Raw genomic sequence first — 69546 nt, forward strand, 5'->3', positions numbered from 1 at the left:
TGAGGGTGAGTCATTAATGACATCATTTTAATATTTGGGTGAATTAACCCTTTAACAGTAAGTTAAGTCAGTGAATTTAGATGCATACATTGTATAAGGACTCTGTTTACTACTTTTATTAGTTTCTAGTTTAAAGTATAAGAGAAACAGGAATTCAGGGTTTAAATGGTGCTATGAGTCACTCTTGCCATTCTAGCACCTGCTGTGCTAATCTGCATCTGCTAATGTGATCTAAGAATACACAGGTTAAGAAAGTTCATTTTAGAGATTTTCTTTCATCAAAGACTTAAGGGAAAATATTAACTAGACTTGTTCGATTTGCTGTATAATATTAAAACATCACTACCCCTCAGAAGTTTGTGGTCAGTAAGATTTTTTTAACATTTTTGAAAGCGGTCTCTTATGCTCACCAATCATTTATTTGATTACAAATATAGTAAAAAAGTTAAATATTATTACTATTTAAAATAACTAATTTATATTTTTATACCTATTCCTGCAATGGCAGAGCTGAATTTACAGCAGTCATTACTTCAGTGTCACATGATTCTTCAGAAATCATCCTGATTTGGTGCTCAAGAAACATTTGATGGTCAAGAAATCACATTTTCAACATGTGTTGAAAACAGTTGGGCCGCTTCATATTTTTATAATATAAACTTACCGATTACAAACTTTTAAACAGTTGTGTACATAGAGATAAAAGTGTATAAAATGACCTTAAAAGAGAGATTAAGGCAATGCCCAAATCAAAGTAACCCATTCCCATGAACCCCTTGGGTTTATGCTTGACCAAAACAACTGGCCTCTCATGTATCATTACAGTCGGCTGCTGCTGGACTATGTAAAATATCATACACAAGCCTTCCACCACAACAAGGCATCACATTTTTCCATCTTCAATGGTGTATTGCCACAAGTGGCAGGCCATTTATGAAACTCAACAAAAAGTGGCTTTTAAAACAACAGCAGCATGACTTGGACTGCAGCAGGGGGCAATGCTCGACACAAGCCCATATATTTAAAAACCAAAATGATTTATGACATGCCTACAATGTTTTGGCAAAACCAGATTGTTGCTTTAAGTACAGAGACAGTATTTTCTCTCAAATCCAAACCCACAGGAACTAAATCTGAGTCAAGCAAGCAACAGCCCCCCGCAGGGATCTTCTGCAAAAACATTTACTTTGGAATCTGCACAGAAAGTGAAAAGAAACCCACGGCAGAAAAATAAAGTTAAAGATTTGCATTAATGCAAACCAACATACACGGTTAAAATCCTCATTTGCACGATGCTAGCATAATCTGCATTGGACTTGAAGCAGTTCTCTCACCATGCACCATTTAACTCAATATTGGGAGGAGGTGCTTCAAGATCAGCCGCTGCTTCTCTAGGTTTAGTGGAAGAGTTAAGTGAGGAAATGAGGACACCATATTATCCCAGAATTCCATCCGGTGCCGCTGCTGTTCACATGTGTCTCTGTGCTTGCTGGCTTTTGCGATCCTCTAGACTACGACACACCCACATGGACACGACCTCCGTGTTGCCATCGTTATATTGCATGATAAAGGGGTGGTCCTGAAGGGAGGGGGAAAAAAACAGAATGAGGCAAATGATTCTTCACTGATACATAACAGCAATATAAATTAGTAATGGAGACTGAACAACAATTATGCTCTTGTTCAAAGACATCAAAATTATAGAGGAAGCACATCATTCTGAAACCATAAATCTGGTGTGGCATAAAAATTAAGACAGATACAGTTTACAGATTTTAGTTATGTTCATGTCAAGGTGATGCCATAAAGGTGATGAGATAAACAGTAACAGAATGAGCAGCATAAATGAGCTTCTCAAGTACCAACTTGACATTAAATAGTTCAACTTACAATTGAAGGACAGTGATCCAAATACAAAATCATTGGAAGCCTTAATTGTAAAGAAATTCAAGCTGAACTGAAAAGCAGCTGAAAAATCAGACTTCTCATTAGTCAACAACTGTTTCTTAATCTGATGTTCATTTGACGCAGAATCAACACCTCTGATGATCTTCTCATACCCTTTCACCACTACAGCATCCTCTTGCATTCTTTCCTTCTTTCTCTCTCAATGAGGACAACGCTCTACCATCAATCGTTCTGTCCTCTTAATGGTGAGCTCTGCCTGTGCCACAGTGAGGTTAATCACTCTCAGTGCTGGAGTGCTGGATAGGGCAGTCCTGAGGGGCAGCCACCCATCTCATCAATCACACGGCCTTGCTGCCAGCTTCTCAAGCGGACCTGCTGCAGTCATATGCATGTTGAGCCTGCCTGCTCAGGTGAGGCTCTGACAGACCCCAGCGATAGACAAGAGCAGAGAGTTCATCTCGGAAGTCTTCTACTATGGGCAATTTTGGCCCAAGTCTGGACTTGGAAATGAAGTCTCTTAAAACACACTTTTTATACTTCCGTTGTTATGTTTGTCTGTCCATCGACGTCAAATACATGCATCCCAGCAGAGGTTCTATCATTTTAATTTCAATGAGTGTGCCCTAAATGCACAACATTAAAGTAAAAAGTATTGGACTAAATATTCAACAAGACTCTTCAGAAATGCTGTCTCCTTGTTAATCAAATACAATAACTGTTCCAAAAATTTTATTAAGGCCAAAATTGCTGTTTATTGAAAATGATACCACAGCTGTGGAAGTCTTTTTTTATATATATAAATTATTTTCACAAAATAAATATCAAAATGGTTTATTTCAATATTTAATTTGTTTAGATATTATTATATATTGAATAGTTTTGTAACATTACACTTATAACACAATAACTCATTTCTATGTAACATAACATTTATATATTTATATATATATGTATATGTGTATGTGTATGTATATATATATATATATATATATATATATATGTGTGTGTGTATGTATATATGTTATATATACATACACACACACACACACACACACACACATATATATATATATATATATATATATATATACATACACATACACACATATATATATATATATATATATATATATATGTGTGTATATATATATATATATACGTGTATGTATATATATATATATATATATATATATATATATATATATATATATATATATATATATATGTGTGTGTATGTATATATAACATATATATATACATACATTTTACCATTATATGCAATTTTTTAAGCTAAGTTATTTCTTTCAGGTAAATAAAAAAAAAAACTTTATTTCGCTATAGTAACCATGTATCTAGCAGAAAGTATATTGATAGGATATGCAGGTCTGCTAACTAATGCAAACACACATACAGTAGGATGTGTCTCTGCTGACCTGTAATAAATCAGAGCCTAGATGATCACCTGTTTGTTTGGCTGTGCTGAGACGGATCACAAACACACAAACCACAACACCTGTGTGTCCCTCTGTTGGGTGTGTGTGTGTGTGTGTGCTGGAGCATGCCAGAAACAGGACCTCCATTAATTAACCCACCTGCTGCTAACTTAGCACACTTGCAGAGTGGAGAGGCCGTATAAATACTAGTATAAATAGGTCATTATCATCTCCCAGCTTTACCTTTCTAACACGTGAACAAAAAAATAAATAAATGGGAAAATCTCATTTAAAAGTGTGGCTACATTAATCACAGCCCCATATCAAAGTGTGATAATCACCTGAATTCTCTATTAAAGTAAAACAGCCGAACCCAGGGGAAATCTCACCTCTCTCTTTAATTGTTTTGAGTCTGTTAAAGGCTTTTTAATCTAAGATTAATTTATGCAATTTTAAATAACTCTACATATGATTAATAAGCTTGGAAATTAAAAGCAATTATAATAAGTGGTTGGTCATCACCTCATTAGAATGTGTTGGCGAACAGCGACAGCTCTGCGTAATGTGTGTCTGTGTGTGTGTGTGTGTGTGTGTGCGTGTGTGTGTGCATGCACAAAGCCAATATTGAAGCTGAGAGAAAACATGAGAGAGAGAGAGAGAGAGAAACAGACTAAGGAAGGTGAAGAAGTCAGAGTAATAACTAGGTCTTTTCAGATTTGCATACTAACGACCTGCTTGTTAAGATTTCATAGATTTTCAAGATTTCATAACTGCTGATCTTTTAATTCACTAGGCACCATGGGACAGACCATCTATCTGGATTTAAAAGCTGTAGGGTAAGCCTACTTTAATTATTGTTAAGCTAACACTACATCTGTGAGTGAGAAGGGAGGGCTGAAAAAAAACATCTCAAAAACAGCCAGTCATTTCTCAGACAGATCTCCAAAACGGGTCTGTGTTTCAAACTCAACGTTTTCAGAAAGCTGAATACTCAATGCTGCTTGACTCTAGTAAAACATACAGAGTATAACTCTGTGGTTGAAATCAGCATTGGTAAAGAAAGTTAAAAGCTACTTTTGAACTACTAAGGTTAAAAAAATAATAATAACAATACTTTTATTTAGAAAGGATGCATTAAACTGACCAAAGGTGACCGTAAAGACGTTTATAATAAATGCAAAAAATATATATTCTGAAAAGAATTCGGAAAAAAAAAAGAGTATCACGATTTTCACAAAAACATTAGGCAGCACAACTGTTTTTAAACATTGATGAGAAGAAGAAATGTTTCTTGAGCACCAAATTGGCAAATTAGAATGATTTCTTGGTGAGCATAAGACCTTGCTTTCAAAAATATTACAGAACAATATTTGAATGATAGTGTATATAATATAGATTTTGTCAGTAGATCCCTTCCATTAATCGTTAATGTAACTGGATTACATGAATGTAAACTGGAATCATTTAGAGGAATCGAAGAGAAACTGTTCAATTCTTTAAAACTCCCATTTCTTATATTTCTTTATAAAGACAACCACATGTAAAGTGACTTTTATCAAACTCCGATAACTGCCCAAGCCAAATTAAAATCAAATTGACCGATTTATTCTGACGATCTGATTTCTAACATCTGAACAAGTATTTGTGGCAAAAAGAGTCCGGCAGCTTTGAAGACCCCCATTCTCAGGGGGGTGGGCGAGAGGGAGAAATGGCAGACAGACACAGTGTCAGAGAACTAAAAGGTAGGACTACCCTCGGGGGAGTTCAAGAAGCTCCTGAGCGTCCTAATGTGTAAACAAGTCATCAGAGCGGTGTCAGAGGGCTTTCAAAGCCTGTTCTCATCCAAATCCCCACAGCACGGGCCGCTGGCATTCAGCGAGACTGTGCGTCTTTTTAAGGGCTGCTCCCATGGGTCTTAAAACACATGAACATAAGCAATCGCTCCTTAGCTCATCAGCCCACATAATCAGGAAACGTGGGGGTGGCTACAGGAGCGCTGTGACAGATTCGGCGAGCTAGTGGGACTCTTTCAGCTTTTTGTTCCTGGCTCAGCCTCATATCTGTTGCAGCTGAGCCCCCTGGACAGCCCACAGGGAAAGGGGGGATGGCAGAGGCCAGGAGGGGACAAAAGGTGCTAAAAGGCTGAGTGGCAATGAAAGAGAAAGATGTCAATCACTGCACTGAGCCTAACTAAAACTAACTTATATATGTTTTTTTCTGATCTTAAGACCCTAAAAATAATTAAACACACAACCTCACCCCCACACACACACACACACACACACACACACACACACACAATGAATCAAAATTTGGGATCTGTAAGATTTTGTCTTTTTTTTTAATTTTTTTTTTATGTGTCTTACACCTCCCAAGGCTGCATTTGATTAATCAACAGTTCTTACACCTTTTCCAAATTCAAATTCAAGCACTTTCATGTTGCGTTTTCAAGCTTTTACAGCAACACGTTTACACACACTTGAGTTTTTTTTTTTTTTTTTTACTTTAAATCAGATTGTGCTATTAAAAATCACCGGCCTGTATTGCATATAGCATTGGAGCTTATATAAATTATAAAAGAAATGAAGAAAGAATGAAAGAAAGAAAGAAAGAATTGCATTTTCAATAAGCCCATCTGCTGATTTTGTTCAGAACAATAAGCTAATGTGCCTTCAAAAATCTATATAGACAGTAAGATGTGTGTTTGCTTTAAATTAAAATAAATTATTTACACCTTTGACTCATCCCTTTTCTTTATTTCTTAAAAATAATTTAAAGGCTAAAATGTGAGGTTCTGTCTGCCACTAGGTGATATTTTTAAATATATTAAATATATAATTTAAATATATTTTTAAAATGTAATTTATTCCTGTAATACCAAAGCTGAATTACCAGCATACATTACTCTAGTCTTCAGTGTGACATGAGCTTCAGAAATATTAATATGCTGATTTGGTGCTCAAGAAACATCATTATTATTATCCATGTTTTTTCAAAATAACATCATTTATTTTCAATATCTTTTTTTATTTCAAATATTTTGTAAAATTATAAATGTCACTTAATCTGTTTAATGCAATCCCTGCTAAATAAATAAGCACTGATAAAAAATTATAAAAAAAAAAAAAAAACACATCAGTGTACAGTCGTGGCCAAAAGTTTTGAGAATTACATAAATATTGGAAATTGGAAAAGTTGCTGATTAAGTTTTTATAATAGCAATTTGCATATACTCCAGAATGTTATGAAGAGTGATCAGATGAATTGCATAGTCCTTCTTTGCCATGAAAATTAACTTAATCCCAAAAAAACCTTTCCACTGCATTTCATTTCTGTCATTAAAGGACCTTCTGAGATCATTTCAGTAATCGTCTTGTTAACTCAGGTGAGAATGTTGACGAGCACAAGGCTGGAGATCATTATGTCAGGCTGATTGGGTTAGAATGGCAGACTTGACATGTTAAAAGGAGGGTGATGCTTGAAATCATTGTTCTTCCATTGTTAACCATGGTGACCTGCAAAGAAACGTGTGCAGCCATCATTGCGTTGCATAAAAATGACTTTACAGGCAAGGATCTTGTCGCTACTAAGATTGCACCTAAATCAACAATTTATAGGATCATCAAGAACTTCCAGGAAAGAGGTTCAATTCTTGTAAAGAAGGCTTCAGGGCGTCCAAGAAAGTCCAGCAAGCGCCAGGATCGTCTCCTAAAAAGGATTCAGCTGCGGGATCGGAATGCCACCAGTGCAGAGCTTGCTCAGGAATGGCAGCAGGCAGGTGTGAGCGCATCTGCACGCACAGTGAGGCCAAGACTTTTGGAAGATGGCCTGGTGTCAAGAAGGGCAGCAAAGAAGCCTCTTCTCTCCAAAAAAAACATCAGGGACAGATTGATCTTCTGCAGAAAGTATAGTGAATGGACTGCTGAGGACTGGGGCAAAGTCATATTCTCCGATGAAGCCCCTTTCCGATTGTTTGGGGCATCTGGAAAAAGGCTTGTCTGGAGAAGAAAAGGTGAGCGCTACCATCAGTCCTGTGTCATGCCAACAGTAAAGCATCATGACACCATTCATGTGTGGGGTTGCTTCTCATCCAAGGGAGTGGGCTCACTCACAATTCTGCCCAAAACACAGCCATGAATAAAGAAAGGTACCAAAACACCCTCCAACAGCAACTTCTTCCAACAATCCAACAACAGTTTGGTAAAGAACAATGCATTTTCCAGCACGATGGAGCACCGTGCCATAAGGCAAAAGTGATAACTAAGTGGCTAGGGGACCAGAATGTTGAAATTTTGGGTCCATGGCCTGGAAACTCCCCAGATCTTAATCCCATTGAGAACTTGTGGTCAATCCTCAAGAGGCGGGTGGACAAACAAAAACCCACTAATTCTGACAAACTCCAAGAAGTGATTATGAAAGAATGGGTTGCTATCAGTCAGGATTTGGCCCAGAAGTTGATTGAGAGCATGCCCAGTCGAATTGCAGAGGTCCTGAAAAAGAAGGGCCAACACTGCAAATACTGACTATTTGCATAAATGTCATGTAATTGTCGATAAAAGCCTTTGAAACGTATGAAGTGCTTGTAATTATATTTCAGTACATCACAGAAACTGAAACAAAGATCTAAAAGCAGTTTAGCAGCAAACATTTTGAAAACTAATATTTATGTAATTCTCAAAACTATTGGCCACGACTGTATTACACCAGTCAAAAAAGACAAAGTATATGTTTTAATAATAGTGCAAATATCAAGACATCTTATATTAAAGGATAAAGACATTTTTTCACTTGTTCTCAGAGCAATGAGTTAAATGCTAAGCATTATTGGAAGTGGAGACTGTCTCTCAATCACCGACCGTCCTGATAGAGTTCATCTCGACAGTGAGTGAGCAAACACTGAAGCGCAGGTATCACACTCATGCTATCTGCATCAGCAGTCAGATCTCTGTGGACTGCGCTGTCCGTGGTGCTGAGAAAATCCAGCTGCTGTGCTCACAGCTTTTAAAGGCTCCGAGTGCAACTTCTGTGACAGTGTTAGCCGACACACAACCTAGTCAGCCCAGCCACTGGAGGAATTTGAGTTGTTCCAAATGGCACAGAAGTAGAATTAACACCACATCTACACCAGGCGCGACAATACAGAAGAAGCCATTATAATCATTGATGCTGTCTACAGTGTATGTGGCGTGACACAACATGACAAATCCCTGACAGTAAACAAATGCTTTGCTCTATTTATGCCATACTGACTCCAAATTCAAATTATCTGCAATGATCGCTTTGTTGAGTACAGTATAGATGGCCTCAAGTGTTGTTGCAACATTTCTAAACTTAGTTTTTGAGTTTAAAAGCATTAGAGCCTGTGTGGACTGATTTCCCAGACACAGATGTAGCCTGGGCTGAGACTCAGAATTCCAATGGATAATATGTCATTTAAGTCTTAGACAAAAATATTAAGACAAAATATTTAAAAGTTTTTTTTTTGGATGAGGACACAATGAATCAATAATAATAATACATTATGCTATACACTGGGGGAAAGGTTGCATTCGAGGTTGTAAAAAATGACAATTATGTTTTAATTATGCTTTAAAGTCTTCCTACTTCAAAATGTCATTTAATTTAACATGTTACTTGACATGTGAAATTTATTAGCAATTTTAAATAAAATATATTTTTTAAACCATATTTTCGCCAGTGTATGAAAACTCCCTTCATGAAACTGATGACATTGTATTGTCCCTTTTATATCTACTAATGGGAGAAGCTTCCAAGAGGTGCTTAGATTATCAAAAACATTCAAATGTATACACATCCTTTAAAGATGTTAAAATGTAAACATTTAGAGGTGTTTAACACCTCAAAATGCTCAAGCACCTTTTTATCTGATAATAACTAATAGGCATGTGCCCTTCACAAACACATATAGCATCCTACTGCTTTTTTGTTCTTCCTCGGCCGAATCCACAGCAGAGGACTCAAAGGTTACACAAGGTTTTACCCAAACCCTTACACAGAGTCCCAACAAAAGCCTTCTTACCACTGAATATACCCATTCACTTACTCCATCCATGGAATAATTGCCATTTCATGTTCTAATCCTCTTGAAGGCTGATTTGGACTTAAGGGGGAAAATGTGGAAAAGAGACTCACCATAAGATTATTTGGAGCTGGTCTTTCTTTGGGTTGCTTCCTCATACTGTGGGAACAAAAGCAGAAGAGGTCATTATATGTGATTCCACAAACAGTAATTAATTGGCCTCTGTTAATTCAAAAGGATGAACGCAAAAGAAGCATATCAGAACTCCTTAAGGTTTGATTGAGGAGACCAAACCTTGACTTACCTGCTTTGCTCATCAAATGAGGATTGAAGTAATTCACCCCTTTGAGGACTTCTTTTTAACCCAATATTAAAAAAGCAAGGGTTTATTAGTTAAGCTTCAATTATACTTGCTATGTGATATGTTGCTTCAATTATACTTGCTATGTGATATGTTGCTTCAATTATACTTGCTATGTGATATGTTAGTCATTTAGCTGACACTTATATCCAAAGCGACTTACAAATGAGGACAGTGGAAGCAATCAAAATCAAGTATATGTTAGCTTAAAGCAGTTCACTTTTTTATTATATAATAAATAAAAAGAAAACAGACAGAATAGAAAAATAATAGACAAGCTAATGTTAAGGGGCACATTTTTTTTTACACTAATTGTTTTTCATCAAATATTGGCCAATTTATCTGACAATTTACTGAAAATATCATCTCGTTGTCATAATAACAAGTCAGCAAGGTTTAAATAGATTTTATAGGCTTTTAAAGGTATAAAATGATATAAAATATACTGTCATTTTATTTTCCACTCTTCAATACTCATGACATCAGACAGGATGATTTCCTGACTTTTTATTCAACTTCATTCTGACCTTTTAAATGGATCAATAATTAAATGGACCTATTTTTGCTGCAGTGCTTTTAAGGCTTCTCATATAGACAGTGTCTATGCATGTACAATCAGTGTTCATTATATTTTGCTCTGCACATACTCTTCAATACCAACCTCTTAAGTTCACAAAACAATTAATGATGAAATGTGCCACTGAAACTGTTAAGGTCAGACTGAAGTGATCAGGGACCTTGTAAAAAACAAACTTCAGTCACTCCATTTGAAAGCATAAAGCAAAGGACTTTATAGCAGCAGGTGCTGCACATAGTCAGCCAGAAACAGCACAAGATTTGACAACTTCAGGGTTCCCTGTCCTTAATGAACACTAGATGCAAGGACCTTTTCAAGTATCTGCCATTTCCGCACTACCCTAAACCTGTTTCAGTATACATGTTGTAACTGAAGGCCCTTATAACACATCAAGTATAACAATTAATTTGTGAACATGCAAGCTCAGTATAGCAATCTTAATGCTTACAATTTGTCAAGGTTTTCTGGAGTTGTTGTGCAATAGCCTGCAAAAGAATGAATCTGAAATTTTGACCCACATGGATTGACTGACCTCACACAGTTGTTTCTATCAAATAAAAAGTCATGTCTTCTGTCAGTCTGCACCTGTGTAATATTGATATGTTGAACTAATAAATAGGAATAAAATAATAATTACTAAAAATGACGACAAAATAACTAAGTGAAAAAACCCAGACAATGTGGTTGTCAAGAACATCAGATGCTCTTCAAAATTTAGTCCGAATGTCATCTAAGTTTGGTTTTCAAACTGACAGCACATTCAATTACTTTCAAGGACTTTCCAGTTCTTGAATCCATGTCCGAAAATACTTTCAAAAGCGTGTAAACCCTATAATTTAGGACTGCACAAGAATGGTTAAACTGATAATCACGATTATTTTGACTAAAATTATAATCACGATTTTTGATAACGATTATTCTATAATGCTGAAAAAAAAAAAAAAACTGCTAAAACTATGACTATGAAGGTCACATGTCTGCTCACTGAATAAGCATAATTAACATGTAAATCACATCACATGTTCCTGCATTTAGGTTTCGGATATCAGAAATCCTAGAATAAGACAACAAGCCGATTTGTAGTTTAGTGTCAATACAGTGGAAGTTTACCATATGTTTTCTTAATATTATGAATATAATACGCAATCATAAATCCCATATTTTTTTAATAAATGTAGATTATGCATCCAGTATATCTTCCACACCATTTTTATCGTCACATCCTCTTTATCATTGCAGTGTTGAGGTTAATATTACAGCATCTCAAAGTGATAAAGGGAGAGGTAAGTAATTATCAATTCTCCTTGGCACAGATCACACCTAAGTGCAAGTAAATTAGTCAAGCTGACCCAGATAAGAAATGGGAGGGATTATAGGGACAGAGCGGCCTACAGAGGGGCCCATTTGGACCATGATGAATGACACACACACTCAGAGCAGGCTAATAATAGAAGAGGATGTTAGAAGAGCAGTGCCAGGCAGGGGTGGCCTGTTTGTGTAAATAAAGTGCGTTGCAGGTAAACATCAGCTGCTAAACAAATCCCATAACATCTGGCTTCACCCACCGTGCCCTCGGGCAAAAGAGGTTGGTGGGGAATTAGTTTCTTGGGGCATGACCTGTGGAAGGCAATTTTGAGTGCGGTTGTGTTTGAGAAAGCAAGGTCAGCAAACCAGGGACGGATGTTGGGTAAATATTTACTGTTGTGTATAGCTAGTCTAACTCCTGTACTGTCCGGTGTGTAGACCCAGGAAAGGCGATTGTGTGTTAGGCCACGACATGTTACATGTTTTACATAACGACTTGTTGGAGATTTTTAAAAAAAAATTTTTTTTTAAAGAATGGCAAGGCTGCAATTATTAGATCAAGAATACAGTGAAACAGTAACATTAAGCAATATTATTACAACTTAAATAACTCTTCTATTTTAATATATTTTAATGATGCCAAGCTGAATTTTCAACAACCATTACTCTAGTATTCAGTGTCACATGAGTCTTTGGAAATCATTCTTATATGCGGACTTGGCGCTCAAGAAACATTTCTTATTTTCAATGCTGAAGCCAGTTCTGCTGCTTATTATTTGCGTCAAAATACTTTGATATCTAAGATTCATTGATGAATATAAAGTCTAGTATATACTACATAAACACAGACAAACATATTTAGACACACAAAGGTTTTAAAGCAGGGGTTTGAACAAGAAATCCTCATAATGTCTTGGCACAAATGCATAAAGTAACTTTCAGCTATCACGTTATTACATAATTTTCACAGTCAGACATTTGGCAGCTTTGATCAGCCCCAGCATTTTTCATGTTCTAAATGTATTCTTTTTTGTTTTTAAATAAAATGCTTTTATAGTTTGTGTTGTGGGTTATCAATGCAAATTCATTACAATGTTATAAGGATTTCTTTCTTTCTGAGAAACAGACGAGAGGAAACAGGTGTTCAGTTGGTACTGGAAATACTCACCATTGTGTAATGAAGTGGACAAATTTCTCACTGAACTGACCAATTGGAAGCACCGGAGGATCCTAAAAAATAAACATATGTACACATTGTAAAAATTATAATTGACAAAAATATCCACAATGGAATAAAAAGATCGAAAAGATGTTTATACTTTCCAAAAAATTTTTTAAAAATTGATGTATAACTTTAAAATGATGTATAACTGTAGTTTCTGTGTGGCCTTGACTAGTTTGCAGAAGGGTTACAGTCCATAATGAGGTATTCTATGTGTGGACATTCAAAAGCAACCGTGTATATTCAATTTTCGAAGCACCTGAACCCCTCTTTTGTTGGACAGTGGACGAACATGTTGTACGTGTGACAAACACTCACAGACAAAAAGCGTACACTCTCAGAGAAAGACAGCCATTCATGTGCTCATAAGGTGGAAGGCATACAGCTGACAAGAACATTTAGTTATGACCTCAACCTCCATTTAATGTTAACAAGGTAAGAAAATTAAATCAGAAACTTCTAAAGAACAGACACATTGAAAGCAAATAGAACAAGTGAAATAAAGTCAAATTCTAGATCTATTTCTAACGGTGTAATTGAAGCTTTCTTGCATGTATTCAGACACCTCTGAGACCAAACCATGACATATTCAGTGTAATATATCTTTCTGGAAATTAGAGTCCCTGTTTTATCTAAGACTAGAGAAGAGAAAAGGATTATTTGTATTCCAACCATAATTTGAATTAATATGACCTCAGGGGAAAGAAATGAGGACATCAATATGTAACACAGACACAAAAGCCTTGATGTTAAAGACAAAATTGAGATTCAAGGTGTTTAGGAAGGACTGATGTATTGGAAGGGAAAGTGAATAGATTTTCTTTTAGGAAATGTCTGTTTGTGAGGGACAAAGAGAATGTAAAAACTGCTTTAACAGCCTGTAGGAATTCAATAAAAAAACTGCACAGTACTAGCAATCTTGTTGCAGTTTTAAAACACACACATACACATGGATAGCAGGACGACAGAAAGTAATGATCTGATCCAAGGTTATGAGGGGACTAAAAAAGTTGCACATGCAACAAAAAACAAAAATCGTGTAATAAACAAGTCTCATTCACAAAACTGTCTCAAACTCACTAAAGAGTTAGTGGTTTGAATCACGTTCACTCCTTCCTGATTCAGGAGTTCATAACTGACTGAACACAAGTCATTTATCAGATACATTTTTCAAAAAGAAATATTGTTAGTGTGATGTATATTTTAGGTTCATGCTTATTCATGTGCAACAACATGTAATTATATATAAATGCCATTTCAACATTTGGTATTCTAAAAAAGGGAAAAAAATACTTAAATCAAATAAATAAAAAAAAATACATAATATGTTACTTTTTTACATGTGGTTCAATTGTCAAGTTGAATCAACTGTAATAGAAGATTTTCAAGCCCAGGTTTAAATTATAATCAATTTCCCCACACAGACAGAAATATTCCTTCAAAACAGAATGATACTTAACTGGCAAAAACACAATCAAGACAAAACTGGAACTAAATTATATTAAATTAAACTAGAAAAACATATAATCTTTAACAGTTTATAATATAATCATGTTGTCGTCTGTATAATGCACTAAGAACTTGTCAGTGTCTGAGAAAATCTGTAATTTGACAACTAAAAATGCATTTTTCTCCTAAATGTTTATTTTTATAAGCCATCGTCTCACTAGTCATTTTTTATTGCAATCTAGAGAGTTTGGGAAACACCTGTTCAATGAAGATAAAGCCAGAGGTGCACAAGTGCAGCTATACATCATTACACAGCCCGGAGGTCACAGTACACATACATGTCACAAGTCTGGACCAAAAAAAACTCATTCAGAGCAAAACTCATAACCCACATGTAAATACAGCCACATGCACACAGCCTCACACACGTACACTAACAGATGCATGTACACTTGAGGATGCACAAACACCTTCATTTGGGGGTCTTTGATGTGGCGGCTGCATGATGAGGATGATGATGATGAAAGCACTGTTAATATTATGCAGCCTGCTGCCATTATCCAACACTACAAACAGAGCCAGACCATGGCCCGTCTTCCTCCACAATACCAGCAGTAAATATACATGTAATTGCCCAGCAGCAATTATCAGGCAAAATTAGATCAGTAATTACAGAGGTGAATTTAAGCCGAGTCTTATTAGAAGCTTCAGGGTTGTTTCAATACGCGACTGGATAGGGACAATTAAAGACGGGCCGCTGTGCAGATGGACAAGTGTGTAACAACTATTAGATGCAAAGTAGAGCTGGACCTGATCGAGGGATTTGGAGAGAAATAAAAGAGGTGAAAGAGAAAACGAGAGGACAACCCCCCCCCCCCCATAAAAAAAAAACTTTGGTGCTTCACCTCATTTAGCCATTTATTCACCCTTCCCATGAGCCCTGCGAGGCCTTGCGGCTGATTATTTATACCGGGGTCACCATGGAAACCAGCCATACACATTCACACACAATGCCCTTCAAACAAGCTAGACTGTCATTACAGTCCAAGTGGTCAGATTATTAAATCAACGACCTGTGACCTTTCTGAATTTCTCTCATATACTTCATGAGACTTCTTTGTTTTTTAGTGGCTTTTCATCATTTCCAATGGTAAGCTAATGCTCGTCATTACCAATGGTAATCGCACCATGGACTACAGGTTTAAAAGAAGTGCTAAGGAGACAAATTTGGGGATTGTGCAGAATGACGCAAAAGATCTGGAACCTCCTTAGGTGCCATTTACACAGAACACGTTTTTGCTTTTAAAAATGTGAGACGCAGGTAGTGGAATGGGGGAAATAAGAAGTAAAGTCTTGAGACGAGTTTTATAAAAGTTGAACTAGGGTTGTGCCGATAGACGAGTATCTTGTATCGATGACAGACAGCGATATCGCCTGTGGCTGATGCCTTTGACGATAAAGATGATTATTATTAATATAGTATTATTATCTAATTAATATTAGTGCTTATTTGTCCAATAATATTTTTTTGTACGTTTTTACAGTGTTGCATGTTAAATGGCCAATCAGAGGCGTTCAGATGAGTTTTGTTGTTGAGACTGAATTCAGTTCTCTTGCGAATTCTCTCATCATAAACAACAGAGTGCAGATGTATATGCAATGTAAGTATACGAGATTGATTCTTCGTGTATATAGCTTCACTGATTATAATAAGAGTGTTATAAAGTGCATTAATTCACGCTAGACTGAAATCAGTGATGATGTTCTTTGATAATGCAAAATGCTGTTCGAATAACTAAAGAAAACGACAGATAAATTCTGTCATATCAAAATATTATGACATGACATCCATATGCTACTTGGCTATAAAGATAAAATGTGTAGTTACTAGATTACACTAACATTAGGCTGCTTTTAGCCATACTCTGGAGTTGCTACGAAACAATAAACAAATAATTAAATAAATTAGCATGATAATATCATAAATTGGCAATCTCATAGGATGACGACAGGATGATGAGAATATGGAGCATATCGCCCAACACAAAGTTGAATTTTTTTGAAAGCTGTGTCAGGCATAAGATTCTGCAATAGATGTGAGATGTGATTGTAACAGTCAAACATGTCATTCTGGCATGTTTACAAAGAAAAACACTGGAAGTAGTGCAGTAAAATGGAGGAAAAAAATAATTCTTTATGAACAAACTCTTAGAATTGCTAATTTAGGGAATGATTCATATGAGGTTTGTTGAGGTACAGTCACTTAGATATTTTGCTTTTCTTGACAATCTAATTTTGGTTTTACTAGAAAAAACACTAAGGATGTCCAGGTGGCCCAGAGGTGAACGTGTAGAGCTGCTTTCAAGTGAGCAGACAACAAACGAATCAAAATAGAGCGAAAGAATGTGGGGTTCTCGAGTTTTTTAAAATTCAAAAGTACTATAAAACTGGACAAAACTAGCCAGACTATCATTACCAGCATCCTCTTGAAGTCAAATTGGTCAGATTATTACATCAACTGCCTGTGACCTTCCTGAATTTCTCCCATGACCCTTTTTTTTTCCTTCTAGTGACTTTTCAACATTACTGATGATGAAGTCACATTTAATGGGTCTCAGATTGTACATTCACATCACAGTATATTCATTCCCATTTTTCTAATTGACTGGTCTTGATGTTCTTCTTGAGCAGATATCCTCTTTAATCAGCCTGTTTCTCATATTCTCTCAGGTATAGTTTCTAAATGTTCTCGTTTCTCCTGCTCTTTCAGTCCATCACACTGACTCTGTCTCTTTCTCAGTCTGTGCACTAGATTACTCTTTAAAGTAGGTCCTGGGGAGTACCCACAACTCCCGTCTCAAGCTCTCTCTCACCGTCTCTCTCTGAAGGTTGTAAATCAGTGGCAGTGAGTAATAAGGCCTTGGTCAGCTGAATGCAGTCGGCAGCAGCATGGCAGCGCACTCTTTGGCCTGAGGGAGACGGAGCGAAGGGCATGGCAGAAAATAGTTTGAGTGATGCCTCTGCCGGATGAGTAATGAACAGGTCAAGCAGGTCAACTCATTACACGAGCGGCCGTTTAATTATTAATTACATGCAGCAATCTATAGCAGACAGGACACGTTGGGTATGTTTAATGTGTGTTTATGCTTCCCTCTCCTTCATCTCTCTGTGGCGTTCTGTTATTAGCATGTGTCAGTGAGTAGCTCAAGCAGAGAAGAGAAGGGAGAGACTCCCCCCACACACACAATTAACACAATTACTTATTAATTACTCACATAGTGGTGGAAAGCGCATTTAAATGTCGGAGTTACCATGGCCTACGTGCTTTAACTGAATGCTGAGGAGATTGATGCAAATTTGTGGATTGTCTAAATGCAGAGTGTGGTAAAAGATAACCTCGTAACTCTTAAGATTTAAGGAACAGATCTGCTGAGGTTTGCTAAGGTACAGCCATTCAGATCCAACAGTTTTAACACAGATGTTGTCATCTTACTTTTTAAGTAGAAAAAAAACCCCAATATGGATGGCCCTGTGTCCCAGGGAAGAATGTGTACAGCTGCTTAGTGAGCAGACAACAGTGAATTTAAAATACCTATACATAACACAACACAATGGGAAAGATTGTGAGATTCTTAAAATGGTAAAACTGAATTTTCATAGCCATTACTCCAATTTATGTGTTCCTTCAGAAATTACTCCAAAATGTTGATTTGCTGCTCAAGAATCATTTTGCAATACTTATATGAATAATTTTCAACACTTATAAATGATAAGAAAAACTAAAGTTTGGCTTGAACATTAGATAAAATGACTTCTGAAGAATCACGTCACAGTGAAGACTGGAGATGGTGAAAAATCAGCAGTCATCACAGGAATACATTTTAAACATTTTAAAATATCTCAACATATAAATCAGTAATTTTACACTGTAATAATACTAATTCATAATATCACAGATTTTACTGTATTTGATCAAATAAATGCAGCCTTGGTGGGCATATATGTACATACATACCTACACGCACACTGCAAACAACTGCCTCAGGGCCAGTACAAATCTGAAATCACTAAGCATAAAACTCTATATACACACCAGGGCCCGGATTCACGAAAATCTTCTTAAGAAAAAAAAATTAAGAAATTTCTTAAGATAAAGTCCACCAAGTTTTTTAAGAATGTTCTTACGTGCAATTCTTGAAAAAATCTTAAGTTCTCAAATATATTCTTAAGAATCTTACATCTTAATCTTTTTCTTGTTTCTTTTTACATGACGCACTGCTAAACTCACACTATTGTCTTTTTGCGCTTCCGGTAGATTACCCTAATAATCATAATAAGCTCCATAGACTGTATATTTTCATTGCGACTTTGACTGGTGCTCAGCTTCACGTTTTTAATACGGCCTGTTTTTGAACAGTTACTTTTAAAATAGCCTGTCTCAAGCTGCAGCGATATGTTTCATTAATTTTTATGCCGTGTTATTGCACTCTCATCTGAGTGAACGCTTCCGGTATGTGAGTCCGCGCTTCTACAGCAAATGCATCCTGCGCATTCATATGCAGTAGGGATGGGCGTTTTAAGGAAAATGTTCTGATAATTTTCAAAAAGTTTTTTTCTTACTTCTCTCATGTTTTCGTCGAAGAACCTGAGATGTTTGTGCCGAGGGTCTAGGGCAGATGCGAGAAGAGGAGTTTTCACTGCATTCTCCAAGTTAGCGGTGTTTATTTGTTGCTTGAGAGATGCCGCAACAATGTTCTTGAATTCGGTCACTTTCTGTGATTCTCCACGGCATATCTGAAGTACTGTAGAAGACCGCAATTCTTAGGGGCCGTTCACTTATCCCGTCTTTTGCGCGCTCAAGTTCGTTATTTCCAATGTAGGCGCGCGGTATGTGTGCTCATAACGGAAGTGACGCAGTTGCGATGCGCTCACGGTGCGACCCGCCCGTTTTTTTCAGGTGCGTCCGCACTGCATCGAGTTAAAAATATCTCCACTTTTCAGAATGCCGCAAGCGCACCGCGGGTCATGTGACAAGAACTAAACATTCAGCTTCATCCTTTCCTGTAACAACGTTGAAAGCTCAGCCAAGATGAAGGAACAGCTGATCATAGCTGTATATGGATTGCCATTTTCAAATAAATTTAGTAGCAGAGCTACTAAAAGCGATTTTTTGTGCTGCAAATCCATTTATCCTTTGCTGAAATTTCTGCGTCCTCATGGAGAGAGCGCGTCATTTGCAGACGCCCCAGGAGCGCTTCTGCCCGAGCGCCCTTGGAAAGAAGGAGAAAGCGGCGCGCCTAGCGTTTTCCATGCGTTTTTAGGTGCGATATGTGAACGGCCCCTTATTTATTAATTATTTTTTACTTGCATACATCTTCAAATATGCCGTGGAGAATCACAGAAAGTGACCAAATTAGGTTTTATTGTGAACTTTTTTTTTTTTTTTTGCGAAATTCTAATATCATTTTTACTTCTTGAATAATTAGAGCAGAACGAATATTCGACTATCCGTGCACACCCCTAATATGCACTGCCAAAGCTTATGTATTTATAAACTCAAATTAACGCGTTCAATTAAAGCTCTCATTCTGACTCGTTTTAGAATTGCTAATGACTTTTGAAGTCAGCAAAAAGCAGTGTCACACACAGGCTAAACATGAGCGATCATGTTGACATTAACAGTCATCGCTGCACCTTCAGAAAACTCATGTACATCCCTAGTTCTTCTGTGTATTATATGTAGCTGTTGTTGTAATGCTTAAATATAACAATTCATTTGAAATATCCCAATAAATTAATTAAATAATTATTATTGTTTGGGATTTAAGACAAGTCTGGGGCTGTCCTAAATTTAAGAAGTTATTTATGATGATTTTTAAGAAGATTCTTTTCATGAATTTGAATTCTTCTTAGGTTTTGTCTTAAGAACAATCTTAAGAAAAAAGATAAGAATATTCTTAAGATGTATTTTTGGGAATAAAAAATATTCTTAACTTTTTTCTACAGTTAAAAAAGAAAAAGAAAACGGCAGTAAAAAATAAATTTCTTCTTAAGAATGTTTTGTGAATCCAGCCCCTGATTTATACCAGAAAGGTGTGTATATCAGAGCAGTGATATATAACACAAGAGCTGTATCTATTTCAAGGAATATCTGGGTTTAACTGACCCTGACTCAACTCCTCAGAGAGATAAGGGTGAGAAAATATGTCAGGGTTTAGCTGGGTGTATTTTAGCGCCTAACGGATGTCAAGGTTAATGCAACAACTCTGTGGTCCACAACCCTCAGTTGTCCAGAGCCCTGTCATGCTACATTAAACCAGCAAACCGTGTGTGCGCGCATGTTTACACATGTGCAAGACCGAGACAGAATGAGAAAGAAATGCATAGAATATATATAAGCTTTAAATTTGTTTGTACAAAAAAAAAAAGAAATGTAATTTTTCTTAAACTGTGATTGTTTTACTGTTAGTCTGAAACAACTACAATTTGCTGCCCAACCTTCTTCAATGTATTTTTCAAGTTTAGTCTAATTTCCAAATCCAGAGTTAAGCCAATTGTTCCTTTCAAGGCCTTGACATCAGCACGGCCGAGCCCTCGACAGCTCCAGCTCTTCAGAGCTCAAACCCTGAGCAGGGCTGATAATGCACCTCGCTTCATTAGGAAACAAAATATCAGCTTTCCACCCCATTAGGGACGGTTTCGTACATGGGACACAAACTCACCTCATCAACAATGCACTGCAATAACTGAAGAGGCTGCGACGGAGGGGGGTAGAAGAAAAAGAGATTAGACCCCATACAACGTCCTTACAGTGCAAAGGAAATAAAATCATTAATGCAATAAAACAGGTAGCAATACAGCTTAATCAAATGCACTCTGACTCGGGAAAAGCCATTTGATCTGTAATGTTTTCTTATTTCTAATGGCACCTAATCTGAATACAGGCTGTTAAGACAGAGTGTATTATTGTCTGGTATTAACTTCAGAGGGAGGCAACCATGCGAGGTGAGGAGAAAACTGCAAGGGGTTGCGAGAGGAGCCGCCTACATCTCTGAAAATACATGAAAAGCACTTACCATTAAGGAGCCCTGGTTCTTTTGAATCTGCGAGGAGAAAAAGGGATTTAGGTGAGAATGAGTAAACAAGAGCAAAAACATGCAATTAGCATGTTACAATCACAAGCATTGCACCAAGACATGTTTATGATTACTGGGGGAAGATCAGGAAAACCCTGATGGCAAGATATGGGCATGATGTGGTAACATCGTTTACATAATGAAAACACAGCCGTTAATAGTCTGATCCTCAATTAGGATAAGCTTCACCAAGCATTTTTTCCATCAATTTCACATCTCCTGCATTTAATTCACCTCCAGGTTTATATGTTTGACTCTAAAAGTATACTCATGCTGTACTTCTCAAAAAGTATCACAGTCTAGGGATAAAAAAATAAAATAAAGGTTGTTGTTTTTATTTGATAATAACATACCTTGTTTCATGGGAATTATTTTATATCTTTAACAATGTAATAACAATAAAATACATATAGTTTCTACATAGCATTTCTGTTGGAAAGGAGAGTCCCAGTTTCAGGTAATAAAAAAAACATTTCAGTCCTTTTCTGCCTTGCAATTTCCACTTGCTGGATCTAAGTAATCATCTGACAGAGGGTTTAGCTTAGATGGAGATAGACTGAGAACTTTTTCCACATATTTTGTCCGAACTGAAATGTTATTTAAAGGGCAACTGTGCTTACACAGTTTGGCTTAAACCTCCTGCCTGGACCTTATAGTTTCAACTAACAGCTAACGATGTGAGACCACTCTGATGACATATTACGCTAGTCATTGATTCTCTCTTCTCAATTAAACATGGCCCAGCTCTCTTTAAATACCTGGAGACACTGGACCTATAATGTAGGAACTCAGCACTGGCTAAAACTGCAAAGAACGGCAATCACAGGACAATTAAAGGCATAAATATTTGTTGTATGCACCATTTTGCAATTAAACCACTGGAGTTAGATTGTTCTACTGAACAATCAAGACCACTTTAAACACATCAACTCGGCTTCGATTGACAGGCAATTTGACAAATCATAACACCAAATATGCCCAACAAAGAAACCAGACGCGGTGGACTTGAACTTGAAAATGGTGTATATTGATGTATTTCCATGGTTTAAAAAAACACAGCTTCTGATGTTCATTCATGTTAATTTCATGTTATAATTAGTAAAGAGGACGAGATGATTTCAAAAGAAAAATGTCATATAAAATTTGAAATCAGAGACTTTGTTTCATACCTAAGAAGGAGAAAGATGGAGCCAATGTTTTCTCTCAATCTATCAGCCCTCAGACCAGTTTCACCAGTAAGTGAGTGAGAAGAACTAAAAAACCTAGAGTGGAGCTGGAGTGAAATGAATTCACAATGCTTTGGCCAAATTTTCTCTGAACTGCAAGTTACTCCTTTTTAACTTCTTGTTTACATAACTGTTGTACAAAAGTAATATCACACTCAAAACTGTGCTGTTATACTATATATTGTCAAGACTGTGATTACCTGCGGCCTCAATAGAAACAACATGCTTGCTAGGGTGAAATTGCTTAAATATAGCATTAAAGCACTGGGAGAGCAAAATCATACAGTATATTCAGACGAATACAAGGCTTAAAATGAGCTGAAACCAAAACAGCCGAAAACAGAAAAGGCAACAATAAATCAATCAGGAGGAAAAGCGCTGGAGGCTGTATACACACGCCAGCCAGTCTGCAGTCTTCAAAGATTTTCCGAGCGAGCCATCGGGAGACGCCATTAACTCCTGACAAAGAATGCAAATTAATCCCAACATGGGGTGAGACGAAATTAAAGAGCCTTTTATAATCAATGACAAGATAACACATAGAAAACACACATAAACACACACCCATGCACTCACACACACAAAACAGCAGCAGATTTGTGGCTCTGAGACTGAGTGCGAGTGGAGAGGGGGAAGGGCATCAGAAGTCAATGCAGAAATACAACAGGCTTCTCTCAAGATCTGAGCACAATGGACAATGACTCTTTTAGCATGTGTATGTGTGTATGAGAGAGAGAAAACAGACAGATGCCCGGGCTGATGTGAGTGACAGGCCAGGCCCGAGGTAGTGTGTGTGCTGGCAGGGTGGCGTGTGTACGTGTGTGTGTGCGATGCCTGCAGGTGAAGAGTCTGCAGCACCATATGGAGCTGTGAAAATTAACATCAAGAGCAAAAACGCTCTAGCAGTGGGAGGTTTAGCTCTCCCTCTTTTTCTTACTGACTAACCCCCTCCCTCTTTCTCCTTCATGCCTCTCTCTCTCTCTCTCTCTATTTCCATTCCATACGAATTCACAAATGCAGGAACAGGGAAAGGGAGAATAAGGAAGATTAAAGGATGAAGTAATAAATTAATGGGGTGTGTATACATGAAATGCTTCAGTATAATGCCTTTGGCTCTACGGGCCAAGAACAAAAGTTTTGCCATTCACTGGTTCCAATTCCTATCACTTTATCGGATCATGATATACTGCATGATGAGAAGAATCTGATTGGATTTCATACAATCCCACGTCATTGTCAAAGAGGATTTTTGTTTTTTAGGGTTAGATTCAGACCAACATAAAAAGGACACGTTTAGTTCTGCAATCCTGTGAGGAAGAGAAATGCTGTACAATACAACAGATCAAATCACGGTTCCAGACACTGTGTGTATGAGGGAGTGTTTGTGTGTACATGTGAATACATTAGTTTATGTAATAATACTCTGTGTATTAACATGATAATGGCACTGTTAATAGATAATGCTGGAGAGCAGAGGAAAACAATTTCAAACGAGACAAGCCTCCAGGCCACAGGATAATGCACACACACAAATGCACGAATGCACTCTTACACAGAAACCACCCTGGCCTCTAGCCTTCTCGTGTTCTAACGTCTAATGTTCATCATCTCACACAGTTTGTTCATCCTATATTTTGTATTTCTCTTCTGTTAGAAAAAGGTACACTAAAAATGGATCAGGATTTAGGATTAATCCAAGCACTCCTGATAATATCCTTTCAATTCTCGCATTGCATGTCAATTTTATAACTTTCGCCATTGCCCACAATAGCTCTGCATCAACTGATGTGTGAGATAAAGTACAAACACACACCAGTGCCAAGCCCAGCCTCCGTGACCGTTCGATGCTCAAGGCTTTGGCTCTAGATGCAGCCTCAAAATGTTCCTTTCTGATTTCCTCTGCATGCCCTGAGTGGCTGCTTTGTTTTAATATGCTAATTAACCCAACAGGCATGCTGGGAGTAATTTATTGAGCATTAGTCAACATTTCCCTCATTAAACTCACTGCACTCTTACATGCAGTGTAAAAACTTAAAAGCAGACAGTCTGATTAGAGAAAACTAAGGCACTGAATCAGATTTGGTTATTTCTAGAGTATATACACAGGGTTGAAAAAGTATTGTAAAAGTATTACTTATCTTTCATTACTGTAATAATGTCAATCAATGTCCTCGTCAATAAATTAAACAATTCTGTAAAGTGTCACCATGTATAAATTGATTTAGAAAAAAAGAGTTTCCAAAAAAACTAGAGAGGAATCAGAAACTCTGCTGTTTCTATGTAGCATATTCCTTAGCATTGAAAAAAATGTATGTAATTTTGAAAGTAAGGCCATACTTGCCCCAAAAACAACTCAATTTTTGACACTGTCTAATTAAACATGTATAAAGAAAATTAAACACACTATACATCTACACAATGTCATACAACATAAAATTAAATAAAATGTCATAAAATAACATTCTTTGTGCATTGGGTACCATGTGGTTCTTAAACTGGGAATCCTCCAAATGAATCCGGATTATTATCTGGGTTTGTCATTCTTAAAATGGGATAATCTTGATAAGTCCCTGAATTAAATCTGATTACAGGGTGGCTGGGATTGAGGAATGGAGCAGGTCTGCAAGTCTTTTCAACTTTTAACGTCCTGCTCCAGTCGTGCTTGTGAATCAGTTTCTTGTCGATCAGCCACTTCCACCATTTCTACCATCTTTTCTATGTATTGACAAGTCTCCAGGGCTGTCATTCTGTTATGGCAATGGGCGTTTCATTTCTAACACGCCCTGTACATGGTAGACCAATCACAAAGGACTGTGTCATCTGACCAATCACAGCAGCGAGAGTTCACGGAAAGGAGGGGTTTAGAGAGGCTGATTCTTTGAACTGCTTCGCATTTTGTTGTTAACGTATAATTTAGAAGAGGTCAAAATCTATTTTTTTGATGAAAACTAATGTGTTTTTTTAACCTTGCATGCATGTAAACATGCAGGAGACTCAAAAAAACAATATTAGCTACCTTAAAAATGGCATTATAGGAACTCTTTAAAATCAAGAGGAAGTGGGTGCCTGCCGTACCTCTAGGGCGTAGAACTGTTGAATATTTAAGACCTGAAAGTTAAACTGGTTAAAATCTGATTTGATGTAGTACACTCACCTGTGGATATGGAAAAGAGCCCAGCGCCAACTGCCAATGAAATAACAGAGGGAACGTTAAGTTATAATGAAGCACAGAGAAATAAATCACATGCACACTCATTCCCACACACCTGCATAAGCACATAAGCTTTTACCAATACAGCTCTGATGGACGAAGTCTCAATCAAAGCTGCTTAACATGAACATACTAAAATTTATTTCTTAATAATACATTACACTCATGTTTTTAGCCATTTCACTGCATATTAACTGCAACTAAATTAGAACGTATATACAATTAATAAATGTACATTGAATGCACGTTATACCTTTATTTTTTTACTCACTTATTTTTTCAGTTTTTTCAGAATTTTATAAACTCTTCAAGATGTGGTTAAACTGTATTGCCGAATGCACTAAGAATAATTTGTTAACTGAAAATGAAAAAAAATAAATCTTCAAAGGCATTTCTTTTGAAATGTGTATGTAATATGGACATGCGACAGTTAAAATTATAGTCAAGTACTTTACATATGTTTTAGTGTCTTAGTCAACAAATCAGAATAAGTGTACAGTACTTCTTTAAAGCATGACAAAAGATTATTAAAACACTCTCTCAAATTATTTTTTATTTCATTAATATTAGATCAAATAAAAGGGCACTTGAGATACAAAGCTTTCCAAAAAAGCACAGTATAATACGAGTGCACATTCAATACAATTAAAGGGTTTGTTCACCCAAAAATGAAAATTAGGCCATAAATTACCCCCCCCCCCCCCAAGACATCCTAGGTGATTATGACTAACTTCTTTCAGAGGAATCCAGTCGAAGTTGTATTAAAAATTGTCTTTGATCTTTCAAGCTGTTTAATGGCACTCAGTGGGTGTTGCAGTGCTTCAGTCCAAAAAAAGTTCAATAAAAAGCGCCCATCCATTAAACTTCAGTTGACCGGTGTTCTTTCAGCTCTTCAGCTTCAGCACATGCAGCTTGAACAGCAATGCACAACATTAATAACTATAATTGGGAATGTCATAAACATAATATTATAAAGAGAATATTACCGTAATAAAAAGTTGTGAATTATTTGGGTTTATTTGGGTTATTTACAGGAAGAGCCGAATGAGAGACGAATCTCCAAATATGTGTTTTTCTTGTTTTTTTTTTTAATGTTTCTCTTGTGGCCCGAACATAGTGAAAACTATGTGAGAACATAATGAGAAGATAAAATAAAACTGATCTTTTGCTTCATTGATAAAGTGTTACTGAAGTATAACAATTTTATTTAGGCTATAGGCCTATAATTCATTGTAGGCTATAATAGACATGTTTTAAAAGACATTTTTAAAACATTTTCAGTGAGGAGTAGCCTAAGCTAATAGCCTAATTTTTTTCTCCTCACAGGCTGCGAGTCATAGCATGACAGTGATGCGCTATGAAAATGTTGCGAAGAACATTAATTGTAATATTAATTTAATAATAAAAGTAACCTAATAATAATATCCAGACAGGCCTACATTAATTGGAAATGCCAAATACTCTTAATAATGACAATATTTAATGATTCTGACAATATCTCTGGCTATAGTCCTTACATAATTGTCCTATTTCAACACACTCCATCGTCTTATCATCAGGCCCACTTTTTTGGTAATCAGGCTCTCAAAAATTATGTAAAAATTTGGATTTAGATTTATCAGCCAACATATCGGTTTTCATATTTAAGGAATTATCAGCTATCTGTATCGGCTATTTTCATATCGGTGCATCCCTCCTTTTTTATGGAAGGGCATTTTTTATTTAACTTCTTTTGGACTTATGCACTGCAACACCCACTGTGTGCCATGAAACAGCTTGAATGGTCAAAGACAATTTTTATATAACTCCGGCTGGATTTGTCTGAAAGAAGAATGTGATATAAACCTAGGATGAGTAATTTATGCCCTAATTTTCATTTTTGGTGCACTAACCCTTTAAGTGCAGTTGTTTTTGGGCAGTTATATCCATAATTCTGCCTACATCCCAGTATCACAGCAGGTGTGTGTACTTCAGCAGGTGTTATTCTGTAAAGTACAGTACAGCACATGCTGGAATAAAGAACAGATGTGGAAAAAGCAGCAAACCCAGAAGCAAAAGTCAAACTAAAAATAAGACTATTTTCAAACCTTACTTTAATTACATTCCAGTTACATTTAGAAAATTAATCCAAGTCAAACCACAGTGCATTCATTTATTAAATCTAACATACCCATCTCAGTTCAGGAGGTGAGTTCAGTTCATTAGTTAAGAAATCTGCCAACAGAACATAGAGGTAATTCACCGAAACTGCTAAGACATTCCAGCAGCCGAGTCGAATCGATCACGTCACTAACAACATGGTAAGGTCGACACTAAATCATAATCAAATCAATACACTGTTCATCAACTCATGATAATGTCAATCCACATGACCCTTGATATTTCCATCCCTAAACATCTCACTGATAATGTCTACCAGTATTGATAAATACAATCAAGGGATTGAGTAGAGGGATACAATAACAATTCATCACAGCCAATGAGAAGCGCTGACAATTACAAAATGGGAATCAATAAAGCCAATGAGAACTACCAGCACGGCATTTTCAGTACACGAGGCAAACCACCATATTAAAATCTAATCCATTCATTTATATACAATTCTAGAAAAACATCCACTACAAAAAATTCACTATAATCATACACCTATCTTATCTTATTCAGGAACAAACACACACACACACACACACACACACACACACACCTCTGGAACAGAAAAAACAGCACTCTAATTACTGGACGTTCTGCTGGCTGAGTGATTGATAGCGTTTTGCCACACTGACTCCAAATCTTTCACTCTTAAGCCCCTTCCACACTGCACATTGGTCTCAGAAAATTGCCGGATAATTGCCGGGCTGCCTTCTGTGTGAACGCATACACGTCCCGGGATTTATTCCGGGATTGCCGGATTCAGTCCCAGAACGAGCTCCGTGCGAACAAAAGCCAGAACCAATGCCGTAAAGGTGAGTTGTAATGATTACTGGGTGTTTTGAAGGCAGATCAACATTCATGATGAAAAAATATGTGCAAACTGTAATGAAGCAGAGATCAGTTAGCTCCTCACTATCTGCGCTAAAGCTGAGATCGTTCGCCAGCTTAACCACTTCAGCTGTTATTTTGATTTTTTGAGAATTAGGCATATGCAATATTGGACCCACCGGTGGGTCCCCAGAGTTGATGTGGTTAAGTGAAAGTTAATGTGCCTAGCGTTTCGACTCGTACATTACACGTCACATCCTGATGTTACGTGTCATTACAGGAACTTTACGGGTTATGTGTGAACCCGGGAAATCACTGGCAGTGTGAATGAACCAAAATCAAATGATCCAGTGACAATTGCCGGTACACATTACCTGTGTATTAGAGAATCTCAGTGTGAAGGGGGCTTTGCATATACACATACTCACTCATTTTCTTTAATGTTTCACTACACACAAATGTTGTCCTTAATATTATTTCTTAATTTATTAATCCAATTTTTATATATATAGAAACCACATGCATGCACACAAAATCTAATTCTTTACTTTATGCTCACATGGGAATTTGAAGGGAGAAGGTCCAAAACGATAGCAGAGCAGAGTCTGTTTGTGTGCGTGTGTGTGTGTGTGTGTGTGTGGCAGTCAGTGGGAGATCTTGAGTGTGATCCATGCATAGCTGTAGGCCAACATCTGTTTGGACAGGCTGCCTGCAGGGACTATCAACTGCACTCAGCAGAAACACTGACACCAGTCCACCCGAACTAGGAACGCTGGGCTGTGTGTATACATGGGTTTATAAGAAATTATTAAGTGGCTTTTTTACCTCCATGAAAGAGATTCCAACGCTCCACACATCTGAGTGAATACCATACTGTTCACCTGATATTCGCTCAGGCTATAGAGGCAAAGACAAATGGAAGAATCATTGCAATGCAGTGTACAATTCTACATATGAATTGTACTTAGAGTAGGACTGTGGCAATAAAGGCCACACAAACATGAATTCCTGATTCCTGTGTGAACTATTTAACAAGCTCTGTTGTGTAAATGTGTGGGTGCATGAGTGTAAATCGTACTTCTGAAAGCATTTGTGTTTATCCATAAAAAGCATTTGATGGTATTCTGTTCATTACATGTACATACTTGGCTGGCAGCCTTTTCAATCAAATATGCATAACCTATGCATTCTCTATTCAGTATTCATGTAAAATAACTAGAAAGCATCTGAACAGAAAAACCATTACACGTATGAATGCAGCTTACCGCCATGTATGCATTGGTTCCAACGTATGTTTTAGCAATGGAGTTCACCAACTGTGGAAGAAAGCAGGAGAAACATAATAAAAAATTAATAATTATATGTGAATGATACATTAGTGTGGCCTTCACAGATCGATGTTGATTTTTGTCAATCATGAAAATTTAGGATTCTACCATGCATTTAAATGTGGGTGTTACTCAAAAAACTTAGCTTTGTGTGCAGCATGAAAAACAGGACTTTAATTCTCACTTTAATAAATCCTACAGATAACAAGCAAAGAGTGTTCCCTTTATAATCACTGAGGCTGTCAATCACTTCATTTCAAAGCAAGATTAAGGAAAAAAAGATATATATAAATATATATAAAGATAATGGTTTGGTTGCCAAGATAATCTTCTAAAGATTATTTTTGTTGTAGTTGTTTTACAGAAAAAAAATAAGTCATTTTTGTTTGTAACAAGGTCAGGATGAGTAAATGATGACTATCCCTTTAAGCAGCCAATTTTATTTTTAAACGAAGTGCATTAAATGCATTAAATCTCAAGCATGAACAGTAATAATAATCAATTAAAAGGATAAGTAGACAAAAAAAATATTGGTTTGACAATATTAATTAAAATCACAGTAAATGTTACATACAGAAATCATCATTAACCTACAGTGCATTAATACATTCTGTAAAATAATGCATTAACTAAACCTAACTAATCAAACCTGTTAGTTTTGAAGTGCTGTCTTCAAAACCAAATAACAAATAGATTCCTCTTGCCAATCCTAATAACTGATCTTAGCTGTGACAGTACTGGATATCTAGTACAATCACACCTTAACCTCAAAGGTGAAACATTACCCCGTCTGTATGTACACAGCCAAAAATAATATAGAGAAGCCAACACATTCAGCCCTCTGATAGAAGAAACACAAATATCTCTGTTTAAACAGTGAAATTCAGCACAGATGTGACAGCAGGTGACCTGAGCTCTCTTCCATAAGCTAAAGGACACAGCAAGAGGAACTGATTTAAATCTACTGAAAAGAGTGTGTTAATGTGGAGTGATATTGAAATGCCAGCCTGGTTTAATTTTAGTCTGTACTCTCACAGGGAAGAGACAGTGAGATCCGGGCACAATGGCACATGTCAGCAATGACAGGACAAATCATAATGAGAGCGTTCCCCCGTGGATTGACGTGCGTCTGTGTGCGCGAGTGTGTAAGTGAATAAGAGAGACATTGGTTTACTACACAGTGTCATGGTCTGGACGGGCACAGAGGAGAACACACACACACTCACCTCATCCAGGGGTCAGCTTCAGCTTGAATCTCTTCAGGGATCGTGGGTATGAATATTAATTAAAAGAGGGCCGTTTGGAGTGATTGGGTCCCATTGTTGGACTCCTAAGTGTATTAGAGGTGGAGAGACTGATGCTGACTTTCTCAGTCTGAGCTATTGTCTCCAACCACACGCACGCACACGCCATCACTCATACATACCGAATATCTGGTCAATGTGGTAATTACAAAGAGCTGAAAATGAGAGGAGAGGAGCAATCTAGGGGGTATCTGGGGGTTAGGGAGCAAATGTCCCTGGAGGAACAAGATAGAGAAGATAGAGAAGAGAACAGAGACATTGAGACTGATGGGACAATGGCTGATCTGAGCTGACTGTGCTCACAACATACATACACATGAGAAGCACTTGTGTGAGTATATGCATTCATGCAGACAAACAAACAGGCACCCAAATACAAATTAATATGTACCTGTGTGCTGACTCCAAAGTCACACAGTTTAACCTGACCCCGTGTGTTAACCAGCATGTTGGAGGGTTTCACATCTGCACAGAGATACAATGCATTTACACAGAGACTCAAAATTATATATCCCTGCATTTAATATTACAGATGTCGCTAGATTACTGCAGTGTAATATGGAGGAGAGTTCGACTTTTATTATTTATTGCATATTTTAATAGGCCAATTTAACAAATAACCTGTGCATCAAGTACAAATGAACAGTCCTTTCATTAATAGTTAAAATTTTACAAGTTACATAACAGTAGTTTTCTCACCTCTGTGTAAAATCTTTAAACTCCAGAGGTACGTTAATCCTTTCACCACCTAAAAACACACACAAACTGCCACACTTATTGAAAACAAACTCAGAAGAGACTCAAAAGGGGTATGAGAGCTACGTCTGTAGAGAACAGAGCTGTAAATTATCTGAACAGTGGCGTATCTTTGATTATAGTGAGAAAGGGTGAGGGAGAGGGTAATGAGGGTCAGAACCGTGAGCAATGACAATTCAGCACTAATAAAATGTTACAAAGACAAAGCACACATACACACACTTGTCTGAGCTGTAACTTGGAAATGCCGAAAACTCTAAAATCCGAGTGTGACGAGTGGGGCGGGGCCGAGAGACCGGTGGAGTGATTGGAGATGAGCGACACCTGTTCGACCCACCGGTCTCGAGTCCCACGGAGGAGATGGAAGGATATAAAACTGGAGCGACAACAGTGAAGGAGGAGAGAGAGGACCAGGCCTGGGTTTTAGTTTGTGTTTTGCTTTTTATTTGTGCGCAACAGTCGTCCACGAGGGGCTGTTGCGCTGTTTTGTGTTTATTTTGTTATTAAAGTCTTTATTTGATTGTCCGCCGGTTCCCGCCTCCTTCTTCCCGATGATTATGAAGGTTGAATTCGTTACACCGAGCTTTGAAAATTCCCTGATACACTTATTCGATAACAGTTTCATGACTTGAAAAGGACGTACCGCAACAGCAATTCTGCCCAAGACATGCTCTGGGATTCTCCAGTAGACATCCAGAGAGCCACCTACATTAAAAACAAATACATTTAAATTTCACATATTGTGAGTGACGCTTTCTTTTGTGACTGTTGCCTCACAAACGTCAAAACAGATGAGACTTACCATCCATAAACTCAGTGCATATCGATATTCTGTTCTCCACAAAGAAAGCACTGTAGAACTTTATGATGTATGGAGAATCACACTGTAAACAACACAATATATCAAAACTATGGTAAAACCTTTATACTGTATGCCATAACACATTTAGCACTTTAACATTAATGTAGACTACCACTGGAAACTTTGGGCTCTGTAAGAATTTTTTTTTTTTGTTTGTTTTTTTTTTTAAAGCTCACAAAGACTGTGCGGTTTAATATTTTTGTGGAAACTGTAAAACAGTTTTTAAGATTCTTTGATATGAACATGGCTTGATGAAAATGCTTGATGGGATATTTAGTTATACAGTTTATTGAGAAATTTTGTATGATCTGAATGGTTCTCAATGATGTGTTTCATTAAGACTTTGGCTGGTAGTTATTTGTAGAAAGTCATGTAATGCTAATGCGGTAGCAATTTATTCAGAATGTGAAATTGGCTGATTGTTCTATGTGACTGGCTCATTGTTGCAAAGGGTGATTTGTAATAAATTAAAGTCTATCCTGCAGCTGTTGTCAGAGCAGGTTACAGGAACAGGTGGACTGAACTACATAGGCACTGATCCCTGAATAATTCATGACACTTCTTTACTTATCACAGTCATAAACCTAATCTGAAAGCTGAAACCACACACAGCTCTAAATGAATTTGGTTTTTAACTGGAAAGTGGCTTCAAACTTTACCAAGAACAAAACATTGAGAGTATTCAGGTGTTCCTTTTTACAGACACTCTCAAGGATAACAGAGTAACACGTAGTTATTGTAGACACAAGTTTAGTTATTGAGAGGAAGGTAAGAAACTGGTCATAGTTGAAAAATACACAAATAGTAAAAAAATACACTGAAATACACAAATAGTACTATCCCATAGATATGGATTAAGTAATCAAGCAGACTTAAAAAGAGATTCAGACCTTATAAAGGATCTCAAGCTCTGACATGATCTGCTTCTGCAGCTCCACGGTGATGTCGAGAGGAATAACCTGCAAAAGAAGCATAAGGCCAGCATTAAAAAAAAAAAAAAACACATCCATGTTGACGTTTCTGAACTATCAATTGAGAAATTGAAATCTCAAATGAAATCCATTTACACCCAAACAGAACACTTAAGCAAAGTTTGTTATATCAAACTCACATATGCAATGCTAGACACTTCACCTTCTCTTTTCCAACAATTTTACATCAGGTAAATTGAACTTGCAAACATAAGCAGTCATTCACGTATACTTTTGTTGCAACCTAGGTGTTTGATCTCTCTTTTCCACTTTTGTCATGAAGCAGTGACTAGCTAAAATGCTTCTTTAGTTAAGGTTAGATTATCAGCCTCCTACTGAAATAATTGATTACAGGTAAGGCAGTAAGGCAAGGCCACGCAGTTAAAGCTCAGCAGAGATCACTTACAGCCGTAGCCAAATAGATAGCCCTGCTCGAGCAGACCCAGGCAGAGCGCAGACGGAAAGATGAGCAGACAGCAGAAACGAGAGGAGAGGAGGACAGATAGGAGATAAGACAGAAGAGAAGTGAGAGGATAAAAGTAAACTAAACAGATGTCAATGACGACGATGGGAAAGGGGAGAAAGAGAAAAAAATATGTAAGAAAAAAGTGAAAGAAATTGCAGAACAGAGACCAGTTAAGATAGAAAAATAAAGCCACTCTGGCGTATGAGGTACCACAGGTTCTCAATCATGCTCAGCTGAGGCAATGTGTGTAGGAGTGCTGGATTTGCTCTTTTGTGCTCTTCAATTAGAGCACTATTAAAATCTCCAGTGGTTATTCATTGCATCATGCCGCAGTGAAGTCCACCTGTAAAAGGTGTGAGACCTCTTTTGCTCTGAGGGTTCTATATCTATTTAAAAAGCAAACTGGCTGTATGATTTTTTTTTTTAACCCATTAGTTGAATATGTGCTATAATTTCATATGTTGGGTTTTTGTGTGCGTTTTCATGTTTTTTCTACGTGAGCCAAATAGCTCTACCAATACGTAATCAACAATATGTATAAGTTGTATTAAGTGTACTAAAGAAAAAACTGTAAATTCCTATAATTTAATGTAATGATTGAGGGGTCGCTTTCAGTTCCAGAGCTTGAGGTTCTAAAGCATACAGAGAGACATATGTATTGTTCTTACCTTCACTGCTACAATTCTCTTCCCAAGCAAGTGGTAAGCTCTGTCAAAATGGAAAAAAAGTTAGAATAAATGGCAATGCAAATTTTCTTAGCAGTACCTTAATTTTGTAAAATGTAAAAAACAAACAAATCAAAATGTGTATGTACACTACTCTTTAAAAGCTTGGGTGCCTTACTTATATTCCGCAACGATGCATTAAATTGATTTAAAAAAAGTGAAAGATTATACAAAAGATTTCCATTTTAAATAAATGCTGTTCTTTTGAACTGTCTATTCATCAAAGAATCCTTAAAACTCATGGTTTTCACAAAAAAAAGGAGCACAAGTGTCTTCAACATTAATCATAAGAAATATTTCTTAAGCACCAGATCAACAAATTAGACTGATTTCTGAAGGATCATGTGTAAACTGAAGACAGGAGTAATAGTTCAGTAATAGCTTTGCCATCACAGGAATAAATTACATTTATCACTAGAACAGAACATGTTTAATTTAACAATATTTTTCACAATATAACATTTTTTTACTATTTGTGTTCATTTTTAAACTGCAGCATTGGTAGGCATATTACAATATCTTACGGACCCCAAACTGTGTGACATAAACACACACAGACACACGTGTCTGTATTTTTATCTTATGCATTTAAACATTTTAAACACTGCTTATGCATCCAAACACTTTTTTTAGCCAACATACACACACAATAAAACAAAATTAGGGACAGACATTCAATGATTGACGTTTAAGGATGGAAACTATGTTAAAGGTTTTGTTTAAGTCAGAGCAACCTAAGATGTACATCCATATGACCAAGTAAGACACCCAGGTGCTTTTTAAACATTTGTATTTATTTACAGATTATCAGCGGCTTAATCGCTATGAAAAAGAGCTCAGAGGAGGGGTGTCCTCATCCTAAGTGTCAAATGCAGGTGAGGTCAACCCTGAGTCAGTCACCTGCGAAACCTCAGACATTCTGAGCTGTGGAGCGTTATCAGCTCCGTTCCTGTTTCAGCGTGAGCTCTCCCAGACAGGCCTCCTGTTACAGGTCGAATTAACGGCAAAGCCACAATTATTTAATTATGATCCTTGCTCATTCTGAGCAGTGGATCTGGTTACTGCAGTAGGTGCTGAAGAGGGGTTGGGTTACAATAACCCACGACACGGTCCATTCCACCAGATAATATACTATAACAACAGACAGCTGCCAAACGAGGGTGGATTCAACAACACAGAAGCACGGTATGTGTGTTTGTGAAGAGAATGAGAAAAGAAACGACAGAAGAAGAAAAAGACTGATTTGATTATGAATCTCTGTATGTATGTGCGTATACGCCTGCAATATACAAATTGGCAGTGGTTTGTGTTTGAGACAGTGCATGTGATTTATGGGAAATAGATGGCTGATCTGGTTACAGCTCTAGACACCTTGTAACTCCGGCAAGCCTTTAATTAATGTCGCACTAAGTGACGCGACGGCTAACTTCCCTCATTTAGGATGAGGACACTTGATTCCATCTCACCTCAGTGTCCTCTGCAGGTACACTTTACACTTTGGAAGATTCTGAGCCATACAAGGTACACAGATGCTCAGCGATATGTTTGCTTATTGTTAACACACAAAAAAATATGTACTGAAAATTAAATCTTAAAGTGTTCAAGTAATTGTAAAGAAACACTGAAAAAAGACTATCTGTTGGAGGTGGTACGGCGTGATGGGTCCAGCTCAGGGCTGACTATAGGATGGTTGCTAGTTTCACTTCATGCATGTAGCGAGTCATAAGCATTACTATTGTGCCCTTGAGCAAGACATTTAACTCCAGGTCTCTCCATAGGGATTGCCTGTGTAATATGTATGCTATAAGTTGCTTTGGATAAAAGCATCTGCTTAATGACTACTTACTACTGCCAACTCAACCAATTTAGTTGTCTGAATGGTCGCTTCAGGACATTCTGAACAGTAATGTATCCTACTAAGCCCATTCGCAAAGTTCAGATAAAGTCCTTGAACTTTGACCCTGCTGAGTAAGTCATGCAGCAATGACTTAAGACTGACAGACGTGTGGTCAGGATGAGGTGACGTAGTGACGTGTGGTCCTGACCCCCGTAAATGTGTCCCTATTCTCTGTTTGTTATTTACACTCCAGAGCCCGAGGTAATAAAAGCTCTGTCATGCAGTATTCATGGATCTCTCAGAGACAGCCATCCCATGCATGTGCGTTTGCAGACGAACACACACGCATGCAACCACACAAACAGGTTTCGATTACAGTGGCCAATGCAGACCAGACAGTTCTCTCAGTCTCTTTCTCAATGCCATCTAACCTGAGATGACCAGATGATCACCTCACCTGAAAGAAAGCCACAAAGCGATGTGCACGAGAAGAAACAAAGCCTACAGCTTTGGTTCTCACCCGGTGGGTCGTGACCCAAAAATTATTTGCAGGTTAGTTCTAATGGGTTCACAAATTGTAGGGGGAAAAAACAATGTTAAAGGTAAATATAATATGATAAAATATATAGCATGTATATGTATGTGTGTGTGTGTGTGTACACACACACACATATATATATGCATTCCTAAGAATTCCTTTGGACAACTTTAAAGGTGATTTTCTCACTATTTAGGTTTTTTTGCACCCTCAGATTAGGGCTGGGCGATATATCTAATGATATAATCATGTGCATTTAGTCTGTAAATCTGGTTCAGTGATTAGCGCTAAATCGCCATCACCTGCTTTCAAATGGAGCGGCATTTAATAGACAGAGCCGTAGATTACTGACAAGCTACGCAATATCGCGTTCATTATCCCAGATGAATCGCCTTCGATATTGCATAGCTTGTCAGTCATATTGTTAGATATATCGCCCAGCCCTACCTCAGATTCCAGATTTTCAAATAGTTGTATCTCGACCAAATATTGTCCGATCCTAATAAACCATACATCAATGGAAAGCTTATTTATTTAATCTCAAAAAATTTGAATAATTTTTAGAGAATAATTAGGGTGTGCTCACACTAGGCAATCCTAACCCCCAAAAAGCCTGGTTCATTTGACAAGTGTGATCGCTCCGTTTAACTGTCCCTGGCTAGGCTGGAAGAGGTGGGCAAGTGGGCGGTTCAGTTATATATAGATCAGAGTGTGAGCGCTAACTGCGCCAGAGTGCAGGTCTTCTGATACGTGCTGCATGATTGCGTGAATATTTCTGAGCAGCAAAAGTGATAGATCCACCACAACGTTAGATAAACCAGATAAACCACAACGTTAACAAAACAATGCACTCCAATGTGCTGAGCAAGCGGTTCTCTGCTGTCTTCACATGCTATCGGAAACTTCCTATTTCCCATTTATGAAGTCATGATTATGAGCTCATTGCATCATTTTCTGTTAAAAATAACAGTGGACAGTAAATGCTGATGCTCCACCGAAATAATTTGATCAGAAGCATCCCCCCCTGTGGCCTATGATTTGTTTGTATGTGTATTCAGAGCCAGTGAGCAATGGACTTTCATAATAATAAAAAACTGGTTAATGTGATAAAATAATTATCGGCGTTAATCAATTAATGCGTTATTCTTGTATCCATCTGTATATTCTTGTATCTACAGTATGCATATATTCGTTCAGAATTGTAGAGTATGAATTTAAGAATGTTTTTGTTTACTAAATCTTTTCTCTGATTTGTGTGCAAGAAACATGCTTATAAACACAGTAACACAACATCAAGGGGTGCAGGTTAGGTGAAAGGCTTACAGAAAAAATAATATTGATTTATTCCTAAGAAAAGCAATTTAAGTGAATACCCTCGGCGCCATCCTGTATGCAGTCTGATGGTCACAAAGGTTTGTGTTTTGCATAAAGGAGAGTGCGTGTATGAGAGCGAGCACAGTAGAGGTGACCGAGGACAGTTGTGGAGATGGATGGGAGACTGACCTAAATTTCCCTACTAGCAACATCAGAGATTATATTACATTTCACCTGCCGCTACCTGTACTGCACTGCCGCTGTCAGTCTAAGCAGGAAACACAATAACACTAAATGTTACCCTCTTCTTTTAAGATCATGAATATGTACTGAACAAAATAGAAATAAAAAATAAAGATTCTTGGTATTACAATTTTGCACTGGTTTTTAGTGCCAACCGACTTCCTGTGCTCAGAACGGCTGTATTTCTCGATCTAACTCTTTAAAGAAAAAGAACACAGGGAAAAAAAGGTTTTGAATTAGAAGATGAATGCGAAATTCAGCAGTTTCTTTTGTTTGAGGGGAAAAAATAATTCTAGGCAAACACATTTAGTGCTGAGCTCGCCAGACTGCATTCTTGTCTGGGTTGCAGTATTGGCTTTTTTAAAATGGTTGAACAATTTCCAACAACCCAGAGGTGCTCCTCCAAGTAAGAGAAGCACATGATGAAAGTCTGTGTGAGCCACAAAAGCACACAGAGCCTTTTCAACAGTCACTAGGTTCAAGAAATTAATGAAATGATTTGTGTGTGCAAGATGATGACCTTGCCCTTTCCTGTATAGGCTGTGGTACATAGCTTTGGCACGGAAAGCTTTAGAAAGATCAAAAAGAGTCACTTCAACTTCACTAAATCAGCATCGTCTTTAAGTCGCATGTCTCAAGACGTTTCTTGAATCATAATATTGGGGGGTATTTGAAGGACGTCTAAAAAAAAACATGAGCACATGTGAGACCAATGTAAAATTAATCAGAACATGAGTGCAGGCAACAAAACACTTTTTCCTTTTCAGTTTCATTCTCATGGTTCAATTTGCTGGCTCTGGTTAAAACCTATAGATTGCACTAAAGGGTAAAGAAGGCCTTTGAAGAGGCTGACCACAATCAGTCTAATTAAATCTCAAGGTAAAAACCACGAGAGCAACACTCACTTGTAAACTGTTCCGCCATTTCCATGGCCAAGCTGCTCCTGGTACTGGAGGTCATGTTCATTTATCTAAACAAACACAGGGAAAAAAAAGAGAGAAAGACTCTGCAGTTATCCAAAGAGGACAGAATCTAAATAATCAAGGGGGGCGGTGAAATGTGTATGCATGCATTCATAGACATGTCTATGAGATTACCACTACAGCAGTGTTCTATTCTTTCTTTAGCTCAATACATGTAAACAGTAAAATAAACTAAAGTGAGCTGATAAATTGAGAGACAGAAACATAAGAAGACAGAAAAGAGAAAGCAAGACAGAGACAAAAGAGACCCCACAATTGTAACAGCAACACCAAGTTGAAAAAAACCCTACTTAGGCCAATAAAAACTGAAATTCCAGTGTACGGTCAAACTGATCTTTGGCAAAGAGCTTGATTGACAGGTGATTAAAAATGGTGTGTACTGATGTCTTTCTGTGGTTAAAATACATTCTGTCTTGTGTATTTCATGCTTAAAGTAAATATGAAAAGATGTTCAGTTTGCTTGCTGCTTGAACTGAGGTGCTACAGTGATGTCATGACATATTAAAGAGCCACAAAATGTTATGTATTTACAGTTTGAGTTGTAAAAAAAGTCAGTCCGCATTTTGTCAGTTTCCTCTTTGCTCCGTGATGTATTTTTCACTGCGTGAGAACATGATGTGTAGTGTGAAAGCGGCATGGCTTGTGCTTTTATAAAAGCTGGCAAAATGGCCAGAAGGACTGGTATGACTTTCACATTCAGTCAGTTTTAGGGACGTCGGAATGACCTCCATCTTTATTTCAGCCTCTTGATTTGAATATAAAATTAAATACATGCTGTAGGTCATAATCCTCAGACCTTCAAGTAAGACTAAAAGTCAGTGGCCAATTACAACAAACCCCTCAAAATGGTTTAACCACTATAGATTTTCAGAACTTAAGGGGTCTGTAAAACCAGAAGCTGAGTGTCTCTGTGGCTGACGAAGATCACTCTTGTAATCTTCTGACCTGACCTGTAAATGCAGTTGCTAATTCCAGCTACGAAGGACTATTTTCAGATCCAGCTTTGAACTTATCCACATCCAGGTAACAAATCAGCTCCTACTTGAACAGAGTTCCGAACAACTCTGTTTTCTATTGAATCATATGTTTTTGAATCACATTAAAGCCATGAGATAATATTATATCCAACTTTATCTTGCAAATAACAGTTTTTTTTTTTTGCTTGATATTGCAAATTGGTGTGTCTTACCTTATTATTTTAATGTTTTACCTTAATTATAAACATACTTGTTTGTAATGCAAACAGTTCTATTGTTTACTGCACTTTGCTATTTTTCTCGTAGTTTCTCTACTTGAGGCTAACGAACCGCAAGTCTCGCCCATAGGCTTTCTTCCGCGTTGAAGAATACGGTGGATATATAAATTACTTATATTTACCTGTATTCAAATAAATTAAACATTTTTGAATAATAATGACCCTATTATTTAATATTATCAACAGCAGCATTTTTTCATTAGTATATTATTACATTTAATTATAATTTAATCTTCTACCAAGTAATATGATATCATTTCCACATATGAAGAACTATATGCCTTAACAAGTACGTGTTATTGTAGGGGAAGTACTAGTGTTGGGCGATATGGTCATTTTTCAAATCGTCATATCGTCAGTCCGTGAGATCGACAATACACTATATTATGGTGCATGGGTGGAGCAAAAGAGAGAGACTCTTTGTTGTGTTTTAAACCGCGCAGGTGCGCGAGAGAGATCCTATGGAATCACCAATATTCGAAAAAAATATACTTTAAAACATACTGATAAACTAATGTTAAATATAAAAATACTGTATTTAAAACAGCTAGTTCATATATAGTCGGACGCAACTGTCATATCGCGCATCCTGTGACAAATTTGCCACATCTGCGCACGGAAGTTATCAAACTTATATTCTGCAAAATCAGTCAACGGTGAAAATCAATAGTAGATTTCATTTAAAGTCCAGCAGTTTAACACTAATATTGGACATACACAAACACGTTAAATATAAAGTATTTAAAACAGGTAAGTTCATATATTTGGAGTAAAGTTGAATTTAACTGATGCATCAGTCATACAGCACTCGGGAGCGTCACAGAAACAAGAATGAGATGCATTCTGACATAACTGTGGCATTAAACTCAGTTAGTAAGGGCTCGTTTAAAATATTGCACATATATAGGCCGTTTAGATTACTTGTTAAAGTGCATTGAAATACATTATATCTGCAGATGATGTACGTCTGTTTGTGGATGGAGATTTTGTAATGGCCAAAACTATGTATTTTGCATGCATCATATTATAGTGCGGAGTACATGAAAATAATAACAAGGAGGCAGAACGAACTTATCATCCATAGTGTTTCTCAAGTCGTACGTCATCACCACATAGTGAGTGTTATAAGTCAAGTGATCAGTCTTTAAAGGGTTAGTTCACCCAGATAGCAAAATTATGTAATTAATAACTTACCCTCATGTTGTTCCAAACCCGTAAGACCTCCGTTTATCTTTGTAACACAGTTTAAGATATTTTAGATCTAGTCCGAGAGCTCTCAGTCCCTCCATTGAAGCTGTGTGTACGGTATACTGTCCATGTCCAGAAAGGTAAGAAAAACATCATCAAAGTAGTCCATGTGACATCAGAGGGTCGGTTAGAATTTTTTGAAGCATCGAAAATACATTTTGGTCCAAAAATAGCAAAAACTACGACTTTATTCAGCATTGTGTTCTCTTCCGTATCTGTTGTGTGAGAGAGTTCAAAACAAAGCAGTCTGGATATCCGGATCATATCTGGCTCGGCCCGGTGTTCATCTTCAGTTCTCTCTTCACATCAGTTCAGTCAGTGTACTGTTTGAGTGCATGCATTACTCCGGGATATTGGTTTGTTTGAACTCAGAGGGAGTGTCAGCCACATTAAAAAAGTTAACAGCTTAAGTCATTTGTGGATTAATGCGTATTAGAGATGCGAACCATTTCAAACGATTCAGTTCGATTTGGTGAACTGAATGATTCGTTCGCGAACCGGATATCCAGACTGCTTTGTTTTGAACTCTCTCACACAACAGACACGGAAGAAAAGACAATGCTGTATAAAGTCGTCTTTTTTGCTATTTTTGGACCAAAATGTATTTTTGATGCTTCAAAAAATTCTAACTGACCCTCTGATGTCACATGGACTACTTTGATGATGTTTTTCTTACCTTTCTGGACATGGACAGTATATCGTACACACAGCTTCAATGGAGGGACTGAGAGCTCTCGGACTAAATCTAAAATATCTTAAACTGTGTTCTGAAGATAAACGGAGGTCTTACTGGTTTGAAACAACATGAGGGCAAGTTATTAATTACATAATTTTGCTATCTAGGTGAACTAACCCTTTAAGACTACGTGAGAACCACTATTGATAGGTTCGCTCTGCAGCCTTGTTATTATTTTGTCTTTACTTAATTTGTAACGCCAAGAAAGATTTAATCTCTCATGAATGAGAAGAGCGCGTTGTCGTGTAGCAGCCATTAAATGTGTGGGACACCAACTCCTTGTTTTCTATCTCTTTCATTTCATGGATTTAACGAGTTATCCGAGTCAAAGCGGACAACTTCAGCGACTACAGGCTCTAATCCTCCTGCGCTCGTGTGTGTGTGTGTCTGTGTGTGTGTGTGTGTGTGTGTGTGTGTGTAATAGCTGGGCAGTTTGATAGCCGAATTATGATAAACAGCCTAATAAAAATAATAGTTATTATTATTATAATCTTATATTATATTATTATATCTATTATATCTTACATTAATAGGAAAATGAGCCTAATATTGTCTTGATTATCGACAGAGAAATCTGCTTATGTCGATATCTCTGACTATCGTAGGTACACGATACTATCGTCTATCGGCACAACCCTAGGAAGTACAGTAATTCTCTTGTGAAGTCAAAGCTCTGCTGACTACTGGGGCCCAGTGCAGGACATCTGATTAGGCTGCAGTGTGTGTGTGTGTGTGTGTGTGTGTGTGTGTGTGTGTATGTGTGTGTGAATGCATGAGGGAGGATGCTAGTGCTCCATTAACTGTGCATATTATAGGTCTTAATTGTCTATATGACACACTTTGGTTGACAGACTGGCCTGCTGGGGGCCTGTGGAGGGAGGAGAAAGGGTGACAGGGAAATGGGGAGGGGTGAGCAGAAGGACACACAGATACAGCTCTGATCACTCAAGATAAAGATCTCAACCATACCACAGAGAAAGGGTCAGAAAGCCCTTTAGGGGCAATCAATAGATGCTTTTGCGCATTAACACACATGGTGACAAATTAAATGGGATGAGTGATATCAAGCATCACTGGATGAGTGGTAGCAGCATCACTAATAAGATAATCCGATTCGATTGAAGTGGGAATACAGTGCGGTATATTTATGTGTGTGTGTGTGTAAGAAGTAAAAGTGTGTGTTGTGAGGGGAGGGCTACTATACCTGTCCATTCGTCAAAATCTTCTTAAGCTCAGCTGAAGATTTCTTTAAACTGCTGAAGTGAAAAGACAAGGAATGACATTTTGTAAAGGCTCAATAATGCTTTGCAAAATCTGACATGATGAGTGAATTGTTTAGAGCAGTTACTTCACATTAGAAATATCAGATGAGAATAATTTGTCTAGTATGAGCTGCTGCATTTCATTTCCCTACATTACTGCCAAATAACACACACTGGCCTTCAGAATGCAGGTCTTTGTACTGTGCCGGGGATTTCTTTCTCTTAGACAGAATCCAATTAATACTAAAAAAAATGTTTTTACTGTGTTTGAGGGCATGAAGACTGCAAACTCCTGTTAGCATTTCTCTTTCTCTTGTACAGAGAATGGCATTATTGAGACTCTTATAATGAAATAAATGAATATCACTTTTAATTAGGCTTCAAAAATATTTTCAAAAGCCAAACCGCAACTGTTCACAACAAGGCCCTATTGATTAATATATCTGTTTTCCTGAAAAAATATATACTTCTACTTATATCATGACTGATTTCCAAAGCTCAAAAGACACAAAAATGGGGCAAAACCATTAATAAATAAACAAGAATTGCATTGCTAACATACACTAAAGCTCAAATGTTTGGGTTCAGTAAGATTTTTTTGATGATCCTTTAAAAGATGATCTTAGGCTCACAATGGCTGCATTTGTTTGATTGAAAATACAGTACAAACAGTAATAATGTTAAATATTTGTACAACTAAAAATACCTATTTAAAAATTATTTTTTAAACATAAATTATATTGATTGATGTGATGGCAAAGCTGAATTTTCTTAGCAGCTATTATTCCAGTCTACAGTTTCACATGCAGTGTTCCCTCTAAATTTTTCTGCTGAGCATAACTTTTCTCTGTCGGGCAGACATTTCTTTATACCCTGCAGACCTGTACAGCGCACACACAAAAAAGTGTGTAACTTTTAACTTTAATGTGCTAATCTTATATTTGATCTGACCCTTGATGTCACTAAATGATGTACATTTTAGGTTACCCGAGGAAACATTTTATACAGTATAATAATACACTGCCGTCCAAAAGTTTGGGATCAGTAACGTTTTTTTGCAGAAGTTTCTTATGCTCATCAAGGCTGTATCTTTTTGAAATACAGCAATTTAAAACAAAAGTTTTCTATTTGAATGAACTTTAAAATACAATTTATTCCTGTGAAGCAAAGCTGAATTTTCAGCATTACTCCAGTCTTCAGTGTCACATGATCCTTCAGAAATCATCCTAATAAGCTGATTTATAAAATGTTTGAAGCAGTTGTGCTGTTTAATGTTTTTTGGGACCTGTGACAATTTTTCAGGATTCTTGAAAAAAAATTAGAAATGTTGTGTAACAATATACACTACTATTCAAAGGTTTGGGGTCAGTTAATTATTTTCTTTCTTTCTTTAAAGAAATTAATCATTTTATTCAGCAAGGACGTGTTAAATGGATAAAAAGTGTTAGTAAAGACTTCTATTGTTAGAAACGATTTCTATTTTGAATAAATGCTGTTCTTTTTAACTTTTTATTAATCAAATAATCAAAGAAAAAAATTTCACAGGTTCCAAAAAACATTAAGCAGCACAACAGTTTCAACACTGATAATAAATCAGCATGCTAGAATGATTTCTGAAGGATCATGTGATACTGAAGACTGGAGTGATGATGCTGAAAATTCAGCTTTGCTTCACAGGAATAAATTAGCCTATATTTTAAAGTGCATTAAAATAGGAAACCAATATTAGAAATTGCTATAATATTTCACAATATTACTGTTTTTAAAATATTAGTGGAAGAAGTGCGCAGCTTAGACTGAACATGGTCACCCGATCCATCAGAAACATTCTAATATTTTATTATAAATGTTAAAAAAACATTGCTACAAATATCAGATTCCACTGCTTAGAAATATACTTCATAACTGTAAGCTGTTGACCAAGAAATATGGAAAACTTGAGGCATTAATATCTAGAACAGAACCAAATAGATTTTATAGTCAACTATTGATTTCGTAAAGGCATTTCTAATGAATCATAAATGCAGTTACTTTACTGTAAATATATCTGTATTTACAATCAAAAATCGATTCCGAATACGATTTCTCTCTCAATGAGGGCAGGCATGATCTGGGATCACTCACCTATCACTGGACCGGGAATCAGCCGCAGAGGAGCCCCTGCCACACGAGGATTCGGGCCGCGTGTTCACCTGCGGGCAAACAAAGACAATCAGAGCCCTGTGCTAATTAACCTGTGATTCAACAGCAAACTGCCTGGTTTGGCCGCAAGGTTAATTGGCTTTTGTGAGGGAGGCAGAGAGAAATAAAGCGAGAGGTTTGAGGAAAGGGGTCACTTCATCTATCAGGCAAAACTGTGGAAAAAATGTGCAGTAAAGCAGTGATTCTCTTCTTAATTAGTGTCTATGAAGACCTCATTTAGATCGGTTTATCATGTTTTTTTTTTATTCTCTTCAAGTCAATTAATCCAGAATTAAACAAAAAACCATTGACTAAGATGGTCCCTATCATACTATTTAAATAAACAGAAACTACATCTCCCTAAGCCTGGGGTTACTAAGGTTTTTTAAAACAAATTAATAGTTGTATTCAGCAAGGACGCATTCATCATTTAAAAGTAAGAGTAAAGAAATTTACAGTGTTGCAAAAAAATTACTATTTCAGATAAATAATTTTCTTTTGTATCACCCAAACAACGTTCTATAAATCAAAGAATCTTGAAAAACAAAATAAAATATATTAAGCACAAAAATATTAAGCAGCATAAGTGTTTTCAATATTAATAAATGTTTCTTGATCACCACATCAGTATATTAGAATAATTTCTAAAGACTGGAGTAATGACTGCTGAAAATTCAGCTTTGACATCACAGGTGTAAATTACACTGCAATAAAATACAAAACAGGCATTTTTAAATTGCAATAACAGTTAATAATATTTCCGTGGTGATGCACAAGAACATAAAAAGAGCATAAGAAGCATAAAATGCTGTGTTGTGCATAAAAGACTTGAAAAACGATAAATAAATAAAAATAACATACATTTTTTTTAATCGCACAAACCCTAAACTTTGGAATCTTCATGCAAGCTTTAAATATGTTTTTGTTTTAGCATTGCATAATTTTGTATAATGTTTTCTAATTGTGTAACATAGAAAGTGGAACAAATAATTCTTATTTTAGAAGATAATAAAATACAAATGGAAGCAGTGAGGGGGTAGAAAATAAGGGACAGATAGACAGAGATTCTTGACTTCAATTGACATTTCAATAAGTGGTACACAGCATAACCAATCCATGCCCAACTCTGCTGAAACAATCATTGAGACACATACCTTCAGGCCATGTATATTGCGGATCCCTGGGGTCTTACCGGCTGAAAAGAAAATTGACTAGATTGTAGATCACGTGAGGCCAGAGAAAAAGAACATGAGCAGAATATATTAAATGTTTAAAATGACAGAATGATTCTATCTGCATCACTGCAAAACAGACATACTGAGACACAGCTTAGGGAGCCTTTAACTATCATAAAGAATATTGTGTGTGTGTGAATTCATATATATTCAAAAAGAAATTGCTTCACTAAACCAAACTGATACTTATTCTTCTCACAGAGGCCACTGAGGAGAAAGTAAAGTGGGATTTTGCTAACAGAAAATGCCCATACACAAACAGATGTGAGCAGGCCATTGCTGAGTATGAGGTTTTAAACTGTGATCTAGGCTCTAGGTGGGCCTCGGGCACATTTACTGTTGCAGTGTTGAACTGTAAATTGGACCAGCACACTTACACACACAATACACACCTCGTGGAAATATCTGTAAAGGCTCAGGTAACAGTCCATTGATGCGTTGCTCCATCACTGTGTTGCAATACTGCAGAGAATAAAGTGGATAAAAAAATACAAAATAAATATTAAAAACAGCCCGGTTTTAGTATATTAAACACAGAATCTATATTATGCTCAATGACGGTCTTCCAGAAAAAAGTCCCATGGATTACATAAAAGCAATCTTATGTCAAAAAACACATTCTCTTTCTCTCAGAGTCACTTGCATTTTGGGAGGAAAAGAAAAGATGCTAAATGAATCGGGCACCCTGCTCAGGTAAGCTTTTTGAAACACCAGTCACCCTCTGTATCAATTCATCCGTTGTAATGGCTGCCAGACGCAGACCAATCACTACATTTTCCTCATTTCAGTCTGACGTAAAAGCAATCTGCCAGTAATGGCTGCCCATTAATTAATTACACTGCATAATAGGCTGAAATGGAGTCTGGCATTTATAAACCTTATATTCTGATATTATTAATGTCATGGCAAGCTTTTTGTGTGATTATTTTTTACTTGACTTAATCCAATGATAATGAATTTAATTTATCTAATTGTGCCATTTATAAAGAAATTGTAAAGACTCTTTTTGTAATGACACTGTACATTTACTTAAATGAGACTTTGTGATATTATATATAAATGTGTGTGTACATATTTATTGCTGTCAAAAGATTAATTATGATTAATCTCATTAAAAAAAATTACATTATATATATATATATATATATATATATATATATATATATATCTGTGTATATTCATTATTTATATATAAATACACACATACAGTGTAAATTTGGAAAACACTTTTATGTACTGTATTTACATGTATATATTTATATTCATGTAATCTATATTATCATAAACAAAATATTTCCTTAAATATATACATGCATGTGTGTGTATTTACATATGCATAGTAAATCTGCACAGCACACACACAAATATTATGTAAACAAAAACGTTTATTTTGCATGCATTAAATCATGATTAATTGTTTGACAGCACTAATACACACACACACACACACACACACAAGAAAAAAACATTAACTACAAATTATATTATTTGTTAGTTTATATTTATTTATAATGAAAATCTATACTATACTTATAATAAATATTCAATATTAATTACAAATTGATCTTGTAAAGAAAATTGTGAAGTGAAAACTTTTCAGAAACTTGTCTAATATGTGTATTTTACATGGGATTATATACACACACACACACAAATATATTTTATAAATTATTTTATATATTATTGTATAAAAATGCAATATTTTTAAGGTGATTTTGCAATTGAGGAGTCATCTTTCACTTTTACTGATTCTATTTCAAAAGAACTCCACTCTCTTTCGAACCTGTGCAGAGATTTTTGTCTCCTGCCAAAAAAAATTCAATTGATGTTTCGGTTAACAGAACCATCTGGCCAATCGTCCTCTTCTCTCAGTCCAGCCCGAGACCTTTGTGTCCAAACACAGAGCCCCATCACACACAATAAAGCCATTAAAAACCACAGATCCAGATGGACAAGAGAGGAGGGGAGAATGTCAGTGTTTAAAAGAAAGACAGAAACCGAGAAACAAAGGCAGAACAAGACAAAGGTCAAAAGCAAGCCAAACCGAGGGGCCGGCGGTACAGCGCCGTCCCTCCGCCGCGTGCAAATGCGTGATGAATATGCCGGGGCGTGCACGAGGACATGCAGAGGAAGCAGTGTTAGAGCAGCTGTTATTAAATACCCTATTTATCACTGTCACCTCTCTGCACTGCCTGCAGGCGCTGAAACCATGTAGCTCTACCAAAACACACACCTTTAATTTTCCACTCGGTTGCTTTATCGATCAGGGCTGCAATTACCTAACTAATCTGTAACAGTGTATTAAAAGAAACCTCCCTTTGTTGGACAATAACTAAAGGCAGTTTGATCACAGGAAGGCAGCATGAGAGCTGGAGGGAACAGACGAGTCGGACCTCCGCTCTGTTGGACCTCGATCATTAACACACCCCGAGTAAAACGCTCCATAATTAGCCGGCCCAGCCTGGGAGATCAGTGCCTGTGTGTGTGTGTGTGAGTGTGTTAGCGATGCTACATCTGACATGGGTCAGTCTTTAACTTTGAACTAACATCCTGGAAAGGCTGACGGTAAGAAGCAGCTCACCGGGGAGCCAGAACATCTCAGAGACCTCACACTGATGATCGCTGCTGAAGTAAAAAAAAAAAAAAAAACCTGCGAGAAGAAAGTTTGAAGGTCGGCTTCCACCAGAGAGCTCAGCGAATTAGCTTACGCACCTGTAAAGCAAGAAGTCATCTCTTAATTCCTATTAAGTCTACATAACGGCAGATCCCTTCACATGGAATTAATTGAAGCAAATTTATAAAGGTCCCCACAGAGACCCCAAGAGCCACCAAGGCAAAGGGCAAACACTTGAAATATGTCCACAATGATCGGTTAAATGTAGACACAAGCTTCCGAACATGTTACACGCATATTAAATTCCCCCTTCTCAGCAGCTTGCGCTCTCCCCAGAGGAGCAAACAGCATCATGGGAAGAAAAACTCATTTTCAGACAAAGTGGACTCGGTTGTGCTGTTAACCAAAATGCGACGGGGAGGCAATCTGCAACGCGCGGTAATATTCACTGTCAGAGAAATATGGCCTCAAAGAATTCTTTGGTGATGTGCAATGGCACATTCCTTAGGAGGAACATGAGTACATAAGCATTAATGCAGATTGTCGCGAATACTTGCATTCCCGCAGACATCTCCAATGTCAAAATGTGTGTTTCAAAGCCAGCCACATGGAGACCGCAGAATTAATCAAGACATGAAAAAAAGTTGAATTACACTCAGGCAGTGCAGGACACCCGCGAGACATCATTGTCAGTGTGTCACCTTCTGGCCTAATCTGGCTAATGACTGCAATGGCCTTGAGAGGTACCACTTTGATAAAGCATCTAAAAATAAATAAATATCAAATCTAAGTGATTTCATTTCCTGCAGAAGCGGTGGTTTTGAAGCCCATGGCTACTCGAGAGTCATTGAGAGCTGATGGGGGGTAAAAGACAACACCAGCTGAAAGTGGATTTTGAAAAATTCCTCTACCCAGGAGGGCTGTGCTTCTAATGAGGCGAAACTTTAAGTATTGAATAATAAATAATAAAAGCTGATAGTTCATTTAACTTCCACTGTACTTCACAGGGGGAAAAACTATTACGAGTCATTACGCTTGGTGTCCACAATGTGAGCAGTAAGTATTGAAAGCACTTCTATGGCGGTCTCGAAAGAAGAACGTTAAAAACAACAAACCGAAATCTGAGAGAGATGAAGAAGAGAGGAAACAGGAGTTGCCAACAACATTCCTGAACCTGAAAAGAAAGGCAAAAGTTTACGATGGCTTCTTATTAAACACGTGAGACACAAATATTTTCAGCGTTTTCAATTTGTGCCTGGTCACAGGGGGAGGCCGCTGCCTGAGTCAACACAAAAATAATGAATAACAAAAAAATACACAGGATTTTATTATTACAGTTTTCCCTTTGCTAATCTTGCTTGGTTAACACCTGTATAATTTAAAAGGGGGTTCAAGCCAGATATGCACGTTGCCATGGAAACATCAAGATGTGCAGCCAGAAAAGGGAAATAGATGAAGAAATTGATGAGAAAAAAAGAAAATATGTAGCTACTTGTCATCCTTGCCAATCAGCAAAGTAATGAGAACACTTTCCCTAAGGGTGAACGGATCTGGAATAATAGATTTGTAATAGCTTTTCCCTTCCAACGAAAACACTCAGCATTCAAAAGTTTAATACAACAGACTGTAATAGAGCGCAACAGTGACCACACACTTTTCAGCAGCCTTGGTTCCGGAAGTACTTTTCTTTGTCTGTTTTCTCCATAGGCATTTCAGTACAGCATTGTGATTAAACAGTCTTATGAACCAACCTGCTCCGGGATGAGGTATTGCAATATATCGCCGATAACTGTGGTGTTTCAAAAATATTGTGCTAATACTAGTGGTCGACTGATATATTGCCAAGGCTAATATATTGGTCAATATTTGGCATTTTACAAATATCGGCATTGGCTGATAAGTTTTTCTGCTTGACCGATGTGTTTGAGGCAGGACTTTTGTTTTGACGGAGCTGAGAGTGGCAGCGCCTGAGTGCAAACAGCTCACATTCTCACTCTTGTTTACTGTCATTGTTAACAGTTCTGTCTAATACGGATAGAAGTCTGTCTAATAATCAGACAGAACAGTTAAACAAAGGAATTAATGTATACAAAAAGTATTATAACAATTGCTTTTATATTAATAGTAATATAAAGGCAAGCATTATAATACTTTATCGTAAAACTTCGAAAAATAATATACGACCGTCAAAATACAGAGATGTCAATTCACACGGGACTAATATTATCGCAGGGCCTCGGTGTTCGGCAAAATATGTTTTTTGCAAGGGAATTTTTACTTTACAAATTACAGACATGGCAGACTCGCATGGCATCTCATCAGTAAAGCCGGCCCCGTGTAGTAAATCACCATCACCTGTTTTCAGATTGAGCGACTTTCAGTACATAGAGACATAGTTCACTGACAATTAGGCATAATCGCAGATGAATCACATTCAATTTCGAACGCGGTTTTGCCTAATTGTCAGTGAACTACGGCTCTATGTAGTGAAAGTTGCTCAATCTGAAAACAGGTGATGGTGATTTACTACTACTCACAGAACCGACTTTACTGATGAGAAGCGCATGACAATCACATGCGATTAATTGCATAGCCCTAATCTCCGCAATTATTGAATTGTGAAAATCTGATATTGATGATGATGACAGCCCTACCACAAACTATGATTTGACACAAAAAAAAATACAAGACTGTAATGAATCCCATGGTATTGCAAATGATGTTGTTGAACAAAGCAACAGGACAACTGACTTTAATAATAAGTACAAAGCATATATATATATATATATACATATATATATATACATATATATGTCTGTGTGTGTGTGTGTGTGTGTGTGATTCAACAATATTAATATGTACACAAAGTAACTTAAAAGTGCAGTGAGACCGACTTTAAATACATCATTTCAAAAGCTTCATGTAATGTCCTTTTGTCAATGTTTTGTGTGACTTCTCTGATCGGTGGAGATTTGTTGACAGTGATAGGCAGTGTAGTTCCTTACTGCCAATCTGGCAAAAAAACATTATGCTGAAATCATACTATTTAACAGCAAAAGGTCTCAGCTGCATTTATACATCAGGCATACTCACATATGACAGCATGGCTTTGAGTTCCTCATCACTGCGAACTGTGATTCGATCACCAACTTCATCCTCATCTGAAATAAACGAGAACACATCTGAATCATCAGCTACTCGCTTGCCTATTTAAATCAAACATTTTTATCATTCATCTGCAAATTTGTATATTTATTTATTTATTCCTTATAACCAACTGTATTTTTAGTTCAATAAAGATAACAGCATTGCAAACAGAAAAAGACAGTAGTTATTCTTTAATATTTTCTTGTAGTTTTAAACTTTTATACTGGTTATACTGATAAGTTATTATTTTTATTTTTTTAAATTGTATAAAAAAAAGAATATAACAGCAATGCTCACATTCAAAAGCGGTGACTGTGGCTTCAGGCATGACATCCTTGATCGCGCCCTGCCGAACAAGAGGAGAATCATTGAGCCATCACACGTTTGACTGACAGCTGTCAATCAGCACCACTATTCTCACAACGACTCATCAGGGAATGACACACTCCATGAATGGGTTGTCTCTTAAATGTACTGAGACACCAAATAACTAAAGTTAAAATAGCAGCTCACCAGCAGATCGCTGAAGTTGAGATGTGAAGGACAGTCCACGGATGAGTCCATGTCTCCCAGCGGGGTCTTTATCCGAATCACGATTTCCTCGGACTCCATGCTGCACTGGTTATTCAAAACAAGTAAAAGCATAACAAAAACATAATCTTGGCTTTCAGAGCAGATTCCCAGACACACAGCAGCTGTACAGCAAGCTAGACGGCTAGCTGCTTAGCTCACTAACAGTGAAGAAAACATGAAAGTATTCCCCACACAACTGACGCAGCGATTAACGTTACTCGTCTAATAAATGAACGACATGTCATTAGAGATGTAATGACTACTGTTAATCCGATTTATAACTAATTTTTTTTCAGTATTTAACAAACTGTCAACAATGAAAGTAAAGCGGAGGAAGTTTAGCGGAAGTGTTGTCACATTTACCCGGAAGCTGAAGATCCATTCGATGCAGATAAAAGCCTCACACAGGACGTTAGTTGACTGCTAGACATTACTCGCGACGTTTCTGTGTCAGTTATTGTTGCATGTAATTATTATTTTTATTTCAAAATGTTGTCATTAAATACAATTATTTATTAATTTATCAATAAAAGAGTTAAGTCGTGACGTCATTTTGGCCGGCTTGTGATTTAAAAATAATTCGATGATCCTAATAATTGAATTTACCTACAACAAACCGCATTTTCCTGTTTTTATTTTATTTTTTTATTATTATTTTTATTTAAGAATTTAAACATTATCTAAACCATTTCATTGTCATAAAATAAGAAAGTATATAGAACTAATTCTTTTCGCAATGACTTTTATTTATATGTTATAATTTGTGGTTAAATGTCTTTCCCTCACGCTCTTATGTTTTTGTCTTTTTCCCCCTACTTTTTGTACTTTTTGTTTTCAATTGACATAATGTGTATTGTCCATACTTTTGTGTATTATGTACAAACATCTTTTAAATGTCTACTCTATATTCTATCCTTACATAAAAAAATATGATGAAGTAGCTATAAGACTAGATAAACTATGTATTTTTATTTGTTTGTATAATTTTAATCAGACACATCATTTTAGTCATAAATCAACTATTAACACATTGCAAAATCTTTCTCTTGCTGTCTGTTAATTCATTTTTTTCAGCTGTTTTTTTTATTAAAGTAAATTTTTGCTTTCTATTAATTATTTTAAATAGTAATAGTGGAAGTACAGTAAAATGGTTATTATCACAAAATAAACACAGACAGCTTTATCAAAACTGATGCAGAGATATTGTGCTTATTTCTTATAACTATAAATACGAGTACACATTTAAATTCATATTCATAAGAAGTGTAATGTAGTCACAAGGTTTTTACTGATGTAGATACAATAATTTTCCTTTGTTATTTACTTTATCTTTTTCATATTTTACCTCTATTATTTACTTCTTTGCAGCTTTAGTTATAAAAGACTTAAATTGCATTAGTATTTAAAGATTTCCACTTTGCACATCTCATTAGCGTGTAATTGAATGTACAACAAAGAACATTTAGTGCGCTGTTGATTACAGCCTTATCTTAGGGGACGACTCCTTCGCTCAATCATGGTCACAGCCTGATTGCAAAAGCCTCAACAGACATTGATCCTTCAGCAAAGTAGAGTTTTGCTTCTTTTGACCTCAGAGTCCAGCTAATGCCCTGGACCACAGGCAGGGTTATAGAATTGTGTAATGATAAACAGCTATGAAAGCTAAGTCTGATCCATAACGAGCTGAAATCTACAATGATATGATCGCTGCCTTTCAAACAGGATCAGGTCTCACATCAAACTTTAAAACAATAGTGATCCAAGCCTATCAATGGCATGACCTGTTATCAGCCCTAAAGCTGCCTTGTCAGTGGAACAAATACGCAGTCTGAATGAGCAATGAAAGAATGCCACCTTAAATGTTTTCTTTGCTCACTTTGTAAGAGGATGAAAGCGAAACGCTTAAATACGCAATGGGGTTGAGTTTGACTGAATGAAGACCATTCTCGTCTCAAAGTACGATTGAAACAGTCAGACTTTAACCCTCTAGTCAAAACATACAAAGAGCTCTGTTTAATGATCAGATTATATTACTCGTATTATGATTGCCAAATAGTTTTGATAGCTCTAAAATGTACAGTTTGTATAAACAGCTGAATACACAAGTGGCTCATAAATACACAATCAAACCTAATGAGTGGTTAACCCTTCACGCTCTGAGGTCTTTCTGAATGAGTCATCAGCTGCTCTGCATGACATTGATTGTGTGTCACACAGCACAATAAGTAATGGCTGAGTCTCATTGTTGCAGACTTAGAGGCTGAATTGTAGACAGAAATGGAGTACCAGAGTCAATGTATCTAGCTGTAAAGTGCTGATTAGAATAGAGATGTAACTGCAGTTTGTCGTCCCTCTGTGGACCTGCTGTAAATGTCGGGTGCAGTATTACAAAAAAAAAAGGGAAAAAAACATGCCACATCAGCAAACACAATTATCAGAAATCAAACTGGACCTAAAACCATGAGGATGAGAACAGAATGGAGAGAGAGAGGGCTGGAATGCATTGTCTGGTAATTAAAAAACATTTTATCAGCTCAAACGGTCTTCTCTCTCTTGCTCTCCATCGACAAGCTGCTTAGCTGAGCCAGAGCAGTTTGACTACAGACACATGAGCTGCTGGGGTTTCACTCTCTGCACTGGAGAAGAGGAGAAATAAAAGACAAGCTGGGAATGTTTCCATCATGGCAAAATTAATGGTGAGATTTTTCCCTATTTTCCCCACAAAGACATACATTTCCTGATATCATTGTTTGTAAAAATAAAAAAAAACTCAAAAAAGGGTTTAATCAGAGAGTTGGATAAATCTGAAGAGTTCAGTCACACAAATCAGCAAAAAGTCTTGAAACTTCACACATTTGTAAAAGATCAGCACTACATTCAATACTGACCGTCACACCTCTCACCCACCGGATCCACTGCATCTGGAATGTGTCCACCACTCTGATTGGAATGGCTAAAGTGTGTGCAATATGTAAATGAGATCCTCATTGCTTCCATAAAATAGTGATGCACATGCATAATATATTGGCTTGTTAATATTTCATTACCTGTTTATTTTGCACATCTATCACTCTAGTGAAGTGGTCTGCATTGGGTACCAACTATAACTCGCTTTGCATAAGTCACGATCACATGTTACAGCATAAGAGAAATACAGTTGGCATATATAAATTTGGACAACATTTTCAGTTTTAGCGCAAATAAATATTTTCCAAATAATGTATTACACCTTATGGAATATATTTTATTCTGTGAGACCCTGAAGACTGAAGTAATGGCTGCTGAAAATTCAGCTTTGCCATGCAGGAACAAATTACATTTTACAATATATTTAAAAAGAACATTCTGATCAATTTTTAATTAGTAGCCTTGGTGAGCATAATATCTTACCGACCCACTCTTTTGAAAGGTAGCAGAAATTCTGAAAGTGTTTAACAAATCATGGAGTATATTTGCTTGTTTGTATTCATTTTTAGTAGGTCATTAGGGACTTTCGTTTATATACCTTTTTTATAATACATTTATTGTTCTGTAATACTTCAGTCTCTTCGAGACAACACACTGATTCTCAAACAAGTCAGTTCTAAACTAGCTTTACCATTTCAGAATTTGTACAAGATACTACAAGATTTGTACAAAATAGTAATTGCCAAAGAATGTGTTATGCCGTGCACTAACTGACAAACGCCCTCACTGTCTACTGCCAACAGCACATGTTGTGGCCTGGCTTTGCCGTGACTGCCCTAACATCTGTTTGTTAAATGGGATCATTATAAGCATATTAAGAGTTCAGTGGGATCAAGGTTTTCTGTTTAAACTAGTCCATTTCCACAGTCATATCAGAGCAGAAACACTGCGAGAGGGGAGTTGATAAATCAAGCCTGAGGGGGTCTGGTAATAGCTCTGAGCCAGGTAGCACAGGCCTCTCAGCTTATCCTATTCGTCACCTTAAACGTTCTGCCAGCGTGTATGCTAATGTACTCACACCACTGCCTTTAGATCTGACCTATACTGAAGACTTAATAAGAGCTCCGCTCCTTCTGTTTTAGACAGCCCTGGTCCTCTTAAGAGCTCCAGTAATGTCTGCAATACAAACTCACACACATCTTGTTTTACACTTCAAATTGATTCTGGATTCTTGTAAATTAAAATTGCACCTGGCACACTAATAGAGACCTATTCAGTATATTATATATACAATATACATTCTATACACATATTTATACATATCCTTAATTGCATATTTTGTGTACTGTATAATGCATATTGTGTATTTACACTACCATTCAAAAGTTTGGTGTCAGTAATTTTCTTTTTTAATTATCAAGGACAGAGTCCACTGACAAGAATGCATTACATTTTTTGTCTGTAGTGTTATATGAAAAATAGAAGGAAATAAAATCTAATTTTGTGTTCCACTTGACTAAACAATTAATGACAATAAAGACATTTATATTATTAATTATCATTTATAATATTTATAATGTAAAGATTTCTGCATTCAGCGTAAAATATGTTTCAAATCGGATGTGCGGATCACTCCCTGACCCCTGATAAATGGAGCAAGCCAAAGGAATAGAGAGATAATGTAAAAATTTCTATTTCAAATAAATTCTATTCTTTCAAACTTTTTATTCAAGAATCTTTTTAAATACTTATATTACATGATAGAAATAGCTTTTAATGATTGTTTTTTTTTTTTTCAAATAAGCATAAGTTGCTTCTTTGAAAACGTAAAAACAAACACAACACAAACTTTAAAACGGTAGTGTATTTGTAAGAGATACAGTCCGCTGGACATGATTTTGATTGGATATTAGTATTAGAGCTGAATCTGGTCTCTCAAGCATTGATGTTCAGGTATATATTATCTCTTCTATCAGGCTGATCACATATCCCAGCTTCCTCATCTCAGTTATATTTGAAGACAGGCTTAATGGCCAGAACTACAGGCAAATGTATAAAAGTACCAGAGGTATTCAGGCCAGTATCGATCCTAAAGCAGCTCCTGTATGCTTAATCCAGCGGCCGGCATGATGAGCAGGCTCCAGAGGGTCATTTAGAGCGTCTGTAAGTATCCAACCGCACTGCCTTATTGTAAAACATAACAAAAGCAACTGAAATACAAGCCTGGACTGTACCTGTGCTCTATAGCGTCACTTTTTCATTAAAAACCACAATCCTGCAGCTGAGCCTCAGGGAAAGCCACAATGCAGCCTTCTAACACAAGGGCAAACACACGGGACCTGACGCTAGCCTTCAAAAATAAAAAAGCAGTAAATAAATAGATAAATTGAGATGGGTTTTTGCAAATGGCTTGAATGTAAATGGAGTATTGAATGTAACTGGGTTTGTCCAGCACGCAACACTTGGGCTTTTATGTCTGTGGGTTTCTTTAATGTTTAGAAAGACTCCAGCTCCCTTTGTTTGCCGAAAGCTGATTTAGTGCACTAAAGAGCGCTGCGAGAACCACTGCACATAAGCAGCTAATGTGACATACTCTAAAGTAGCCTGTAAATATCATACAGAGTGTGGAAAGCATCTATAACTGGCACATTAAACAGATGTTGGGTCTGTTGACTAAGCTACAATGATGTGTTTTCTGCTTCTTTATGTGTGTAGCGCTAGCTTGAGCCTTTGTGTAATTACAGGGTAAAAGTTCAGACTATAAAACCCCTCAATGACACAGGAAATGTTTGACTGTCATGTCTCGTGACCCCTGACTGTGATGGAGAACGGCCACACATTTCAATCTTGCGGAGGTACGCAGGTCAGAGATGGCATATTCGATGAATGGCACATGGCCTTATGGTTCTCCATATGTGTTTTGTGTCTGAAATCGTAAGGGTCGTTTTCAAGCCGAAGAAACTAATCTTAACCTACAGTACATGTACTAATCACACTCAAAGTGAAAGATAGGATCCTGATGGAGTTCCTTCCCATTCTGTCCATATAACGGTGCCCTCTGGTGGTAGAAATGGCTTGGGCGCCTCACAACACTGACATGATAAAATAAAACATAAGAATCTGCTAAGAGGCCATAGTTCTGTATAAACAGAAAACAGCTTCTTGGCAAACAAAGCCATTGCAAGCAGACCTCGTTCCATGACTGTGTGGAAGGAAATGGAGATGGCTCATTAGGTGTGCTTGCTTTGTAGCAGGGGATCCATCTGTAAAACATGCAGCACATGAGGAAACAGGAAGGAACTTTATGATTGCTAGAATCGATGTGTGAGAGAGATTCCGTGTTGACACATCCTTGATGGATACGAATCTCACTCTCTCTTTGTTTCTCATCCTCCCAGTTCCTTCCCAAGAGATTTTCTCTCCTGTCACAACCCTGGATCGCCCAGCCACTAGAGGTCAAAGGTCAAACTCTAAAAGAGAAATTAGTTTATTGACACAATAAGACCTGGCAGTTTATTTGATGTTCCATCACACAGTGTTCCAACCTTCCTCATGTTTGCCTCTCTATTTCACAGATCCCAAGGGAAGGAGAGAAACAGAAGCTATATAAATGAGAAATCCATCACAGGTGTTATCATGCTCTGAGGCCCCTTGATCCTAAGACCAGTTGACATAGTGGCTAATCTGGTTTAGATACCTCATATTGTATTGACAGAGAACTTGTTCATTTCTTATTCGGCTGAATAATAATAAAACTGAATCGAAGCTATTTAATTACACGGGTTTCTGTGATTAAGCACAGTTAATTACATTACATATACAGTACATTTATATACTATATATTTATTAATAAAGTATATATACATTTATATTTATATATAAATATTATATATTTAAAATAATAATGTATATATTTATAAAGATAATATCTATTAATATGATTGTATTATATTTGCATTATTTTATATTTTATCTAAGCTATACATATTCTTATTTGCTGAATAATAATTATATACAATGATGAATATAACATATATATATATATATATATATATAGCATACTTAAAAGATATTCACTGAATGAATTCCCAAATTAAAGCAGAATCAACAAAAATAATTCCAATACCTCTATCAAACTGATTTTCTCTTACAGTTTCCGGGTATAAAATTATACATTTTAACCATTTAATATTATATTGGAAATATATATATTTATTTTATTAAACATGCATAAACTAAATTATTAGAGGCCATTTGTTGTATTTATACACAACAAGATCATTATCAGTCTTAAATAAACTTAATGATAAGTATAATAGTTATAAATATAAATAGTTTAGTTAGAATATGTTATATGAATGTAACATTTAATAAACATGCAATCATAAAAAAAGAGGAATCAATCAATTTTACAACAAGCACTTCAATAGGGAATATTGAGCTTTCAGTTGCAGATATTTGCTGTTGGCAAAAACACATCTGCAGTCATTACGTTCCTGGAGCACTGACTGAAAAGTGCTTAACCTTTGCTGTGCACCTACATCTGTTCGATCAGATCAGCAGACATTCAATAAGGTGGATTTCCACATAATGACAGCTGAACTGAAATGAAAATAAAACAACCAGTTTAGCAGAGAATGTGAAAGAGGCGAGCCATTTGTTTTTCAGGTTTGCATGGGATATACACAAGCATGTGTATCATTTACATTTACATTAAATTTAATTATTTAGCAGACGCTTTTATCCAAAGCAACTTACAAATGAGAACAATAGAAGCAATCAGACCAATGAGAGAACAACAACAGTATACAAGTCTCAGTTAGTCTTGCGCAGAACACGTAGCTATGGATTTTTTTTTTTTTTTAAGAATAGAATAGAATAAAATAGAAATGATACGGTAAGTGCTAGTATTAGTTGGTCAAGTGCTGGCGAAAAAGATGTGTCTTTAGATGTTTTTTTAAAATGACAAAAGACTCAGCTGTTCGAATTGAGATTGGGAGGTTATTCCACCAACATCAGTAACTTTTAAAGCACAGAGCTGGATGTGAGAGCTCATTAACACACAATTGTCTAATGATGTGAAAAACAAGGCCTCTGACACTTTACCAAGACTAAGCACCTCATCTTCCCTATAAACAGAGACATATTCTCTCTCTCGCTCTATCCTGGAGAAGGTGATAAATGCCTGTGCAAGCGAGTCAACCGGATGATCAATCAGAGCCCAGCCCTCATTCATCTGGTCAATGGCTCTCTTGTTTCTGCTGTGGGAGAATGGCACAAGGACTTTACCACTTAATTATGTTGTTAATTGCTGTGTTAAGATTTCTACAGGAGGTCCCTCAGGTTAGTAATTGAGGGTGGTCGCACCTGCGGACTCCAGGCACGCTGCATTTATTCACAATTCAATAACTTGAGTCAGGCGATAATGATCATCTGCTTTCAAATGCTGCTGTTCTTACTGTTAACCCGCTCTCACAGGAAATATTGATACTCTCCACAGCAAACTGCTTGATGAGTAAAGCAATGTATTTTTTAAATATTTCATGCCCTCGAGAATATTGTTGATTAAGACCTTATTTACATCACTTTTAAAGTTAATTTTTAAAACTCACTTTGAAATTGATTAATTGTTTAAATTCTTTTATGTTTTTGAAAGACGTCTCTTATGCTCTCCAAAACTACATTTATTTGATAAAAAATTTAGTCAAAACAATAACACTGTAAAATATTACTACTATTTAAAATAACTGTTTTCTATTGCAATATATTTTAATAATTTAATTAATTCCTTCGATAGCAAAGCTGAATTTTCAGTAGCCAAATTTTTCATGTGAACCTTTTAAATGCATATACTTGCGATGACAGACTTGCAATTTTCTGAACAGACCAGACTTAAAATCTTAACAGAATAACTGAAAACATAAAAAAAAAATCTAGTCTCTTTTATAAAGGAAAGATGTTTCCATCTGCTGATGCTATACTGACTGAGTCAGTGTGTGATAAATGAATACAACTGAGGACACTCCTGCTGCCCAGCACAGTTATAGAGTCATAAGTCAGCTCTGTTACAATAGCCTGCGTTTGAACAACACACTCTTTGCCTCGGGCCAATAACCTAAATATGCCCCCTAATATGGCCACATCAACAACAGGAACACTTGACGTCCTCTCCATCATAAAGCATGTGGTTTGATTACCTTGCAAAGTACAGAAGTAGTAACCTTGCGTTCATCTGGCCAAGTTTCAGTGCGTTCCCTCCTGTGGTGCTTCCAGAACAGCCAATAATTAAACAATATGCACACAGGCTGGTGAATAGCAGGAGCTGCTCTCAGCTTCAGGGAGGGTTGTGTATAACTGGGGCAAGGGAGGCCTAGCTGTGTCTACAGCTGGGACTGTAGCAGTTAACACTCTTAATGCACCATTAACACAAACTATAACATTTGACTGAACCTGCCACACACTCCTACACACATGCACACTACGCTGTCTGGTTCATTAACACAACTATAACATTACAATGAAGAGTTTCACACACAAAACACGCTATTACAGCACACAGTGTAACCATTACCACAAGCTGTAACATTATGCCATGATGACGGCAGTAAACCAACAGTGGAGAATGAGCATGCCAAACTGGGATGTGGCTGTTTGACTTTCTATAACCTGTATCTGGTTGAAAGTAATATTTTAGTTCTATTCATTATTATAACATTCTATACAACAGTTAGCAATTTGACTTTTCAGTGACTCCTATAAGTTACATGTTTGTTTTTTCAGTAAATGGTGACAATGAGTCTTAAATGGAGTCATTTGATTCTTTATTGCCGAATCACTTATTTAACTGATTCATTCAGGAACAAAACAGGATTTTGGGCCTGTTCCAGTTCCCACACTTGCATTTAAAGCACTTGACCACTTGTCAAGGTGAAGGCCTCAAGGTTTAAAGAACTTTTGATTACCAGATGGAACACATGTATATTGTAAGATGCAAGTGTTTACAGAGCTTAATGTGTACTTTGAAATAAACTTCTCTGTTCATTAGTCCCCAACATGACACAATTTAGAAGTTGGTGCTAAAGTGATAGCAAAGTAGTTAAGAGATTAGAGAGTGGATTTAGTGTACATTAAGGTCATGTTTCTGATCTGGGACATGGTCTTTAAAGGGACCAAGAATGCAAATGTGGGTGCTGGGACAGGCCCAGTCTCTCTGTGAATCTCTCACTCTGTCAGACTGATTAAAAACTTTAGCATGCATATTTACATGTAAAAACTAAGCAGGAACAGTGCAATGCAATGAAAGAAATTAAGTGAATATATTAAATAAATTATAATAAAGATCATTATTTTGTGTATGTGGTGTAACAGAATATGTTGACATTCTTTAATGTTCAAAAAACACATTATTTTTCAAATACTGTACATTATTGTAGTTCCTCTATGCCCCGCCTCTCTCAAACGGGCCCCTCCTTCCTCTGATTGGCCAACTGACCCACTGCATTGTGATTGGCCGTACACCGCAAGCACTCGTCGGAAATGTAATGCCCCTTTCCATAATCACGAGCTTCATCTTTCAAAATAAATGTAAAGACAGTTAATAATGTCCTTAGTTTTACCATCAGTTCATGCCTGAAAGGGGAACAGAGTGGCATGACAGACACAGTGATGGAGCTTATATGTGTTTGCAGTACAAGCCACCAAAGGTTAAGACAGGTGACTCCACTGTGTGACCATCTCTCTCTCTCTCTCTCTCTTACACACACACACACACGTGTGCGCGCAACAGGCAAACTCCGCATTTGAACATTCAATAGCAAATACATAAACTAATAACAAAACATATTTACAGTAGCTGATTCAGAAGCAGCAGATTGTCATAGCAAAGTCAGAATTACCTCCTCTCCTAGGTTCATGAAACGGTCGTCCATGAAATGTGTTGTTGTTCTGTTTTAAGTAATCTAAAAGATTCCTAAATGCATCTACTTTCAAAAGGCCAAATAAAGTGCTTTCGCTTTCGCCATGATACACACAGCATCTCCCTGACAGGGCTGCTTCAACACTGCGGTTACTGAAACCACACCTTCTTTCTTTGCCTGAAAATTTGGGCGACATTACGCAAATATTTCCACATAGTGATGTAGATATGTGGGGGCGTGTTTAAATGAGCCATTTTAGGGGGTGTGGCAGTCTTAATTTTGATAAAGAATATCTCTTTGGATTTAAGACTTATGCACCAAGAGCTTGTAACACTCCAAAGAGAAAGGAAAATCGCATCATACGAACCCTTTAATAAATGCATTTGAGATATAAACACAAACTCATACCATGGTCCACATGCAAGACAAAAGATGTAAAGTCAAGTGCATATGTTTTCTGAACATGAGAGAGAAACAAACATGCAGTAAAAGCCCCCTGACACAGTGCAATGAGCTCTGGTTTCTGTGTCCTGTGAACAGGCTTGACATTGATTAAAACAGCAAGGTGTGCAATAAAGTGCAGTCGAAGTGCTGGCTCCATATGGCCTCAGACCCCGAGGCTGTGAGCTCACTCTTAAGCCTCCCCCTGCTCCTCTTCCCAATTCTACAGATGGTAAAAACACAATTCAAAGCCCCAACACAATGGGTCCTTGGCAGCAGTTCAACCATTTACTTCAGTAATTAACAGTGCAGATACAGTACCACTACAATTATGGGATGGATACTAACTATGTCACCCTGAGAATTAGAGATTAGAGTGAGCTAACAGCTTGTTCTGCATGATAGGTGACTACTGTAAAATAGAATTCATAAAATAGGACACTTATAAACAGTGATAAACAACATGCTTGCAGGACATCGTGATTACCTCATAATTAGTTCACAAAAGTTCCCGTCAAGCAGCAAAATGTAGTAATTAAAGTGTGACAGAAAATCTTTGTAAGCAGCAGAAAAATGTAAATTTCAGGCTTATGTGTACTGATTACATATTAAATCAATGTACTGCCAACTGCTAAGCACAAACGAGCCCTACGCTAAAGGCTCTGTAATTGCAGCTGAATGAAAGGCTTGCCTCACTTTCTCTCACTGCAGACAATAACTTCAAAGCGAGGCCTTCGTTTATTCCTCCATAATTACGTCCAAATTCCACTCAAATGATCCCATCTAATCATCTATTCTCTAGAAGCATACTGAATATACACAACATATCTAAAAGGTTTTATGATGGATACTAACAAGCTATCAAGCACTCTTTTGGACATAAATATATTGTGAACACAAAATCTAGACAGCTGCTGGGCTGCTTGAGCCCACAACATCTCACACTTTCCCTTATACTTAGTGATGACCTATTATATAGTATTTGAATAGAACACTGTATCATATCTACGTAAAACAAATATCTACACTGACATATTTTTGCTGTTTTGATTAAATGTTAATTATGTTTCTAGCTAAATAATAGTAAGTGGTTACATGTGTATTTGCTGTTAAATAAATTGTGAACCATTTAGTGGGAGTAGCCATTTGCTTTCTTATCTAAATATAACGTCAGTCGCCAGCATAAAAGGAAGTTGTTATTGTCTTTTCCCCCCTTATGACGTATATCTGAATGAAATGGCTTCTCAAACGAGGAAAAAATATAGGACAGTAGTTGATTTTGTTTATCAGGAATTGATTGGATTGTTTTCGTTTGTCAGGGAAGTGACAAATGTCATTTCTGGCGGGAATGAAAACGAGGCTGTGAGGGAAATACCGTGCGTTCAAAAGCCTTTCTATAGACAAAACTCCATGGAACAGTTTTGGAAGTTGTGAGTTGTGAAAATTACAGGACCTTGATAAAGTGTGTGCAAAAAGATAAAAATGCAAGTCTATCCCTCACAGCCTCATTTGTATCCGTGCAAAATTCAGGTTATGCTTCTAAGGTCTATTGCTGTGATCTCATGTAAAATAAATAATTTGATAATTAATAATTAATAATTAATTAATAAGAATTTTGATTGTTATTTTATTTATGTAGTCTCAGACAGGTTCTGTGGGCAGTACATTTTTGTGTTGTTGGCAAATTATCTTGTAGTATCAAATCATTATAATCATTAACAAATCACTCACTGAAAAGCATGTTAGGCTTATTTCCTGAAAAGCACAAAAAGTTGCCAATCCAGCAACTTCCCTTAAAATGTATGGAAAAACAGCTAACAGTTTGACCCAAAACACTCCATGGTGTGATGTGATTAGTTAATATGCATCACCAACAGAATTAATCTCTCATAGATGCAGTTCCACACAAAAACCACTGCCTTTATTTAACCAATCATGACAGAGGCCAGTTGCATATAATCCTGTGACTGATAAAAATTATGTCAATATTCAGCATCTGTGTAGATGGTAATAGTGGGCACCACAGCACACACTGCAGCCTGTTATACAACTGCATTTTGGGCAATGCTGTTCTGTCCTCTGCATCTATACCCAACGGAAAAGGCACATTACACAAGACCATATGCTGCCAAAGTTCCAACAGGGACCGTATTACCGTCTAATTCTGCATCGTAGGAAATGAAGGAATCAGTGCTGGCATTGAGTCTGATTACCTCCGCATGACTCCATCAATACCCCAGTGAGCTGGTCTGCTTCTTTCCCCACAGGTGAGCGCTGTGTTCCCATTCCCATCAACAACACACACATACACACAAAAGTGTCCATCTATCTCCAGAGGGGAGGAGGAATTGTATGATCTGCAAATCATCTTACAAGATTAACTCCTGCATGAATAATAAATATAATTGCATTTAGAGGAAAAAGAGAGAGAGAGAGAGAAACAGAGCCAGCTACTGCTGCTACTGCAACACAAGCATACCATTATTTGTTATGCCGCTAAAGCACACTGAGCAACAATCGAGAATGCTCGGATTTAAAGGAATAAATGTAATCAAATTATCAAATTAGCACTAATTAACATCAGGGTGCTGAGTCTGACTATTAAAGCTCACAAAAGTAGACCGGGAAAAAAACAGCTCAAGTCAACTTCTTAATTATTCTTGTGAATGCAGCATTTCCAAGACTCATGCGCCCTAAGTGCAGATAAAGACACCATCTGCTGGCAATTAGAGCTAAATAATATCAGACATTATAGCTAATAATTTTGACTGCAAATTTGATTAAAACCTGCATATAATTCTGGCTAGTTTTTGTTTTTCTGAAAAATGTGTTTTGCAAAACCATAGTCAGGAAAAAAAGTGACGCATTAAAACAGGCTGATTATTCTTTTCCAAAAACCTTGGGAAACATATAAACATAAAAAGAATAACACACCCAGTCCTTATCTTTTATAGTTCATTTGCGTTAAATGAGAAGGAATTACTGTGTATCACTGCGGCCTGCTACAACAGCAAGGCATTGGCCTTAATGGCTTTTTATTAGCTTAATCTCCAAATTAAATGGTGTTTGAAGCTGAAGACGCTCTCTTTTCTACACTGTTATTACCCCCATCATCATGAACCCATTTTCCTGCCGAGACCAATTTGAATAAGACGAGAAGGCCGCTTCAAATCTGTGATGGCTGTGTGTGTGTGTGTGTGTGTGTGTGATGGACCTGCAGGCGAGAGAGAGAGAGAGAGAGAGAGAGAGAGAGAGAAAGAGAGCGATCCATAATGAGGGATGCTGGGGAATTGCCCTCCTGGAAGACCTGATGTGTTTCCAGTTGGCTGCCAGCTGCCAGAAATCAAGACAAACACTGATCATTGACAGGAGGATTAACACTGCCTCGCACAGACATACACACCTGAACACGCCGACGCACAGAGATCTTTTAACGGGCGATGCTTAAAGCAAAAACTGTATTAATTAAATCAGTTACAGGCTTTCAAACATCTTCGACTCATATATTCAATTAGTCAGCAACATGGTGTAGCTAGCAGGGGGACATTATGGGTGTAATTAACAACGTATTAATGTGTAAATGAGACAAAACTCTCTTGCTCTCCCTCTTTTTTGCCAGAAATTCACAAGTAAATAAATACATCTTTGACTACACAAATATATTTGCACCATATACTGTATTTGTATGAGATTGATGGGTGTTTTCTTCACTAAGGGCACTTTTGGCTGTGGGGATGCTCTTAAAACACACTTTTTACACTCTCACTAGTTTATTTAGTTTGTCTCCCCAAGTATATCAGGATAAATTCTTCAAGTTTTGTCATTCCACCACAGTGTCATTTACAAAGACCAACTCA

General features: G+C 36.9%; 1 protein-coding gene and 1 long non-coding RNA gene across 4 annotated transcripts; both read right to left on the reverse strand.

Moving 5' to 3' along the window:
* Nucleotides 1-629: 629 nt before the first annotated feature.
* Nucleotides 630-54799, reverse strand: map2k5 (mitogen-activated protein kinase kinase 5). 3 transcript variants are annotated; one of them, XM_059531577.1, is made up of 22 exons: nt 54366-54798; nt 54150-54198; nt 53799-53866; nt 48484-48553; nt 48011-48051; nt 46800-46867; nt 44618-44666; nt 40097-40161; nt 35203-35242; nt 33988-34056; nt 33038-33119; nt 32879-32940; nt 32179-32227; nt 31871-31944; nt 30113-30163; nt 29673-29744; nt 25812-25841; nt 21372-21398; nt 21018-21050; nt 12793-12854; nt 9495-9540; nt 630-1579 (listed from the first exon to the last, which is right to left on the reverse strand). In XM_059531577.1, exons 1-22 carry the CDS (start codon nt 54495-54497, stop codon nt 1469-1471), a joined length of 1350 nt encoding a protein of 449 aa, XP_059387560.1. In that variant the 5' UTR covers nt 54498-54798; the 3' UTR covers nt 630-1468. The 3 variants fall into 3 exon arrangements, with proteins under 3 accessions (XP_059387560.1, XP_059387554.1, XP_059387567.1); XM_059531571.1 differs by having other exon boundaries at nt 44618-44669; XM_059531584.1 differs by lacking the exons at nt 33988-34056; nt 40097-40161 and having other exon boundaries at nt 33038-33095; nt 35186-35242; nt 44618-44669; nt 54366-54799.
* Nucleotides 27945-29652, reverse strand: LOC132121872 (uncharacterized). The gene is made up of 2 exons (XR_009426327.1): nt 29364-29652; nt 27945-28946 (listed from the first exon to the last, which is right to left on the reverse strand). It is a non-coding gene; the product is annotated as an uncharacterized LOC132121872 (long non-coding RNA).
* Nucleotides 54800-69546: the final 14747 nt, after the last annotated feature.

The sequence above is a fragment of the Carassius carassius genome, chromosome 3, assembly GCF_963082965.1.
Source record: "Carassius carassius chromosome 3, fCarCar2.1, whole genome shotgun sequence".
Taxonomy (NCBI): domain Eukaryota; kingdom Metazoa; phylum Chordata; class Actinopteri; order Cypriniformes; family Cyprinidae; genus Carassius; species Carassius carassius.

What these genes read in the sequence shown, in the direction of transcription:
- map2k5 (XM_059531571.1), bottom strand. Translation starts at nt 54,497, where the DNA reads ATGCTTTTACTTGTTTTGAATAACCAGTGCAGCATGGAGTCCGAGGAA. An exon ending in GAACCAATGCATACATGGCG is followed by an intron (nt 29,745 to 30,112) that starts GTAAGCTGCATT and finishes TTGCCTCTATAG; the next exon opens with CCTGAGCGAATATCAGGTGA. An exon ending in CAGCTCCAAATAATCTTATG is followed by an intron (nt 1,580 to 9,494) that starts GTGAGTCTCTTT and finishes CCCTCCCTTCAG; the next exon opens with GACCACCCCTTTATCATGCA.